The sequence below is a fragment of the Nicotiana tabacum genome, chromosome 6 (assembly GCF_000715075.1).
Source record: "Nicotiana tabacum cultivar K326 chromosome 6, ASM71507v2, whole genome shotgun sequence".
NCBI classification, from domain to species: Eukaryota; Viridiplantae; Streptophyta; class Magnoliopsida; order Solanales; family Solanaceae; genus Nicotiana; species Nicotiana tabacum.
The window spans coordinates 168772884-168844972 of NC_134085.1; the positions used below are offsets into that span (position 1 = coordinate 168772884).

The 72089-nt window shown below is 37.2% G+C and overlaps 2 protein-coding genes and 1 long non-coding RNA gene across 14 annotated transcripts; all 3 read right to left on the reverse strand.

The window, feature by feature from the left end:
- Positions 1–109: 109 nt before the first annotated feature.
- On the reverse strand, positions 110–2320 carry LOC107762082 (cytochrome P450 71A2-like). Its single transcript, XM_075254430.1, has 2 exons — positions 1156–2320; positions 110–896 (listed from the first exon to the last, which is right to left on the reverse strand). The coding sequence occupies exons 1-2, from the start codon at positions 1285–1287 to the stop codon at positions 285–287; spliced, it is 744 nt and encodes a 247-aa protein (XP_075110531.1). The 5' UTR covers positions 1288–2320; the 3' UTR covers positions 110–284.
- Positions 2321–28552: 26232 nt separating this feature from the next.
- On the reverse strand, positions 28553–47311 carry LOC107762083 (cytochrome P450 71A2). Of its 12 annotated transcripts, XR_012710923.1 has the most exons (7): positions 46583–47300; positions 45894–46081; positions 45527–45598; positions 43696–43765; positions 42747–42809; positions 40713–42202; positions 35562–36029 (listed from the first exon to the last, which is right to left on the reverse strand). XR_012710923.1 is itself a non-coding variant. In XM_075255884.1 (4 exons), exons 1-3 carry the CDS (start codon positions 47136–47138, stop codon positions 43713–43715), a joined length of 681 nt encoding a protein of 226 aa, XP_075111985.1. In that variant the 5' UTR covers positions 47139–47310; the 3' UTR covers positions 28560–28687; positions 43696–43712. The 12 variants fall into 12 exon arrangements, 7 of the variants coding, with proteins under 7 accessions (XP_075111988.1, XP_075111985.1, XP_075111986.1 ...); XR_001642719.2 differs by lacking the exons at positions 35562–36029; positions 40713–42202; positions 42747–42809 and adding an exon at positions 28553–28687; XR_012710925.1 differs by lacking the exons at positions 35562–36029; positions 40713–42202; positions 45894–46081 and adding an exon at positions 32630–34940 and having other exon boundaries at positions 46583–47310.
- A 2884-nt stretch (positions 47312–50195) lies between these two features.
- LOC142182032 (uncharacterized) lies at positions 50196–59289 on the reverse strand. The gene is made up of 2 exons (XR_012710922.1): positions 58608–59289; positions 50196–57202 (listed from the first exon to the last, which is right to left on the reverse strand). It is a non-coding gene; the product is annotated as an uncharacterized LOC142182032 (long non-coding RNA).
- Positions 59290–72089: the final 12800 nt, after the last annotated feature.

Sequence of the window (72089 nt, forward strand, 5' to 3'; positions counted from 1 at the left end):
TCTGAAGAACAAGCACAGCTATGGAAATTTAGTGTGCAAGTAGATATAGGCCAAATCCTTGGCACCACAAGGCGATTTTTGGCCCAAAAAAATATAGAACAAGAAATCATGCATACAAGAAAATAAAACATATGTATAAACACTGAAAAGGGAGTCCAACCAGTACGCTTAATACAAATTGTAAAGTTACAATTAGCCATAGCGATGATGGGATCTATGTTCCATCGCTTATACTTGTGGATATGTAGAATTAGTGATAGTAAGCAATGGAGGAAAAAAGATTCCTAACTAGAGCAAGGAGTGGCCACTGCTAGCAAAGGTGACTTCCTACGAATAGTGATGCCAGTGCCTTCAGTCATATCCAAATCCTCCCCTTTTATCCCTTCTGGTAATGCAAAATTGAACTTGTGTACAAGCCTTGCTATTGCTAGCTCATTTACCACATTAGCAAAAGCAATTCCTGGGCAGCCCCTTCTGCCTGCTCCAAAGGGAATCAACTCAAAATTTAGTCCTTTGACATCAATATTACTATTCAAGAACCTCTCTGGTCGGTACTCCTCCGGATTATCCCACGACAAAGGATCTCTTCCGATTGTCCAAGCATTGATAATGACTTGAGTTTTAGCAGGTATGTGGTAGCCTAGCAATTTTGCGTCTTCCATTGATTCTCGAGGGACTAGTAGTGGAATCGGTGGATGGAATCTAAGAGTCTCTTTGATCACTGCTTTTAGATACTGCATATTTCCTAAGTCATCCTCTGTTATCTCTGATTTTCCTTGGACTAATTGTCGCACTTCATTCTGTAATTTCTCCATGATTCTTGGATGCCTCAAAAGCTCTGTCATTATCCACTCCAGAGTTGTATAAGTTGTATCCGTACCAGCAGCAAATGTATCCTATGCATTAAAAAGAAACACAGAGCAATTAAATAGCTGAAGCTCCATTTTACATCCAGAGTTTTCCAATATTTGAATTACAGTCACTATCCATGGGTGGATGAAGCAGTAAAACACTTGGTGCAGTTTCACCATTGCTTTTCTTCTTGAATTAATTAGTATTATTTCACATTCATTGATTTAATTTTTTTGAAGAATTAGCCCAAATAGCCGCTAAACTTGATTTGCCACTATATATGTGGAAGTAGAAGATGCTTACCAGTAGAAGAGCTTTCAATGAATCCCTCTGAAGAGGAAAGCCTGTTTCATTTCCATTCTGAATTTCCAACAAAACGTCCATTAAGTCTTTAGCTTCACCCCCACTGTCTTCTCCTTTCTTGTTCCTAATCATGTGTTCTCCAATCACACTCTCCAAAAATGCGTCCAATTCCTTAGCTACTTTCTCCACTCTGGTGTCCAGGCCATTGATTTTATTGAGCCATTCAAGCCACGGAATATAGTCACCGACGTTGAAAGCACCTAAAAGATCACCAAATTCATCTGGGATGGCCTTAGCCTTGATTCCTCTTTCCCCTTCATTATATTTCTTCCCTAAGGCCACTCTGCTAATTATGTTTTCAGTTAGAGAATATAAAAGATCTCTTAAGTTTATCACTGAACTGGAATCACACTCTCGCCCAAGAAAAAAAGAAAATGTAATTATTTGCTAGAAGTGCCAGTATCTTGGTTGCGTTTCAAATTTCTGGTGACCTCACGTCGTATGACACAAATTTTGAAGTTACGTCCTTTTTGTCAGGCAATGCAAATATTTGCAGTCATCTCCTTTAGTTTGTGTGGTAAAGCTTCTTCGGATATACGCGAACACACAAAATCAGCTTCAGTAATTCCTATCAGATTTGTATGATAAAGAAATATTCGTACGTCTCCAAATATATTACCTATACCCAATTCTCGATTTCAATACTCCTTGCTCAAACAAAAATGGACCTCCCCTTTTACAGTCTTCTAATTCCTTTGTTTGTTTTCATTTTCTTCCTCCATCAATGGTTCTTTACTACTTCAAACGCCCAAAACAAGTTACCACCATCTCCAAGAAAGCTTCCAATCATAGGAAATTTGCACCAACTTGGGTCGCATCCTCATCGTTCTCTCCATAAACTATCAGAAAAACATGGTCCAGTGATGCTACTTCACTTGGGCAGTAAGCCAATGGTTGTTGCTTCCTCTGTAGATGCTGCTCGTGATATCATGAAAATCCACGATCTCGTCTGGTCAAATAGACCTAAATCTAAAATGGCTGATAGACTCTTTTATGGTTCCAAGGATGTGGCCTTTAGTCCCTATGGCGAATATTGGAGGCAAGTTAGAAGTGTTACTGTGCTTCACCTTCTTAGTAACAAAAGAGTCCAATCTTTTCGTGATGTCAGAGAAGAAGAAATATCGAACATGATTGCAATCCTTGGTTAATTACTGCCTTTTGTAATTAAAAAAATAATACGTAGTACTAATTTTTATTTAAACTTTAGTAGTATATACAATTTCATTCCATGTGATAAGAAAAAATGGATAATGTCCCAATACATTAATTTCATAGGATAACTTTTTAGAAATAGTTCTAAATAAAAGTCCACGAAAGTAAATAAAAATTATAGACGATACCGCACAATTTTTTTTATGCCATGACGGAGGGTGGGATGATAAGAGCGGGTCAAGCAGGACTGACATGCTTTTAGGCTAGCAAGCTTTTAAAGAAGGGGTGCACATGTCACCTTAAGTGAATCCCACATTGAAATGGGAGAGAAATGTGAAGAGCTTTATAAAGTCTAACACAAGTTCACATGATACGCGTGCTCTATATGGCGTAGCTCAAAAGAAAAATCCTTACTCAAAAAGGATAATACGTGCAATGGGCTTAGCTCAGACAATTTTGTGATGTTCTTTAACTGAGGCTAGCTGCGTTCTTCGTTTTCAACTACACATAGAGCCACTATAAGGTTATATTTTATTGGCTTTATTTAAATATTAAAAAAAATACAATTCAACGGACATCTGTAAGTACATCCCGTGTCTTTTTCATTCTGTTATTAGGTGCCGTGTCTCTAAGTGGAGCACAAGGGGCGACTCAATGGATCACATGGCCTAAGGCGAAACTATATTGAAAGGCCCTTAAAATTATTTTATAAAATATTTATACTAACGACAAAATTTATTTTCTAACAAACAAATTAATTATTTGAGACAAAAATAAGCGAATTTAAAAATTAAAAAAAAAATAGGAAGAAGAGCATAAAAATAAAGTTGTGGACTTTCGGATATTGATGTCCACAAATTTTGATTTGGCTATCATCAAAATAAGAAAAAGAAATAAACATACATAATATAATAGCTTAAGTTTTGAGCATTAATGTGTCAAAAATATTTACTCCTTCTGATCAATTTAAACGATAATTGTAGTTCATTATATTAAGTATCACTTATTGGTGATATCTAAAATAAATTATAAATAACCTAATATAATATATCGAATTATACTAAAAAAAAATTGGTACATGAATGCTTTTGTGTTCATGCAGTCTGAGAGAACATAGTAAAAGAAATTTATTATTTTGACGATATATGTAACTTAATTCTTATATAAAAAGGATAAAATTAAAATTGAAGACTGAAGCAAATATATTAATTAATCAGTAAAGAAAATTATCATAATTTAGGAATTTATTGATATAAAATAACCTCAATCAAATAACAAAAAAAATAAATTGTAACACTTTTCTTTATATTAATTATTTATATAATATAATATAATAATAATAATAATAATTTAAAATAAATTTGGGGCCTTCAAATTTTGGGGGCCTAAGGCCAAAGCTTTTAGAGCCGCCCTTGCTAATAAGTTGCAATAGTAATTGGAGATGAAGGTAAATATGACTCACTTTAATTTGTAGAGCTGTCAATACGGGCCTGGTCAGGTTACACAGCCCGGCCCGCGTGGGCTTTAGCAAATGACAGGTTGGGTTGGGCTAGCCCACCATTTTGATGGATCTTACAATGGCCAGCCCATCCCAGCCCTATGTGGGCCGCAAGTCCCCATGGGCCGACCCATCATTTTTTTAAAATATAATTTTATATATATTTTTTAAATTCTAACCTAAAAACAGATAAATATTTAAAAGTTAAAAAATATCTTATTGGAAAAATTTCACAAAACTTAATAACTTTTTATATTGTTTCAATATATCACAATAAACACTAAAAAAGTAAAAGACAAGACTATATTGTATTCACTAAAAGTCAAAACATGCTTATGGGATATCCAACACATTATCTTCATCAAACACATTTGAATCCTCTTGTGACAAGGTTGTCTTAACATCTTCACTTTCATCTACATCTACAATTCATATGCAATATTAATTAGTTAAATATTAAGAATAATAAAATTTTAAAACTAATAATATTCAAATTCACATAAAAAATATTATCAGTTTGAGTATGGTAAAAGTCGTGCAGACGTAATTTCTATTAACAAGTGTTTGGACATTTTTATGACGGATGCAACTTCTGTACTTTGTCAGAACACGCCCACCAATGCTAAATGTTGATTCCTATGCTACAGTAGTAATAGGAATACTAAGTTCATCACGCGCCATCACTGAAAAATCGGGATATTTTTTAAAATAGTCCTTGCAATACATGGTAACTGTAGGCATATAAATTTTATTGGAATTAAATCCGTAAAATAATTTGGACTACATTTTAAATTCAAGATGCGTTAGTTCAGATAAATTTATTGGGCTAATTGGATTAGTCCAACATGTATGGATTAAATAAATAAGTCTTGATTCATTGGGCTAGCCCATTTAGTTGGGCTAAAGTGATGAGCCCACTTCATTAAGCCCAAGATAACATCTTCCTAGAGGCCCAGTTTAGTGTCACGTGTCAAATGACGTGGCGCGCCAAGTCAAATGGAAGAGCCAGTAGGATCATGCCACATGTCAAAATGACAAGGCATGCCAAGTCACACTAAAAGGCCAATGAAATCGCGCAACGTGTGCAAGTGACATGTTTTGGCCAATCAAATGCGGTCATGTCACACTTCAATTTGATTGGTCGGAAAGAGTTTGTTCTTATCATAACTCTTCCCTTCCACAACTATAAATAGCGGTCTTCATAACCCAGAAAAGAAACCAGAAGTTATAACAAAAATCAAGAGAGAGCTCGTGGATCAAACGCTGCAGATTTCTCTAAAAGCTACAAGCATTCAGGCGTTCTAAGGATTAAAAGATCAAGACGAAAATTCAAGAAAAAGCTGCAAGCCCTTGGATTAAAAATACTTCAAGATCAAGATCAGGCCTTAAGCACTTGGATTAAAATAAAATAAAATTCAAGATCAAGCTCAAATGTCATTGAATCTATACTAGAAAAGTAGAATCGGAGGAATCATAGAGATTGTACACTCAAATATTCAAAATAAAATACTACGATTGTTGCGATATTTTTCAATCTTGATTTTATTTTCTCGACGCAATTTATTGTCTACAAAATTTCGGCACGCCCAGTGGGACAATCTCTACCTCTCATCTCAATTTTTCAATCACCAAAGTCCAAGAACATTGAAATAGCTTCAAAGAAAATCAACTCTGGTTCAACTTCCGCCAAGGCTGCTAACTCCAAGTTCTATGCTGATGTAGAAAGCATCCTAGTTGTTAACTTTGGAAGCTTCGGACCAGTTACGAGGAGCAAAGCGAGCTCTTTAGGAATACAAGTACCTCAACTGCCTTCCGCATCAACACCTGTTTTCAGATCTTCACCCTCAAAAGGAGCAAGATCTTCCACAAACGCACCTGAAGGAGGAAACGATGTTGCTGAAAAGATTAAGAAAACTCTTGCACTGCTTGACCTTTCCGGATCCAAGCACTCTACTGTGAAGGAAGATGATGATGATTCAAGTGATGGATCCTCCCCACTTACACCACATAGCGTGAGCCAATCAAGGATCAATCTGTGTGAAAATCCATGCTACTCTCTGTAGTCCACGACGATCATGTAAGCCATGGTGACAAACACTTCATCTGTGGAGGAGCAGTTGGCAAACTTGACGGAAGCCATCGCTGGCTTGACCAAATGCATGCAAAATCAAGAGGCTAAAGCTAATAGATAGGGTAAGAATCTTGATGGAACAAGAATCTACTCATGCACCCGGCAAGCTCCCAGAAGTTCTAGAGAGTGACTCTCCCCCAAGACAAGTAGCATCTACTAAGGCTATACCTATCTCATTTGAAGGGATGATTCTAATCGATCAACTGAAGGAGTTCATTGAAGAAACCATTAAGAACAAATATGAAGTTGCCGCCAATCCTCCCTTACATATGCAAAGTCGTACACTGCAAGGGTCGATATGTTGAAGATGCATGCTGGCTATCAACCTTCAAAGTTTCAACTGTTTGATGGTAAAGGTAACCCAAAGCAACATGTGGTGTACTTCGTGGGGACGTGAAATAATGCTGAGACTTATGGAGATTACCTCATCAAGCAGTTTATCCGCTCGCTAAAAGAAAACGCTTCTAACTGGTACACAGACCTCGAGGCTGGATCAACTAGAGCATGAGTTCCTCAATCGCTTTTATAGTACGAGACATACTGTGAGTATGATAGAACTTACATATACTCTTCCATAAAAAGGGGAACCAGTTATCGACTTTATCAATCGTCGAAGGAATGCAAGCCTCAACTGCAAAGACAGGCTTAGTGAAGCTTCAGGCATAGAGATGTACATCCAAGGAATGCATTGGGATTGCGCTACATCTTGCAAGGTATCAAGCCAGTCACATTTGAAGAACTTGCAACTCGTGCCCATGACATGGAATTGAGCATGGCATCCGCTGGAAATGAAAGGCTGCCCATCTATGAACCTCGCAAAGAGAATGACAAGCAAGAAGTCAGGAAGTGGGGAAAGTTCGTACCCAAGTCTGAAAGAAAAGAAGCTATGAATGTCAACACGTCACCTATAAAGTTCATGACGAAGGTGAGCAAGAAGCAGAGTATGAAATCCACTTCTTTTCAAGATACGCCAAGTGGAAAGTTGACTCTAAAAGAAATGCAAGAGAAAGAGTACCCAAATTACTGCAAATATCACCGACTTGTAAGCCACCCTCTAGAGAAATGCTTTGTCTTCAAGGACAAAGTCATGGACTTGTCTCGCGAAAAGAAAACTGTGCTTGAAGATGAGAAAGCAAGCTCAAAGCAAGTCTCTATCACCTTTGGCTTATTCAGTTCGAATGAATTATGTTGTTTTAAAGAAAGTAAAGATGAAGAATTACTGGAGAGCAACAAAGCTGAAGTCAATCAACCTAATGATGATGAAGGTTGGACATTGATGACTCGTCGTAGGTACCACAAAAGGAGCCCACGAAAAGAATCAATAGAACAACCAACAAGAAAATCGATGGTGAAAAGACTAAGGAGATGGAATCCAGTTAAATATTTGAAGAAAGCAAAAGTGGAGGTGCACCATCCTCAAAAGCCACGACATCCAGTGACCTTTCAGGAGTTCTTACCAAGTTGGTTCCGCACGAAGATTTCCCATGAAGGCATTGATGCCTCTTGTTGCCATGCTGACAAAGGGGAAGAAAAGAGTCATGACATACCATTGGCACCATCTTCGGAAAAGCCCATCGAGTCCACTCATCAAGAAGTTAATGCTTGTGAGGAAAAGGTCACGTTCACAAATGACGATCTTTTGCTAGGTGACACTCTTCATAACCACCCATTGTACCTGGTTGGCTATATGCGCGATAAAAGGGTAAATCGAATTTTGGTTGATGGAGGATCCTCGTGAACATTTTGCCAATCCACACTGTGAAAGAACTTAGTATTCCCATGAACGAACTCTCATAAAGTCGTGTGATGAGCTAAGGATTCAACCAAGGGGGGATCAAGTGCATGGTTGCATGTGATCGATGTGAAGACTTTATACAATGTTTTGCTTGGTAGACCTTGGATACATGAGAATAAAGTAGTTCCATCTACCTACCATCAATGTTTAAAATACTACGAGGGTGAAGTCGGGAAGAAGATAGTTGCTGATAATGAGCCATTCACCGAGGCAGAGTCACACTTCGTCGATGTAAAGTTCTACTTGAAGTACCGCATTGTGAAGGAGCTAAAAATTGATGATGGCATGAAAGGCAAGAATGACGAGCCCATAACTAAAAGAGTTGAGGTGACTATCGGTAAAGCCAAAGCTTTTACTGAGGAGGTACAACCCGACGTGAATAAATCTCATAGAGGGGATATTGCATTTTATGGCAAGAAAGTAAGTCCTAAGCTCCAATATGTCCCTAAAATAAAGAAAGATGAGGGCAAATTATCTAATCTCCAAACCAACACGCTAAATGAGTTAACTCTTCTAATAAAACGAATTAAGGCAGTAAAGTTGCCCTCAAAGCCGCTTGTAGGGTTTGTAGCCCAAAATCGTTTGCAGAATATGGCACTCCTTACAAAACGAATAGATGAAAGTTTTGATCCTAACGCTTACAAGCTATTTGCGAAAGCTGGATACAATCCCGATGAGCCGTCAAAGTTAGGGAAGATGCCATTAAAAGCTACAATGAGGCAACCACGTGAAGGCTTGGGTTAGAAGAAACTGTCACGAGTGCGCATTTCCATAAGAAGGGAGAGCAATAATTATATCACTGTAGAAGATGAATCGGCCGCTTCTAACAAGCCTTCTGTCTTTGATCGACTTGGAAAATTGCCTGTGAGGACCTCCGTGTTTGAAATATTGGGTCCATTAAAGAAGGGGAACAAGTTCCGGAGAAATTATCAAAGCATAAGAACACTCGCTTCACCCAAAATCTAGGACATCTCTAAGGATTTCCAAAGTTTGGTTCCTTCTAGAATGAGGCAACAAACAAAATTTGTGGTTTCATGTAAAGAAGTATTGAAGGTAAAGCCATATATTGTGGTCTACACTAAGGAACATGACGAAGATGAAGAAAGTGTGGGTTCTTTGTATCATGTTACTGTACAAGTCGAGAATGCCGCTCCATCTTCAATGGAAGATAATGCGGAATTGGAGGATGTTTCACCGTATTATCACATATTCTTCAATGATGGGGACCCTCAAGAAGATGAAGATATGAAAGATGCTCCACCTGAAATTGAAGAAGGAGTGAAGATGACAGTTGATACCTTAAATATAAGCTAACCTTGGCACCAATGAAGAACCAAGACCAACCTACCTAAGTGCTTTTCTAGAAGCCGATGAAGAGAGAACTTATATTGAGTTACTCAAGGAGTTCAGGGATGTCTTTTCTTGGAGTTACAAAGAAATGCCTGGCTTGGAACCGAAAGTAGCAGTCCATCACCTTGTAGTAAAAAATGGTGCTCGCCATGTTAAACAAGCTCAAAGGCGTTGTAGGCCAGACTTGGTTCCCTTGATTGAAACCAAAGTTAACAAACTCATCAAAGCTGGCTTTATTCGTGAATTTAAATACCCAATATGGGTTTCAAGTATTGTCCCTGTAAGGAAGAAAAATGGTCATATTCGAGTGTGCGTTGACTTTAGGGATCTTAACAATGTGCGGCTGAAAGATGAGTTCCCGCTTCCCATTACAGAACTGATAATCGATACTACTACTACTGGGTACCAGGTAATGTTATTTATGGACGGTTCATCAGGCTATAACCAAATTCACATGGGTGCCAAAAGATGAGGGCTTACTGCATTTTGTACCCTAAAGGGTATTTATTGCTACAAGGTAATGCCTTTTGGCTTGAAAAATGTTGGTGCTACTTACCAAAGGGCTATGCAGAATATTTTTGACGATCTTCTCTACAAGAATGTCAAATGCTATGTTGACGACTTGGTGGTAAAATCAAGAGAGAAGGGCGGCCACTTGAAAGACTTGAGAATGGTGTTTGAGTTGCTCTAGAGGTACCAACTTAGGATGAATCCACTGAAATGCGCCTTTGGAGTTACTTCCAGAAAGTTCCTTGGTTTCATTGTTCGACATCGAGGGATTGAAATTGATCAAGCCAAAGTAGATGCAATCTTGAAAATGCCTGAGCCTTGGGACATTCATGAATTGAAAAGTCTGCAGGGAAAGTTAGCATACCTTAGGAGATTCATCTCGAACCTAGCTGGGAGTGTCAACCATTCAGTTGCCTTATGAAGAAAGGTATCCCTTTTAAATGGGACCAAGCGTGCAGTAATGCCTTTGAGAGCATTAAATCCTACTTGATGAAGCCTCCAATTTTAGCAGCCCCTATACCTGGAAAGCCATTGACACTATACATTGCGACATAAGAAAGGTCTGTTGGATCACTGTTGGCCCAAGAAAATAGTGAAGGGAAAGAAAACTCTCTTTACTACATGAGCAGAATGATGACACCAAATGAGCTGAATTATTCACCAATTGAAAAGTTGTGTTTGGCGCTAGTCTTGTCAATTCAAAAGTTGAAGAATTACTTTCAAGCTCATGTTGTTCGTCTTGTTTCTAAGGCAAATCCCATCAAGTTTGTGATGTCAAAACCTGTTCTTAGTGATCGACTAGCGAGATGGTACCTCCAATTTCAACAATTCGAGATTTTTTACATCCCTCAAAAGGATGTAAAAGGATAAGTATTGGCATACTTCTTGGCAGATCATCTGATACCTGATGACTCAGAGCTAACTGACGAACTACCTGATGAGGATGCAATGGTCGTTGAAGTTCAACCTCCATGGAAGATGTATTTTGATGGTGATGCACATCGTGGAAGAGCTGGTGCTAGCGTAGTATTTGTCACTTCCTAAGGTGAAGTCTTTCCCTACTCCTTCACCTTGACACAACTCTATTCCAACAATGTGGTTGAGTATCAAGCATTAATACTTGGGCTTGAAATGGCCGTTGATATTAAGCAATTGCAATTGCAAATTTTTGGAGACTCCCAGTTAGTGGTCAATCAGTTTTTAGGTAGTTACGAGGTCAAGAAGCCTGAACTACATCCATATCATGATTACGCTAAAAATTAATGGGGTGACTCGGTGATGTTACTATTCAGCATGTGCCAAGAAAAGAAAATAAGAAGGTGGATGTTTTAACTGCCCTAGCTTCATCGTTGACCCTACCTGATCAAGCGCAAGTTACTGTCTGCCAAAAATGGGTAGTATCGCCGCCAAATGAGGCTGAAGGTGAAGAAAATAAACTCAAGCATCTTGTCACTATTTCTGAAGTCGAGAAAGAAGAATGGAGACATCCCATTATCGACTACTTGTGTTATAGGATACTTCTAGAAAATCCGCGGAGAAGAACTGAAATCCGACATCGTGCACCTCGCTTCCCTTACCACAAAGATACCGTATACAGAAGATCATTCGAGGGAGTACTCTTGCTATGCTTAGGGGAAGATGAAGCACTCCAAGTTTTGCAAGAATCGCATTCTAGGGTATGTGGGTCACACCAGTCTGGACCAAAGCTCCACTTTCATATAAAAGGGAGGGGATATTATTGGCCAACAATTGTGAAAGATTGCTTGGACTACGCTCGAAGATGCAAGGCTTGTCAATTCCATGAGAATTTTATTCATCAACCTCCTAAAGTGTTTCACCCGACTGGTGCATCCTGGCCATTTGACGCTTGGGGATTGGATGTTGTTGGACCACTGCCAAAGTCCTTTGGTGGGCACCTATACATCTTTGCTGCAACTGACTACTTCTCAAAATGGGCTGAAGTTGTTGCTCTTAAGGAAGTAAAGAAGGAAAATGTTGCAAGTTTCATCCGAGTAAACATTATTTATCGCTTTGGCATTCCTCGTTACATAATAACGGATAATGGAAAGCCATTCGATAATAGGTTGATGAACAAGATTTGTGATCTCTTTGGCTTCAAGCAACGTAACTCTTCGATGTACAATGCTGCCGCCAATGGTCCAACTGAGGCATTCAACAAAACTCTATGCAACTTGTTAAAGAAAGTCGTCTCCAAATCCAAACGAGATTGGAATGATCATATGGAAGAAGCTCTATAGGCATATAGGACAACTCACCGTTTGCCAACACAAGCAACTCCTTATTCACACGTTTATGGAGTCGAAGTCGTCCTGCCACTTGAGCGTCAAATACCTTCGTTACAACTGGCTATTCAAGAAGGGATTACTGATGAAGAAAATGCTCGACTTTGATTAGCAGAGTTGGAGGCTCTTGATGAGAATAGGTTGGAAGCTCAACAGAGTCTTGAATGTTATCATGCTCGATTATCTCGCGCCTTCAATAAATGAGTTCGCCCGAGATCCTTTCAAGTAGGAGATCAAGTCCTTGTCGTACGAAGACCCATAAACCTATAGGGAAGTTCACTTCAAAATGGGATGGGTCATATGTCATACAAGAAGCTTACTCAAGTGGGGCTTACAAGTTAGTTGATGCAGATGGAATGAAAATCGGCCCTATAAATGGCAAGTTTTTAAAGAAGTATTATCCTTGAAGTTGCCATGATCCTTGTGCACGAGCCTAAACTGCATGTTCCTACACTCCTGGCCCGCATGAGTCTAAACTATGTACGGCCCACAAAAAAATAAGAGTCTGCTAGGTCAAAAACCTCAAAAGAGGCGGCCTAGGCAAAATTTAGGACACAAAAAAAGAAAAAGAAAAAAAGAAAAAAAAGAAAAAAAATCACCCATTCCGAACTACGGTATGACTTGATCCTTTTCACCGAGGTACGTAGGCAGCTTAGAGTTTCGTTCTGAGTTCAGTCTTATGATTTCAACAGATATACAGTGCCCCTATTGTTGTCCCAATGAAGTATGAAAGGAATGTAAAATCAAGCTGAAACGCTATCTTCCTGTTGAACTTTGGATCCCATTTGATTTGATGAGGGCAAGTTGCTATGATAAAATGGTGTCTTCACTGAACTGCTGACAATATTTGCATCAAAGTCTGGGCATTCGCTATGTCCTCATGTTCGCATAACCTTCAAGTTTGTTGGTGTTCATATCCGCTCATTGAACTTTAAAAAGAAAGGGAAGAGTAACAATCACAATCTTGAAAGAGAGCATGGATAAGTAAAAAACAAATCGCCTCAGACGAAAAACAATAAAGGGATGTCTGCGTCAGACTTTTTCTAAAGGTTTTCATTGCGAACTTTTAAGGTGTTCATCTCGAACTTTTAAAGGTAATGGGATTTTTAAGGTTTTCGTTCCGAACTTTTAAAAGGAGTATGTTTCGAACTATTAAAGGTGCTCGTGGCAAGCTTTAAAGGGTCCCCACTGCCGACTTTTAAAGATTTCTACCACGAGCTTTTAAGGATTTGTTAGACGTCTTCATCACGTGCTTTTAAGAGTCTTTACCGCGAGCTTTTAAGGGTATTCATCGCGAGCTTTTAAGGATCTTCGCCATTAATTTTTAAAGGTGTTCATCGCAGACTTTTATGGGCTTTGCCGCAAATTTTTAAGGTCTTCATCGCGAACTTTTAAGGATCTTCGCCATGAATTTTTAAACGTCTTCGTCGCGTGATTTTAAGAGTCTTCACCGTGAGATTTTAAAGGTATCCATCGTGAACTTTTAAAGTTCTTCATCGCGGATTTTTATGGGCTTTGCCGCAAAATTTTAAAGTCTTCATCGTGAACTTTTAAGGTTCTTCGCCATGAATTTTTAAACGTCTTCGTCGCGTGCTTTTAAGAGTCTTCATCGCGAGCTTTTAAAGGTATTCATCGTGAACTTTTAAAGTTCTTCATCGCGGACTTTATGGGCTTCGCCGCAAATTTTAAGGTCTTCATCGCGAACTTTTAAGGATCTTCGCCATGAATTTTTAAAATTCTTCATCGCGAACTTTTAAAGTTCTTCATCGTAGACTTTTATGGGTTTCACTGCAAATTTTTAAGGTCTTCATCACAAATTTAAAGATCTTCGCAACGAATTTTTAAAGGTCTTCATCGCGTGCTTTTAAATTCTTCACCGCAAACTTTTAAATGTCTTCGCTATGAACTTTTAAAAATCTTGACTAGTCTTCGCTATGAACTTTTAAAGATCTTGACTACAAACTTTTAAGGATCATTGTACGAACTTTTATAGGTATTCTCCACAAATTTTAAAGGTCTTCATCATGTATGAATTATCTCATTAAACAAGACCATATCCATGATGAATTATCTCATTAAACAAGACCATATCCTCCTCGTTGACCTAAAGAAAAAACAGAAAAGGACAACAGAAAATACTAAAGAAGAAGTTGCCTCCGCTAATGCTTTGTAATCGTCAAAGCATGGAGCTGAGATGGCTTGCAAATGTTGCGAGGATCAATGAACCTACGAGCATGAGTTTATATAGCTATCAAAGTAGGGTGTTAAATATTGTTTTGGCGATGTGGGATCAATTGTTTAGACGGCTCCAAATTTTTAGTTTCCGACATGAACTAAGATACCATAGTTTGATCCAAGTAAAAAACTAATTAAGCAGGTGAATGAAGCTTGATTTTGAAGGAGACACGTATATTACATTTGCACTATTATCTGAAAAAAATATCAAGATCCAATAACGAGGGCAGTAGCAGTGTCCCAAATAGAGTAGGTTAGTCTAGGATAGTTATTTTTTTGATAAGCCTGGCATATTCAATTTACAAGGATAAGTGTTTTATTCCACCTTGAAATCCTTATATAATAACGGCATTTTCAAGTTAGGTCTGGAAGTACTAGGAGTCCAAATAAAGCCATCCCAAGCGATAACGTTCCAAGAAGTTTATTTGATTATGAGTGTAATTCATTAAAATGGCAATTTGACCATACGTGGCAATCAATGAAAGTTCTAATGCTTCTGGAATAGAAAATTGGCATCATATATGAAGATTCTTTTGCAAGGGCTTTGTACGTAAATTCTTTCAGAATTATTTAACATGGACTTTCAAAACAAGGCTCTCAAAGAATGGCCAATAAGCTCGTTAAAAATTAATTCTATGAAATAAGCCTACAAGTTGGTAAATTATCCAACGTCAAGTCCATTCCATGTAATTGGATAGAGGAGACAAAAAATATAGGGAAAACTACCCTATATACCTACCTAATCAAAAGTAATTACCCGTAATTACCCATTTTAAAAGTAATTACATCAATATCTATTCTATTACAACTAATTACCCGCCCAACCCAATTCTCGCGTGCGATAAACATATCTAATTTAAGCAGCAAAAGTGTGAATCCAAAAAAGAAGCCAAAGAATATTTAGCTTTTCTCAATAACGGGCAATGTTGTTAGTATTGTACTTTTTTCTGCTATCATCACCCCTTTTTTTGTGCTCCATAATTTATTTTATCTTTTAAAAGTTTTAAAATAAAAGATACTATCTAACTAAAATTTGAATTTTCATGTGTGTTGAAGTATTTGATGTTGGAATTTATTGGGTATTGTTCTTTGATTATGATGTTAATGCCATTTTTCAAAGATTTTATTGTGAGAAAATTAAATCCATCATTAAAAGATCTTGAAACTTGAAACTCATAACTTGGTTTGTTTGAGTTTTTAATTGTTTTGATCCGATCCTGGATGAGTTTGTTTGGAAAGTTGATTGAAGGTTGTAGCTAAAGTTTTAGTCAATTTGATGGAGATTTTGTAGTAGATTTTACAAATTTGGGTTGAAATATAGTTGAATTAGAGAAGATGACGAATTTGTATTGTATACCCGAATAGTATACAAATATACCATTTTAGTATACAATTCATTCCAACTATATACCCTATTAGTATAGTTATATACTATATTGGTATCATATGCTAGTTGAATTATTTTTTGGTTGTATTAGCTGCATTTAATTGATACAATATTTGATTTTCTTTTAATAATAGTAATATAGTACAATTTCTTGAAATACTTTATTATATTCTCTTTATGCATGTGTGTTATGTAATAGTAATATAGTCATATAGTTGTTGGGAATTAACCAGTAAAGATGTATACCATGTTGGTATAGTTATATGTCATATTGGTATCATATGGTAGTTTGTTTTGATTGTTTTAGCTGCATTTTAAGTGAATTCTATTATGAAATTATTTATATGAACATGATTTGCAGTGCTGGAATTTTAGTATAACGATGGACATAAATTATGTGTATTATGTAATAGTTTTATAATTATAGGCAATTGTTGGAACGACCTCATACAATTATATACCATGTTAGTATATGGAGTGAGCAAGTTGTTTTGCGAATATTTAGCTTGCAACATGAGTATGTAATTTTTTCATACTTTTATTGCGTCCTTTAATGTTTTGGTACAGTAGTATAGTTGCAGGTAGTTGTAGCAATATTCTAGAGCAATCATATGCTCTGTTGGTATACATATATACTATACTGGTATCATATGTTAGTTAATATTTTTTTTGATTGTATTAGCTACATTAATTGGTACACAATTTGATTTTTCTTTAGTAATAATATATAAAAAAATAGTGAAAACAGTAAATGAAATTAGATTATGAAGAGAAAAAGAATATAAAAAAAGAAATTAAATGAAATTAGAAAAGGAAAAAAAGGAAAAAAGAAAAAAATAAGAAGAAAACGAGAAAAAAGAAAAGGAGAAAAGAAACAAAAAGAAAAAAGAAAAGAAAAGAAGCATAGAAATAAAAAAGAGTTGTAGAATAAAGAAAAAACTCCCCACAAAATCTACTATGGGTAGAAAATATAATTAGTTTATGGGTAGGAAAACAAATGGGTAGACAAGGGTAAATAGTTTTGTTTTTGTGTGTAACTGTGTCAAAACCCTTTTATTGTGAGAAAATTAAAGGGAAAACTATCCTATATACCTACCTAATCAAAAGTAATTACCCGTAATTACCCATTTTAAAAGTAATTACATCAATATCTATTCTATTACAACTAATTACCCGCCCAACCTAATTCTCGCGTGCGATGAACATATTTAATTTAAGCAGCAAAAGTGTGAATCCAAAAAAGAAGCCAAAAAATATTTAGCTTTTCTCAATAGTGGGCAGTGTTGTTAGTACTGTACTTTTTTCTGCTATCATCACCTTTTTTTTTTTGTGCTCTATAGTTTATTTTATCTTTTAAAAGTTTAAAAAAAAGATACTATCTAACTAAAATTTGAATTTTCATGTGTGTTGAAGTATTTGGAGTTGGAATTTATTGGGTATTGTTCTTTGATTATGATGTTAATGCCATTTTTCAAAGATTTTATTGTGAGAAAATTAAATCCATCATTGAAGGATCTTGAAACTTGAAACTCATAACTTGGTTTGTTTGAGTTTTTAATTGTTTTGATCCGATCCTGGATGAATTTGTTTGGAAAATTGATTGAAGGTTGTAGCTAAAGTTTTAGTCAATTTGATGGAGATTTTTTAGTAGATTTTACAAATTTGGGTTGAAATATAGTTGAATTAGAGAAGATGACGAATTTGTATTGTATACCCAAATAGTATACAAATATACCATTTTGGTATACAATTCATTCCAACTATATACCCTATTAGTATAGTTATATACTATATTGGTATCATATGCTAGTTGAATTATTTTTTGGTTGTATTAGCTGCATTTAATTGATACAATATTTGATTTTCTTTTAATAATAGTAATATAGTACAATTTCTTGAAATACTTTATTATATTAATATGTGGTACACTATTTTTTTATTTTTCTCTTTATGCATGTGTGTTATGTAATAGTAGTATAGTCATATAGTTGCCGGAAATTAACCAGTAAAGATGTATACCATGTTGGTATAGTTATATGTCATATTGGTATCATATGGTAGTTTGTTTTGATTGTTTTAGCTGCATTTTAAGTGAATTCTATTATGAAATTATTTATATGAACATGATTTGCAGTGCTGGAATTTTTGTATGACGATGGACATAAATTATGTGTATTATGTAATAGTTTTATAATTATAGGCAATTGTTGGAACAACCCCATACAACTATATACCATGTTAGTATATGGAGTGAGCAAGTTGTTTTGCGAATATTTAGCTTGCAACATGAGTATGTAATTTTCTCATACTTTTATTGCGTCCTTTAATGTTTTGGTGCAGTAGTATAGTTGTAGGTAGTTGTAGCAATATTCAAGAGCAATCATATGCTCTGTTGGTATACATATATACTATACTGGTATCATATGTTAGTTAATATTTTTTTGATTGTATTAGCTACATTTAATTGGTACACAATTTGATTTTTCTTTAGTAATAATATATAAAAAAAATAGTGAAAACAGTAAATGAAATTAGATTATGAAGAGAAAAAGAATATAAAAAAAGAAATTAAATGAAATTAGAAAAAGAAAAAAAGGAAAAAAGAAAAAAAAAAAAAGAAGAAAACGAGAAAAAAGAAAAGGAGAAAAGAAAAAAAAAGAAAAAAGAAAAGAAAAGAAGCATAGAAATAAAAAAGAGTTGGAGAATAAAGAAAAAACTCCCCACAAAACCTACTATGGGTAGAAAATATAATTAGTTTATGGGTAGGAAAACAAATGGGTAGACAAGGGTAAATAGTTTTGTTTTTGTGGGTAACTGTGTCAAAACCCCAAAAATATATATATGGTGTTGTCTCCCATTATACTTCAAGCCCAGTCTTTGAAGTTCAATACTTCTGTACTCCGACAAGTCTTAAAGTAGGAGGCATTTGTAGGTATATAAATTTTATTGGAATTAAATCCATAAAATAATTTGGACTATATTTTAAATTCAAGATATGCTAGTTCTAATATATTTATTGAGCTAATATAATTGAATTAGTCCAACATATATGTATTAAATAAATAAGTCTTGATCCATTGGGCTAGCCCATTTAATTAGACTAAAGAGATTTTTTCCTTCCTATACCATATATGAAATTTTATTATCAAATATGTGCATAGTATCTAAATTACCCGCCTAGTCCACATTTTTCCTATAATTTCTATACCATTCGTTTATTAGGAATTAATAGGGCAGACTCTTCCCTTAATAACGCGCTAAAAATCAGGAAAGAATCTTGGGATTGATTGATTCTTCATTAAATTCAAGTTTTGAAACGGAAAGGTAAAACCCATTAATTTGGCGTAAATCAGATCAAATCATATTCTTCCAGATATTCCTATTTAGGCGCGCTACAATTATGGAAGTAAATATTCTTCCAGATATTTTCCACCATTGATAGCCACTAAAAAGCTTGAAAGCTTTGAATTCAAATTTGGGTTTTCAAAAATCATTATTTTTTTGGATTGGGTGTTGTTGAAAATAATCGGGAATATAGTTTGGAGTTTATATTTCAATTTTGAGGGGTTTTGGTGAAGATTAGACTTGGTTTTGACTAAATTTCAGATTAAAACTAGAAAAAGAAGAAGAAGAAGAAGAAGAAGAAGAAGAAAAAAAAAAGAAGAAGAAGAAGAAGAAGAAGAAGAAGAAGAAGAAGAAGAAGAAGAAGAAGAAGAAGACATATTACAGAAATTGTAGATAAATTGTAGATTATTTGTATTCTGATTGTAGATGCTTTATTTTCTTTTTTCACAAATAAAAAACGGCTAAAACTCCTACAAATCTTCTGAAAAAATGCAATTATGTCAAAAATTACAATTATGCTACAATTGGATGGGAATTGGGATATAAAAATTCAATGTATCCAGTTTGTAGATATTTTGTAGATAAATTGTAGATTATTTGTATTCTGATTGTAGATGCTTTGTTTTCTGTTTTCACAAATCAAAAACGACTAAAGCTTCTACAAATCTTCTGCAAGAAACGCAATTACGTCGAAAATGCCAATTATGCTACAATCGAATGAGAATTGGGATATTAAAATTCAATTTACCCAGTTTGTAGATATTTTGTAGATAAATTGTAGATTATTTGTATTCTGATTGTAGATGCATTGTTTTCTGTTTTCACAAATCCAAAACGACTAAAACTTCTACAAATCTTCTGAAAAAACGCAATTATGTCAAAAATCTCAATTATGCTACAATTGAATGAGAATTGGGATATTAAAATTCAATGTACCCAGTTTGTAGATATTTTGTAGATAAATTGTAGATTATTTGTATTCTGATTGTAGATGCTTTGTTTTCTGTTTTCACAAATCAAAAACGACTAAAACTTCTACAAATCTTCTGCAAAAAACAGTCTACAATTTATCTACAATTTATCAATATGTCTTCTTCTTCTTCTTCTTCTTCTTCTTCTTCTTCTTCTTCTTCTTCTTCTTCTTCTTCTTCTTCTTCTTCTTCTTCTTCTTCTTCTTCTTCTTCTTCTTCGAGTTTCAATCTGAAATTTAGCCAAAACCAAGTCTAAATCTTCACCAAAACCTCTTAAAATTGAGATATAAACTCCAAAATATATTCCCAATTATTTACAACAACACACAATCAAAACAAATAATGATTTTTGAAAACCCAAATTTGAATTCAAAGCTTCAAAGCTTTTTAATTGCTGTCAATGGTGAAATTGCTGCTCTCTTGTCTCTTTAAAGGTTTGTTCTTCTTCATTGAGAAAATTTGAAGCTGAAGGTAAATGTGTGTATGAACTTTGAAGATTTGACTTCAATTTTGATGAACTTTGTTGTTCTTCATTGATGAACTTCAACTAGAGTAAAATGGGGAACCAACTTTGTTGAAGGGTTTCTTCAATTTTCTGTGAATTTAGAGGGAGAATTTGTTTTCAGAAAATGGAAAATGGTAAAAAGAACGTGGGTATGGGTAAAACGTGGGTGGGACTGAGGGATTAGGAGAGAGAAACGTGCAGATTCCTTTAATTAAGGAGTAAAAAATGTATAATTAATTATACCCTTAATTAATTATGGTATAAAATTGGTAATTTGGTATACTAAGTGTAATTAAGTCAAACCTTAAACATTGAGGGTAATAAGATTTCCTATGTGGCATAGGAATGTAAAAATTCCTAGACTAAAGTGATGAGCCCACTTCATTAAGCTCAAGATGACATCTTTCTAGAGGCCCAGTTTGGTGCCACGTGTCAAATGACGTGGCGCGCCAAGTCAAACGAAAGAGCCAATAGGATCGTGCCATGTGTCAAAATGACAAGGCATGCCCAGTCACACTAAAAGGCCAATGAAATCGCGCCACGTGTGCAAGTGACATGTTCTGGCCAATCAAATGCGGTCATGTCACACTTCAATTTGATTGGTCGGAAAGAGTTTGTTCTTATCATAACTCCTCCTTCCACAACTATAAATAAGGGTCTTAATAAGCCCAGAAAAGACACCAAAAGTTATAACAAGAAGCAAGAGAGAGCTCGTGGATCAAACGCTGCAGATTTCTCTAAAAGCTACAAGCATTCAAGTGTTCTAAGGATTAAAAGATCAAGACGAAGATTCAAGAACAAGCTGCAAGCCCTTGGATTAAAAATACGTCAAGATCAAGATCAGGCCTCAAGCACTTGGATTAAAATAAAATAAAATTCAAGATCAATCTCAAAGGCTCTTGAATTTATACTAGAAAAGTAGAATCAGAGGAATCATAGAGATTGTACACTCAAATATTCGAAATAAAATACTACGACTGTTGCGATATTTTTCAGTCTTGATTTCATTTTCTCGACGCAATTTATTGTCTACAATAACATCCATCTCTTAAAACTTCTCAAGATCAAGTAAATATCCAATTTTGACTTTCTATCGCTCGAGGCAGTATACTTTTTATATTTTATATATTTTAAATAAATATTTTTATTAGTCCCACAGGCCAGCCCAGCCCAGCCTCAATCAAGCCTCACAGGCTACGGGCTTACGGGCCGGACTTAAAGGCCTCATTATTAAATGGGCTCCAAAAAATCTAGTCCAACCTTTCTAAATCACGAGTTGGGTCTCTACCTATCTGGATGCAACGATATCATCTAATGGAATTCTTTGAAGTAAAGGAGTGGAGCACTAATAAGCTGCAACAGTTGTTACCAGAAATTCTTTTGGAACACAACTGTGGCATATATTGAAATTGGAGATGAAAGGTAAATATGACTCGCCTATCTGGATGCTTTCAACTAATAGGGACTTCAGCACCACCTCTGCTTGAAAAGCTCATAGACAGTAGACAAATGCATCAGAAACTTTAATTTAGCAGGATTTGTCACAAACATGTTCCAATCAAGATATCTATTACTGTGTGGAGAACTCTGAAGAACAAGCTAACAATTAATGAAGATTAAGTAGCTATGAACATTAAATTGCTTCTAAATGTGCCTGCTGTAAAGAGACAATTCAGCATGTGTTTGGGGGGGGGGAGTAAGTTACTAAGAGGATTTGGTGATCATTTCTGGATATTAGTACTATAATTGTTGAGAATGATTTGGAGGTGTTGGAGTATCAAACCACCCAACATAGTACACCAGGATGAGATTATTAGATACCTTCTGATCATATGCTGGGAGTTATGGATATTTATTTGTGCAAGTAGTCCTATGAATAGTAAGGTGTCGTTGGTCAGAGTACAACGCCAGATTCTGAGCTTCTTAAGGTGAATCATAGTTCAATATGTGTTGGGTTTTGTTATTAATAACACAAGGGTGCGAATGAAAAATGGTGGGAAATGAAATTGAGGGAAGTGAAATTTTGAATTAGTTCACTTTATTAATGCACTTTGTCCCTCATTGGTAGAAGGAAAGAAAATCTTTGTGTATATATAGAGAAGCTTATCTTTTAGCTTTTAAAGAGCTAAGAAGAAGGCAAGTCTCGCGCCGTCGTCGCTTGCTCGGCTTCGACTTCGGCCAAAGACTGATTGATTAATCTTTTAATTAAATAATTAAATTAATTAACGAAAATTCAATCCGGAATAATCTGTGACCCATTTTTTCCCGCAATATTTCCAACAGTTATGGTTATTCTGAAACAGTGTCAAACCTGTTCCAACAGCTATGGCTGTTCTGAAAGGTTGCAAACCTTTTCAGAAACAATACCAAATTGTCTATAAATATTCTTTCAAATCCTAGAATATTTACTTACGAAATTTTCTGATTATCTTCTTCTTCTGCAAAAAAATTCCAGTGTGTTTTACAGCCTTCGAATGGTTCACCGTTCATCTGTATTTTTTGTACCGATATGTTGGTGAGTTAAATCGTTCTATCCTGGGAGGATATATTCCAGAATCTCAGGTATTTGAGGGGAATAATTTCTTTAAGGACACATTTTGTATTCAGTGGGCTCGATTTGTTCCTATACTATTTTTCAGAATTTATTTTGAAGTTACTATATTGTTTTCAGAATTTATTTTGACGTTCTAGTTCTACTAACTTTCTGTTCTGTTTTTTCAGAAAGTTTATTGTTTTATTAATTTTACAGCAATACAGTTTTGATAACAATCTTAAGGAAATTAATTTATTATATTCTGTATTCTATTTTTGGAGATTAAAACCTTTGTGGTTTTCTACTCCATCTGAATTTTACTGTTCTGATTTGAAGATAAAAACTTTATCAGAATATTAAAATTCAGAAAACGATTTGAAGAACATAAAAGCTTCATCATTTTCTGTGTAACAGTCAGTTTTTACATACTGTTTACTGATTATAGTATTATTTACTATTTTGCCTTTTGCCATTAATGGAATTCTTCTGTTGTTGACAGTGAGAAATGACAATTGATAACGGAAATTCTTCTACGATTGTTGCTACAACGATGATAGCCTCGTCAAGCCGCACTATTGTTCCTCCGGCCGAGAAACTAGGGAAGTTTTCTGGAGCCAACTTCAAAGGATGGCAGCAAAGGGTGTTCTTCTGGCTGACCACACTTTGTATGCAGAAATTCACTAGTGAATCCAGTGCCTGCTATGGACATGCCAGACAATGAGAAGTTCATAATTGTTGAGGCGTGGAAGCAGGCAGATTTTCTTTGCAAAGGCTATATCTTAAGCGCTTTAGAGGATGACTTGTACAATGTGTATAGTGCGATGAATACTTCGAAAGAATTATGGGACGCACTTGAGAAGAAGGACATGACGGAAGATGCATGCTTGAAGAAGTTTGTGGTTACCAAGTTTCTAGACTATAAAACGATAGACAACAAAATTATGGGAATCCAAGTTCAGGAGCTTCAACTTATTTTTCACAACCTTATTGCTGAAGGTATGGCCGTGAATGAAGCATTTCAAGTGGCTGCAATGATTGAAAAATTGCCTCTTTCGTGGAGTGATTTCAAGAACTATATTAAGCATAAGCGCAAAGAAATGAAGTTGGAAGATCTTGTGATACGTCTAAAAATTGAGGAAGACAACAAAGCAGCCGAGAAGAAGTCTCGTGGAAATTCAACAATCATGGGAGCTAATATCATTGAGGAGACTGCTCCAAAAAGTAAGAAGAGGAAGAGGTTTTCTGGAAGACTAAGGAGCAGAACAAAAGAAATTCAAGGGCAACTGCTACAATTGTGGAAAAGTTGGTCACAAAAGCCCTGATTATCGTCTCCCGAAAAAGGATAAAAAGAAGGGACACGCCAACATAGTGGAGAAGAATGATGACATTGATGATATTTCTGCAATGTTTTCAGAATGCAACCTAGTTGGAAATCCGAAGGAGTGGTGGATTGACTCTGGAGTCACTCGACATGTTTGTGCTGTCAAAGAAGCATTTTGCGACTTACTCTACTACTGGTCCTGAAGAATAGATTTCCATGGAAAATAATACAACAGCCAAGATTGAAAGTTATGGGAAGATATTCCTGAAGATGACTTTCGGCAAGGTGTTAACGCTCAACAATGTTCTTCATCTTCCTACTATTAGGAAGAATTTAGTTTCTACTTCTTTATTTGTAAAGAATGGATTCAAATGTGTATTTGTTTCTCATAAAGTTGTTGTAAGCAAGAATGAAATGTATGTTGGAAAATGCTACCTCACGGAGGGCCTTTTCAAGCTCAATGTAATGGTTGTTAACAGTATGAATAAAATTTCAACTTCTTCTTACTTATTGGAGTCAAATGATTTATGGCATATTCGTTTAGGACATGTCAATTATAAAACCTTGCGGAAGTTAATTAATTTAGAAGTGTCTAAATTCGAGTGTAATAAATCGAAATGTCAAATAAGTGTTGAATCTAAGTTTGTAAAACATCCTTATAAGTCTGTTGAAAGGAATTTAAATCCTTTAGATTTAACTCATACTAACATTTGCGATATGAAGTCGATACTATCTCGAGGTGGGAAAAAGTATTTTATTACTTTTATTGATGATTGCACTCGATATTGTTATGTTTATTTGCTTAATAGTAAGGATGAAGCAATTAAAGCATTTAAGCAATATAAGAATGAAGTAGTGAATCAATTGAATAAAAAGATTAAAATGATTAGAAGTGATAGAGGTGGAGAATATGAATCTCTGTTTGCAGAAATATATTCGGAATATGGAATTATCCGTCAAACTACTACACCTTACACTCCTTAATCCAACAAAATTGCAGAATGGAAAAATCGAACATTGAAAGAAATGATGAATTCTTTATTAATAAGTTTCAGATTACCGCAGAGTTTGTGGGGGGAAGTTATCCTTATAGCTAACCGAATATTCAACAGAGTATCCCATAGCAAAACGCAATCTATTCCATATGGAAAATTGAAAGGAAGAAAATCTAACTTGAAATATTTCAAAGTGTGGGGGATGTCTAGCAAAGGTATAAGTTCCTTTACCTAAAAGGGTTAAAATTGGACCAAAAATAGTAGATTGTGTTTTCATTGGATATGCTACAAACAGTAAAGCATGTCGGTTTTTGGTTCATAAATCCGATAATCCTGAGCTTCATGTTAATACGGTAATGAAATCGGATAATGCTGAATTTTTTGAAAGCATCTATCCATATAAAACTGAATACGAGTCGTTAAGTGAAAGACCTAAACGACCTCAGGAAGAAACAAAGGAAAATACTCCAAGTGTAGAAGATCCATGGCATATTAAACGTCAATGAACATCTAATTCCTTTGGACCAGATTTTGTGACATTTTCGCTTGAAAATGAGCCTCAAACTTTTAACGCAGCTATGTCGTCTTCTGATTCAGCATTTTAGAAAAAGGCAGTCAATAGTGAGATTCAATCAATTTTTATAACCATACATGAGAATTGGTTGATCTTCCTTTGGGAAATAAGCCTTTAGGTTCGAAATGGATCTTTAAACGAAAAATTAAAGTTGATGAGACTATTGACAAATATAAGGCAAGACTTGTTGTCAAAGGTTATAGGTAAAAGGAAGGTCTTGATTACTTTGCCACTTACTCACCAGTAACAAAGATAACATCTATTAGGGTGTTAGTGGCACTAACGGCCGTGTATGGTCTTGAAATCCATCAAATGGATGTTAAAACAACTTTCTTAAATGGAGAATTGGAGGAAGAGATTTACATGGAACAACCTGAAGCTTTTGTAGCTCCTAGTAAAGAAAAAAAAAGTGTGCAAACTTGTTAAGTTGCTTTATGAACTTAAACAAGTACCCAAAATTGTACGCGACCAGATATAGCATGTGTTATTAGCAAACTGAGTCGTTTTACAAGTAATCCCAATCAAATACATTGGATGGCAACGTAATGAGTTTTGGGATATCTGAAATATACCCAAAATTATGCTTTGCATTATAACAAATATCATTCCGCGATCGAGGGATATAGTGATGCAAATTGGATCACCGGATCATCTGAAGTTAAATACACGAGTGGATATGTTTTCACAATTGGGGGTGGAGAAGTGTCTTGGAAATCATCCAAACAAACATGCATCACCCGTTCTATAATGGAATCTGAATTTATAACTTTAGATAAAGCCGATGAAGAAGCTGAATGGCTCCGGAATTTCTTGGAAAATATTCTGTTTTGGCCCAAACCTTTAGAACCTATTTGTATACATTGTGATAGTCAAGCGGCAATAGGTAGGGCAGGGAGCGTTATGTATAACGGAAAATCTCATTATATTAGACGGAGACATAATATCGTTAGACAACTACTCTCTAGTGGTGTTATCACAATTGACTACGTAAAGTCAAGAGATAATGTGTCGGATCCACTTCAAAAGGCCTATCTAGAGAGGCAGTTGAAAGATCATCTAAGAGAATGGGGTTAAAGGCCTAGGGCAAGTCATCATGGCGGTAACTCTACCTAGCAGACTGGAGATCCCAAGAGCTAGGTTTAAAGAGATCAAACAAAGTTATAAATGACAGCTCAACATTGTCAAATAACTCAACCCATTCTCGTGCAATGTTCAAAAACAAGGTAAAGCATTAAGGGTTTTTAATGAGTCAATAAAGCTTAAAGCTTTTTAATGATTTGCTAAATCTGGCAGGATATGACTAGATAGTGTGTCTTAGGATTACACGTTTAGAAATCACCTATGTGAGTGTGAAGTGTAAGCCGTTTCAAGGGGAATGAAAGTAAAGACTCATTCTTTAAGCACTCATGAAACCAGGCGGTGTTCATGGCTGAAAAGAACACAACCGTGAGAACCATAGATGGTTAAAGATTGATTGTGTGACTTATGTTATCTAGGTATACAACAAAGCTTAACGGTTCAAAGATATCAAATCTACAGATTAACCGAGTATATTCGATATAAGTTCACTACGGAAAGTTCAAAGGGAAACCTACTTATCCATATGCAATTAATTCTTGCATGTAAAACACACACACGTCCGTGCAATCCTTTAAGTTTATAGCCATTCCCCATTCATGTGGGGGGTTGTTGGGTTTTGTTATTAATAACAAAAGAGGTGTGAATGGAAATTGGTGGGAAAATAAATGGAGGGAAGTGAAATTTTGAATTAGTTTACTTTACTAATGCACTTTGTCCCTCATTGGTAGAAGGAAAGAAAATCTTTGATTATATATAGAGAAGCTCATCTTTTAGCTCTTAAAGAGCTAAGAAGAAGGTAATCCTCGCGTCATTATCATCGTCGCTCGCACGACTCGGCTTCGGATTCAAAGAGTGATTGATTAATCTTTTTGGACAAAATTCTTTTCAAATAATTAATTACTTAATTAAATTAATTAACAAAAATTCAATTCGGAATAACCCGCGACCCGGTCCGGTCTGGTCCGTTTTCTTTCCCGAATTATTTTAAATCCATTTTGTTTTTCCCCGAAATATTTCCAACAGCTATGGCTATTATGAAACAGTGTCAAATCTGTTCCAATAGCTATGGCTATTCTAAAAGGTTGCAAACCTTTTCAGAAATAGTACCAAATTGGCTATAAATATTCCTTCAAATTCCAGAATATTTACTTACAATATTTTCTGATTATCTTCTTCTTCTGCACAAAAATTCCAGTATGTTTTACAGCCTTCGAGTGGTTCGTTGTTCATCTATGTTTTTGGTACCGATATGCTGGTGAGTTAAATCGTTCTATCCTGGGAAGATATATTCCAGAACCTCCGGTACTTGAGGGGAATAATTTTCTTAAGGACACACTATGTGTTCAGTGAGCTCGATTTGTTCCTATACTATTTTTCAGAATTTATTTTGAAGTTACTTGTCACAACCCGAATTCGCCCACCGTGAACTGTCATGACGACACCTAGTCTCTACGACTAGGTAAGCGTAACAAATTGCTGAAAAAGAAAACAACAGAAATAAACTAGCCAAAACTATAGAAAAATATCAGTCTTTATTTAAGATGCCGCACGGCATATACAATACAAACCTCAAGCTGAAACTACATTTTCCAAAACCCGGAATCTCATGAAATCACAAGATATTGAATAACTACAAGTGTCTAACTCTAGAATATCTAAACAAAAGTGAATACATAAGGGCTAATACTATGAGAGAATGGAAAGGGACTCCTTGGTCTGCGAACACGGCAGATATACCTCGAAGTCTCTGGAGAATCACCTCGCATAGTAGGGCTGAGTCAAAGTACCTGGATATGCACATGAAAAACATGCACAGAAAGGGCATGAGTACACCACAGCGGTACTCAGTAAGTGTCAAGCCTAACCTCGGTCGAGTAGTGACAAGGAAGGTCAGGGACCTACTGAGTTTAAATGAAAAACAAGGTATAACAGTATATAATAAGACTACTAAGTGCAACAGTAAGAAGTAACACAAGATAGAAAGAACAACAACAACTACAATAGAGACAAATAATCACAGAAGGAATACAGCTCAACACAGAGATAACAACCGAGGATCTCCCAGGATACCGTCCTGTAGTCCCAAATATAAATATTCACTGGATCTCCCGGGATACCGTCCCATAGTTTAACTCATAATGCGCGGGGATCTCTCGGAATACCGATCCGTAGTTCCAAATGTAAATACTCAGTACTAGGGAAATCTACTGGGTGCAGTCCCGTAGTTCCAATATAAAAGTGCAGGGAGATCTCCTGGAATACAAATCCATAGTCCCAAAGTAAACATGCAGGGGAATCTCCCGGGATATCATCCCATAGTTCCAAAGTAAACACACAACAGCAACACGAAGAACACTCAATTCAATTCAAATTTCATACCAAGGTATAACAGGTATTTCTAACCTAACATGTTGCACAGAATCCAAATAAGGTAGTTTGAAAAAATAAAGTAATTAAGTCAATTAGACATACTTCCCTAAGCTAACAGTAAGCTTAAATTGCAAGTAGTATAGACAGGAAAAGAAGCACAATTATAGTTAATTAATAAAAACTGAATTTTCAATAATTAGCACAAGTACGCACTCGTCACCTCATGTATAAGTCATTTCAAATATCAACAATACCAAATCCTAGGGGAGTTCTGATCGAAGCCTACTCTGCACTACTATTGAGTAGCGAGAGAGGGTCGAAGCAGCTTTTACCCGATTTAGGGTCGAGATCGATTTTCACAAAGATCTAGAAGTTGGTGTCGGGTATCTATCTAGTTTGGAGTCGTGTATTGTTCCAAATTACACTTCTAAATATTTTTGGGTTTTGTTTTACTTCTACTTTTATCAAACTACAATGGTAAATTAAACTAGATAAGCTAAGAGTAAAATGTCGCGGGTTGTTCAAATGGTTTAAAAAGCACTAGGGTAGTGATTTTCACCTAGATGGTCAATTGACGGATACTTGAGTCTAAGACATGATTGACATATTTGGGGAGTATGATATAACTGTTGCATGATTTTACCCACTCTACACCTCTCGGTGGTTCAAGTAATTTTTCCCGAATTGACTTTCTCAAGACTAATTAAGTATGCAAATTTGCACAAGCAATCAAGGTTCAAGTCGGGTATTACTCTCTCGAGGTTTAACCCTTTAATTGGGGCTATCAATCTCTTGAGTACGCCCCAATTCCTTGTTGGACCAATTTCAGACACTCAAGCTCTCTTTCCCAAGAAGAAATCAAGTCAACTAAACACAAACTAGTGTTTGCAACTACTAATTCAGCAATTAAACATGAAATTAGCCCAAATATCAAACACTCAAAGTCAATCTAGCCCTAAAACACAAGACCCATCAATTACCCACACTAGAGTTGAGCCAAAACCCTAGCTTATAGGTTTAGCTACTCATAATTAAAGAAGAAAAATAAGAAATAGATGAAGAACAACTCATATTAATTAATTACTAAGATAAACAAGAAGATTCAAAGTTGAAATGTAGATAAAATTGCCCAAAATAGCTAAAATATTCGAACCCACGAGTGCAGCTAGCTAAAACTATCTGATGACCTAAAAATTGGAAAAGAAGCTATTTATACTAAGCTGAAAAATCTGGACAAAAATAGCCCTGCGGGGCTAGTGCGGCCGCACTAAGGCTCTTGACATAAAATCCATCTCTCTGAACTTAGGTAATGCGTACCGCACAGAATGGAGTGCGACCGCGGAGGCTTCTAGCGCGGTCCGCATGAAATGGAGCACGGACCGCATTGGATTGAAACTCAGAACTGGAAAATCTCTGATCCTTTTTACTGCGGACCGCACTAAATCGAGTGCAGCAGCATTGATCCCAGTGCAGACCGCACAAAACCTACTGCGGCCGCATTTTTCTTTTTGCCTGAATATCATACTCTCTGAATCGCACTTGTGCGGACCGCATAGAATGGTGTGCGGCTGCACTGGCCTTGTTTTGTCTGAGCTTTGTCTTGTCTTGATACTTGTGCAAGTTTCACTCCTTTTGAGCTGATCTTTGACATCTTGTCACCTTGTTGATCAAACTTGCAATCAAGCACAATTTTGAGCCTTTGGGACTATTTTCTACAAATTTCTAATCAAAACTCAAGCAAGAGAGTATAAAATGTATCAAAATCCCTAGTTATCAACTCCCCCAAACTTAAGATTTTGCTTGTCCTCAAGCAAACATAATAAGACCCACCCCTCAAGGGAAAATCCAAGAAAATTCAACTGTCCTAAAGTAACGTCATCTAGCATCAATTGGGAATAACAATTGTCCTCAATACAAATAAATCATTAACAACATTTACTCTTTGAAACATCATGGATTAAGTGCGACACAAGAGCATCAAGAGTTGACTCAACACATCAAAGAACTCTTTCTATTACTTTGGTCATTGTGAAATCCAAACTCACACATCCTCAACTCTCCCTAAGCAAACCTCACCTTTAGAATAGTGGCACTTAGAACGAGGTCAATGGAAGTTCACTCATCTCTCTCAAGAAAAAGTCACAAGTTCGGCTCTAAGTACCATATGCTTGCCCCTTATATGAGTCACCACTAATGTAAGCTACATTCAACTAAAGATCATATAGGGCTTTTGTGGAGACATGGTGAAGGCTTTTTGTTCAAGGTCGGAAATGTTTGGTCTAAGTAGGTTCCATCTTCCCTTAAGCACTTCTTTTTGTTTCATTCGGCACACATTCCCTTGACTCTTTCAGTCATTTCACTTCTTTTTAAGGGGTTAGAGAGACACATTGTCACTATTTCTTATACATTTCAAATCTTTTCTCCTTTCTCAACTTTCCACACCTTTCATTTTTTGCTTTTCTTGAATCCCTTTTTATTCAATTCTACCTTGAGCATTCTTTTTGTCTTTTTTTGCTTTTCTTTCTTTTTCATTGTCTTTTCTTTTCTTCATTTTGTACCTTTTTACCACTTTGTTTCCATCCTCATCTCTCTCCCCAAACTTATAGTTTTGCCATGTGCTAAAGGAAAGATCAGGTGCCAAGAGAGAGTATCTTTTAGAACGGGTAAAGGCTTGTATCATTGTTCTTTGAAGGAAAAAGGTCTAAGGCTCAAAAGGGTTGACTAGGGATCTTATCATTGGTAGGTTATGGAAGTGTTCAAGCTATCATTTGGACCAAGGAGAGCCTATAATCATGTCTCAAGTCAAAATTCACTTAGGATTTCTCCTCAACAAACATTTAGGCCAAGTTCTAGACCAATGGCTCGGGACTTGGACTTGCAATGAAATTTCTCACCACACAAGCTATGGGATTGCTAAAGACACAGAGTTGGAGGCCCACAACGACCTTAGATAAGATTTAAGCACACAATGGTCCCGAAAAACCACTTGATGATTATCAGTCAACACAAGAGTCTTAAAGTCACGACTTTCACCATCCTAAACACACCAATTTATTTTTGACCATAAGATCAAAGGCAAATGTGCTAGACCCAAGTGAAGCTTTGCTTGAGGCACCCTTAACCACTAACTACTAAAAACAAAGAGAAAAATGGACTCAAACCCTTAAGAAGGTTGTCACGTCATCCATCATTGGGAAGAGTTACCCGATTCACACAAACTCCACCTTTGGAAAGAACTGTGGCATCAAGAAAACCAAAGGCTTATTGCAAACTTTCAAAACAAGAAGCTATGAACATAAATAAGAAGCTATGAACGAAAAATTGCGGAAAGTAAAATGAATATATACAAGAGGGGATTTGTCGAATATACAATAGATGGGATGAATATGTACAATGTAACATTACTTTATATACAAACCAAAGTAAAATAAAAGTACGCAAAATGTAAACGAAATGTTAAAATTATATACAAACCAAAGATGAAAAATAAAGAAAGCCTAAAAACTGTCAAATATATACAATAATCCAAATCCATAAAAGTAGGTCTTACCCCCTCAAATGAAAACTGGCATTGTCCCCAATGCCAACTAAACTAAATAAGCACCAAAAAAAGGAAAAATGATATAGAGACTCTGTATGGCCTGTTTGTCTGCATGGGCTCCTGAGTGGTCCCTAGGTCCTCACTGTGCTCGAGAACCTCAAACTGGTTCCCTATGGCCTACTGCTCTGCTGCTGGGACCTGGGCCTGGACTTGGACAGGCTCCTGAGGTGCATCTTGTGGCTGACTGGAGGAGGCCTCCGGTGGGTCTGCCAACTGGATGACTGCATCGTCCGCTCTGGGAATCATCCTCTTCCTCTTGGGAGGCCTTTGGGACTGCTTGGGTTGGGGATGAGATAATGGTACTGAGTCCTATAGTAATAAGTCCAAAGGAAGATGATCTGCCTTCATCCTGTCAACATCAACCCTTAGTGCCTTTACAGACTCCTTGGAAGCCCGCGTCTTCCTCAACTTCTTGTGCTCCTTAGCAAGATCCTTGAGATCCTTGCTGTGTGAATCAACTGCATCTATGAGCACATTCTGAGTGTCGAGGATTTTCTTTTGGTTGGACAAAATCTCCTTAAGGGCATCCTCTATGAACTGTGGGACCTGTGGAGGCGGAGGTGCCGACTGAGCCTCAACTGTAGTAGTAAGGATAAACAACTTGGATGACGTTGTCTGCATCCAGTTGTTGATACTGAGAAGAGCCTGGATCAGTCGGTGTGCAGTCACTGGATTAGCTCGGGAAGAGGGTATCTCTGGTCAGCTGAAGTGGATGGGCCAAGAGGAATGTCTGTGGAGGTGGAGGCAGGCTGAGCAGGAGCCACTACCACAACTGCCTCTTCAGATTGGCCAGTTGGAGCAGTAGCTGTTCCCTTAAAGTTCTTGCTCTTTTGGTTGTCATCCCGCTGCATGTTGTACCAAGAGAATGGGGCCCTCGCTTTGACCTTGATATCAAATGGCCTCTTTTCAACTTTGAGGTCCCTGAAGTACATAGTCAAGAAACTGGGGAAAGGGTAGTTTCTGTCATGTTCATTGCCTACAAGTGTGATTACCCTAGACATTACATTTCTCACATTGATCGGGTACCCTGCCATGATTGAAGCCACCAAAACAGCCCGGTGAAGAGGGAGGGAATTGTCATGAGTAGTGGGGTCCAGTTTGCTGTACACAAAACTTTCCCACCCCCTTTGCCTCGAAGTTCAAACTTCTTCTCAGAATCTTGATGCCCGCATTCAACCAATCGGGGGTGGTACTTGGGATTGCCAGATATTGTGCCAACTAGGGACGGACCTCCTCACCCATTTCCATCTTCGCCATAAATAGTGCCTCATCCTCCTCATCAAAGCCAAGGTAGTCATTTATTGTTTTCCCATCAAACAACACCTTCAGATTTCGCACCTTGGTCACTTTTGTGCCCTTTTTGATGTGGGCAACGTTGGTGTAGAATTCCTTGACCAAGTGCTCGTTGGCATCTACATATTCACCCAAAAGTACTCCCAGTTAACTCTCTCCCTAAATTGCCTCCTTACATCGGGGTTGCGAGGCAGTAAGTCCCTATCCACAAAGTTCCTCCCCGAGATTAATTTCCTCACCGGCCACCATTCCCTAAACTTGTGATAAACTAGCTCACTGACAAATCGGTCTTGCCACACCTCTGGTTTCCTAGTTCTCGCAACCCCGCCAAACTGAAGTTCACCCCCTTCTCCTACTTCTCCTTCTCCTCCTACTTCCTCATCGTCTCCTACTGCACCCTCTTCGGATAATGAAGTTGTGGGAGAGGTGGAGTATTCATCCCTACCTTCTTCAGCTGAGCTCTCAAACGACCTAGAAGATACATTTACTGACGCTTGGGCGGCAGCGGGGGAAGTGGGAAGAGTGTCTCTTAGTCTATTTCTTTCCGTCCAGTCAGGGATGTACTCTGGGATTGAGTCTAAAGATATCTCCCGGGAGGGCTCGTACTCACTCCCAGACATGTCAATGGCCCTATCAACAGCTTTAATCATCTTTCTCATGTTTTTAATGTTTTACTGGGCTTCAATAGTCAATCTTATCATTTTCCGTTTCCCTCCCCGGGAGGATTCTCCTCTGCCTGGTTGTTTAGAGCCATTGCCCCTTTGTTTCACTATTATCTGCAAACAAGTTTAGGTATGCTCTGTTAGTATCAGTAGATTCAATTAAGTTCATAGTTGCAGAAGAATAAAGGTTGCAGACAGTTGCAGAAATCACAAAGTGCGGACCGCACAAAATGGTGTGCGGACGCACAGAGGCCAATGCGGTCCACACAAAATGTCAATGCGGTCCGCACAGAGGTGGGGTTCAGACTACCCACTCTCTGAACAATTGCTCTGCGGACTGCACAAAAAGGCAATGCGGTCCGCATTGAGGCATCACGGACCGCACAAAATACAATGCGGCCGCGGTCCTCGAAGATCAAGCTTCAGGACTTTCAGCAATGCGGTCCGCACAAAATGTTATTGCAGACCACACAAGGGCACTGCGGACCGCACAAAAACCACTACGGTCCGCATTGAGTGCCCAGTTACGGCACTAACTTAGGGTTCAAAATCATTTACTTTTAAGTCCAGTATTTCACCTTAGTAAGGTTCGTAAGTGATTTCCCATTGTTTTTAACCACCTAATTCTACTTTAATCAAAGAATTAATTACCCTAACCTAACCAATTGAAGAAAATACGAGAATACTAGAATAAGAGACAAGAAAAACAAAAAGTAGAGGAGAATAACAAAATTAAAGCAATTAAAAAGAAGTTAAGTTACCAGTTGTGAGATAAAATGAAGATTAATGAATCCAAGCAATTAATTACGAGCAACAGGGGTGACGAACAATGCTTTAAGAGTTTTGAGAGTTCAAAGACAGAAAAGTGTAAAAGGAGGGCCTTAGGCCCTATTTATATAAAAGGACCTGGGGCCCAGCTTACCAACCCAGTGCGGACCGCACAAAATGGACTGCGGTCCGCACTACAGAGCTAGCTTCAAGTTTGAGAAGGTAACTCACTGCGGTCCGCACAAAATGTCATGTGGTCGTAGTGGTCCACTGCGGACCGCATAAAATGTAATGTGGCCGCGGTGTCAAACTTCAGAGAGTTGGAAATTTTCCCCTTCACCAGTGCGGTTCACACTAAATATAGTACGTCCGCATTGACAACTTCAGAGACATGAACACTATTTCCACTATATCTTGTACTGCATCAACACAATCCTGTAGCATCTCACAACCAGTTAGTCCAAAAATAAATCCTATACTACCATGAAAATCAAAGAAAAACAAAAAGAAAAACACATGGGTTGCCTCCCAAGAAGCTCCTAATTTAATGTCGCAGCACGGCGCAGGTTACCATCAAATCATTTGAGATGAACAAGTGCCACCACGTGGTTGTCATCAATTTTTCCCAAGTAGTGCTTGACCTTATGCCCATTCACTCTAAAAACTTCCCCATTTTTGTTCTTTAAATCAAGAGCACTAAATGGGGTCACACACACCACATCAAAAGGTCCACTCCATTTTGATTTAAGCTTTCCCGGAAACAGACGTAACCGAGAGTTGAACAAGAGAACCAAATCACCAACTTTGAACTCCTTGATACGAGCATATTTATCATGAAGGTACTTCATCTTGTCCTTGTACAAGGACGAACTGGAGTAGGCATGGAATCAGAATTCATCAAGTTCATTAAGCTGCTCCACACGAAGATTAGCTGTAACATCCCATTCAAGATTTAGCTTCCTCAAAGCCCACATGTCCTTGTGCTCTAACTCGACCGGTAGATGGAAAGCTTTCCCAAACACCAACTGACACGGAGACATACCAATCGGAGTCTTGTAAGCAGTCCTATAAGCAAATAGAGTGTCATCTAACCTCTTTGACCAATCGGTCCTATTGGCATTAACCGTCTTTGACAATATGATTTTGATTTCCCTGTTGGAGACTTCAACTTGACCACTTGCTTGAGGATGATAGGGAGTAGACACTTTGTGATTGACACCATACTTTGAAAGCAAAGTGTCAAAAGCTCTATTGCAAAAATGAGACCCCCATCACTTATGATTGCACGGGGAGTACCAAACCTTGTACAAATTCTCTTCCTGAGAAATTCAACAACACTCCGAGCCTCATTGTTGGGCAAAGCCACGACTTCAACCCACTTTGAAATATAGTCCACCGCCACAAGAATGTATGTGTTCCCACACGAGCTAACAAACGGGCCCATAAAATCAATGCCCCATATATCAAAAATATCAACCTCAAGGATGGTATTGTGAGGCATCTCATCTTTCTTCGAAATTCCACCCACTCTTTGGCATTCGGTGCATCTCTTCACAAAATCACCTGCATCTTTGAACAAAGTTGGCCAATAAAACCCACAACTAAGAACTTTAGAAGTCGTCCTTGCCCCGCCATGATGGCCACCATAGTGAGAAGAATGACAAGCCTCCAAGATACTCAATTGCTCTTTCTTCGGGACACCTTCGGATCACACCATCCTTGCAAATCTTGAACAAGTATGGCTCATCCCAATAGAAATCCAAACTATCCCACTTGAGCTTCTTCCTTTGGTTAGAAAAGAGCTCACACGGGATTATACTAGTCACAAGGAAATTAGCAACATCAGCAAACATGGCATATCACTCATCGACACCGAAAGGAGTTGTTCGTCAGGAAATGAATCATTGATCTCTAGGCCGTCATGAGGCCTCCCCTCCTCCTCCAAGAGAGACAAGTGGTCCGCTACTTGGTTATCACTACCCTTCCGGTCCACATTCTCCAAATCAAATTCTTGAAGTAACAAGACCCATCGCATCAGTCTAGCTTTGGAATCCTTCTTCGTCATCAAGTACCGGAGTACGGCATGGTCGGTATGAATAATAACCTTAGCACCCATAAGATACGATCGGTATTTTTCCATTGCGAACACAATAGCCAAAAGTTCTTTCTCGGTCACCGTGTAGTTCACTTGAGCATCATTCATTGTCTTGCTCGCATAGTACATCGGATGAAATATTTTATTCACTCTTTGATCCAAAACCGCCCCAATCGCAACATTGCTCGCCTCACACATGAGCTCAAAGGGCAAGCTCTAATTAGGTGCGGTAATGATAGTAGTGGTGTTCAACTTATGCTTGAGAAGTTCAAAGGCTTGCATATATTTTTCGTCAAACACGAACTTAGCATTTTTTTCCAACAACTTGCACAAGGGATTCACTACCTTCGAAAAGTCTTTGATAAATCTCCGGTAGAACCTCGCATGCCCAAGAAAACTTCGGACTCCCTTGACAGATGTAGGTGGAGGGAGCATTAAAATCATATCAATTTTTGATTTGTCTACCTCAATACCATGCTTTGAAATTTTATGCCCAAGAACTATGCCCTCTTCCACCATAACGTGGCATTTCTCCCAATTGAGAACAAGATTTATTTCTTCACAACGGGACAAGACCCTATCAAGATCTTTCAAGCACTCATCAAATGAATCCCCCACAACACTAAAGTCGTCCATGAATACCTCCAAAATGTCTTCCACCATATCGGTGAAAATGGCCATCACACACCGCTGAAATGTAGCTGGTGCATTATACAACCCCAAAGGCATCCTAGAAAAAGCAAAGGTACCATATGTACAAGTGAATATGGTCTTCTCCTGATCTTCCGGAGCAATCAAGATTTGGTTGTACCCAGAATACCCATCCAAAAAACAGTAGAAGGCACGCCCAGCAAGTCGATCTAACATCTGATCAAGAAAAGGCAAAGGAAAGTGATCCTTGCGAGTCACTTTATTCAAATTGCGGTAGTCCATGCATACCCTCCAACCAGTGACGGTTCTTGTAGGAATCAACTCATTTTGTGAATTTGTAACCACGGTCATGCCACCCTTCTTTGGTACACATTGCACCGGTGAAGTCCAAGAGCTATCAGAGATGGGGTACACAACCCCGGCATCCAACCACTTTATCACCTCCTTTTTTACAACTTCTTGCATTGACTCGTTCAACCTCCTTTGATGCTCCAAGGAAGGCTTTGCATCATCTTCCAGAATAATCTTGTGCATACAGAATGCAGGGCTTATCCCCCGAATATCAGCTAAAGTCCATCCAATTGCCTTTTTCCACTTTGGAAGTACCGCCAATATGGCATCAACTTGCATGTTAATAAGACAAGAGGAAAGAATAACTGACAAAGTAGAATTTGAGCCCAAGAACTCATACCTGAGGTGTGGAGGCAGTGGTTTCAACTCCAACACCGGAGGCTCCTTAATTGAAGGTTTTGTTGGTGAAGTCTTTCTATTCTCGAGGTCCAAAGATAATTTCCTAGGCTCATAAGAGTAAGAGCCCATTTCATGTAAAGAATTCTCGCACTCCACTCGGCTTGTATCCTCATTGACATCAAGATTCAATAATACAGCCTCCACTGGGTCCTCCACATTAATCATTGCACTGGTGTAATCAATTATCACTACTGTAACGAGGTCCACAAAAGAGCACACCTCGATAGTGTTGGGCTGCTTCATTAATTTGCACACATGAAAGACCATTTTCTCCTCACCCACCCAGAAGGTGAATTCCCCTCAACAAATCGGTGGTAATAACCCGCCAAGCCAAGAAAACTACGGATCTCTGTAGTTGAGATGGCCTGGGCCAACTCTGCACTGCTTCCATTTTCTTCGGATCCACCTGAATACCCTGACTCGATACCACATGTCCTAAGAATGCCAAGGAATCCAACCAAAACTCACATTTCGAGAACTTTGCATATAACTTCTTTTCCCTCAAAGTCTGAAGCACTGTCCTCAAGTGCTGCTCATAATATTCCCGACTCCGGGAGTACACTAGAATATCATCAATAAAGACAATGACGAACGAGTCAAGATATGGCCGGAACACACTGTGCATCAAATGCATAAAGGCTGTTGGGGCATTGGTCAGCCCAAATGACATAACAAGGAACTCGTAATGACCATATGGAGTCCTGAAAGCAGTCCTCGGGATATCTGGCTCCCGAATCTTCAACTGATGGTAACCTAAATGCAAGTGAATCTTAGAAAACACTCGTGCACCTTGTAGCTGGTCAAACAAATCATCAATACGAGGCAAAGGATAGTAGTTCTTCACTGTAACCTTGTTCAACTGGCGATAGTCAATGCACAAACGCATAGAACCATCCTTTTTCTTCACAAACAAGACAAGAGCACCCCAAGATGATATACTGGGCCGAATAAAACCCTTATCAAGCAATTCATATAACTGATCCTTTAATTCTTTCAAATCAGGAGGGGCCATGTGATACGAAAGAATAGAAATGGGATGAGTGCCCGGCAACAGATTAATACCAAAATTAATATCTCTATCGGGCCGCATGCTCGGAAGGTCAGCTGGAAACACATCAGAAAAATCCCGTACTACTGGGACTGAATCAACTGTAGGGGTATCAATACTAACATCTCTCACATAAGCTAGATACGTATCACATCCCTTCCCAGCCATACGCTAAGCCTTAAGGAATGAAATAACTCTACTGGAAGTATGCTCTAAGGTACCCCTCCACTCTACTCATGGTACACCTGGTATAGCCAATGTCACAATTTTGGCATGACAATCGAGAATAGCATAATGGGGTGACAACCAATCCATTCCCAAGATAATCAAAATCTACCATGCTGAGCAATAATAAATTGGCTCTGGTTTCAAAACCACCAAGAGTAACCACACACGACCAATAAACGTGATCCACAATAAGAGAATCTCCCACATGAGTAGAAAAATAAACAGGGGAAACTCAAAGATTCCCGAGATACACCCAAATGCGGGACAAAATAAGAAGACACATAAGAATAGGTGGAACCTGGATCGAATAAAACCGATGCATCTCTATGACAAACCAGGACAATACCTGTGATGACAGAATCAGAGGCAACAACCTCGGTACGGGCAGGAAGGGCATAATATCCGGCCTGGCCTCCCCCTCTAGGGCGACCTCTACCTCCCTGACCTCCACCTCTAGCTGGCTGAGTAGGTAGGGTAGCAACTGGGGTTGTAACCATAGCCTGAGAACTCTGTCGGGCACGCTGTGGCTAAGAAGTCTGTGGAGTTTCACTCCTCCTAAGTATGGGGAAATCCCTCACCATATGACTTGTGTCACCACACTCAAAACAAGCTCTAGGAGGATGCGGCAACTGGGACTAGCTCAGGCCAGGTCTGCTGGACTGACCACTGAAAGCACCCCGCGCAGGAGGCGCACTAGATATTGAAGGTGTATAATAAGGCTCCTGGGGCCTAGGAGGAGCTTTAATACCACTGGCTGCTGGAAGAGCTGAATGAACGAGGTGACTCATATAACCCCTACCATGACGAACTGCAGCTGGAGCACGGGCACCAGAATAATGGCCTGACTCTCTAGACCTCTTGGCCTCCCTCTCCTCTTTGTCCCTAGCATGCATACCATCTATCTTCCTAGCAATGCTCACCACCTGCTCATAAGAAATATCCATCTCCAACTCTCGAGCCATGCTAGACCTGATGCTGGGAATAATCCCCTTAATAAACCGGCGAACCCTCTCGCGAACAGTAGAGACCAAAGCTAGTGCATGTCTAGCCAAACTCGTGTAGCGGACAGAATACTCCGAGATAGTCTGAGTACCCTAGCGCAAATGCTCAAACTCTATGCCCCATGCGTCACTAAGGCTCTGAGGAACATACTCTCTCAAGAACAAATCTAAAAACTGAGTCCAAGTCAGGGAAGTTCTCTCATCCGGGCTGTCTAACTCATAGGTACACCATCACTCATAGGCGGCTCCTCGAAGCTGGAAAGTAGTGAAGGAAACCCCGCTCGATCTTGATATACCCATGGTACGAAGAATATGGTGGCACTCATCTAGAAATCCCAAAGCATCATCTGATGCTAGACCACTGAATATAGGAGGCTTGTACTTCTTGAACCTCTCAAGCCTCAACTACTCATCCTTGGAAGCCGCTGCCCTATCCCTCAAGCTGATCTCGGACAGCAAATTGTACAGGAATAATCTCTGGGACTTGATAAACATGCACTCGCTGCTCAAGAGTGCGGGCAGAGGGAGTCTGTGCTCCTCCCTCGGCCTGAGATGTAGCTGCAGCAAGGGGAAGCAATCCTGCCTGAGCCAAAGTGGTGTACATGCTCATGAACTGTGTAAAAGTCTCTTGGAGAGCTGGAGTAGTAGTAGCAGTAGGCGTATCAGGTGCCTGGACTACAGCTGGAACTGCTACTGACACCTTGGTGGCAGCTCGCGCGGGTGCTCTGGCTGCACCACATGCGCGTCCTCAGCCTCTACCCTGGCCCCGGCCTCTGACGGCTCCAGTTGGGGGCGCGGGTGCCTGGTCATCTCTGGTAGCACGTGTCTTCACCATCTGAGAGAGAATAGAAGACAAAAGTTTGGAATTGTGATATCAAAATCTCGCATGACAAGAAAATCAAATGAAGTGTAATTTTCCTAACAGTTACATAGCCTCTCGTAGATAAGTACAGACGTCTCCGTACCGATCCGCGAGACTCTAATAAACTGGTTTGTGATTTATGACTCCTATGAACCTAGAGCTCTGATACCAACTTTTCACGACCCGAATTCGCCCTTTATGAACTGTCGTGACGGCACCTAGTCTTTACGACTAGGTAAGCCTAACAAATTGGGGGGAAAATCCAATAGAAATAAACTAGCCAAAACTGTAGAAAAAATATCAGAATGAAGCATTTAAGATGCCGCTCGCCATATACAATACAACTCTCAAGCTGAAACTATATTTCCCAAAACCCGAAATCTCATGAAATCATAAGCTATTGAATAACTACAAGTGTCTAACTCCAGAATGTCTAAACAAAAGTAAATACAGAAGGGTTAATACTATGAGAGAGAATGGAAAGTGACTCCTCGGTCTGCGGACGCGGCAGATATACCTCGAAGTCTCTGGAGAATCGCCTTGCCTCAAGGATAGTAGGGCTGAGTCGAAGTACCTGGATCTGCACATGAAAAACATGCGCAGAAAGGGCATGAGTACACCACAACGGTACTCAGTAAGTGCCAAGCCTAACCTCGGTCGAGTAGTGACGAGAAAGGTCAGGGCCCTACGAAGTTTAAATGAAAAACAAGGTATAACAGTATAGAATAAAACAGTATAATTAAGTGCAACAGTAAGAAGTAACACATGATAGAAAGAACAACAACAACTACAACAGAGACAAAATAATCACAGAAAGGAATACAGCTCAACACAGAGGTAACAACCGGGGATCTCCCATGATACTGTCCTGTAGTCCCAAATATAAATATCCAGTGAATCTCCCGGGATATCGTCCCGTAGTCCAACTCATAATGCGCGGGGATCTCCCGGAATACCGATCCGTAGTCCCAAATGTATATATCCAATGCTGGGGGAATCTACCGGGTGCAGTCCTATAGTTCCAATATAAAAGTGCAGGGGGATCTCCCAGAATACAAAATCCGTAGTTCCAAAGTAAACATGCAGGGGGATCTCCTGGGATACCGTCACGTAGTCCCAAAGTAAACACACAGCAGCAACACGAAGAACACTCAATTCAATTCAAATTTCATACCAAGGTATAACAAGTATTTCTAACCTAGCATGCTGCACAGAATCCAAATAAGGCAGTTTGAGCAAATAAAGCAATTAAGTCAATTAGACATGCTTCCCTAAGCTAACAGTAGGCTTAAATTGCAAGTAGTATAAACATGAAAAGAAATACAATTATAGTTAATTAATAAAAATAGGATTTTCAACAATTAGCACAAGTACGCACTCGTCACCTCACGTACAAGGCATTCCAAATATCAACAACACCAAATCCTAGGGGAGTTCCCCCATACAAGGTTAGGCAAGCCACTTACCTCGAACAAGCTCAAAATCAACCCGAAACCACGTTCTTGCCACGAGTACTCGACTCCAAATGGATCAAATCTATTAAATTCAATTGCATAATGTAAATATAACTTCAAGTAACTGATTCCACAAATAAATTCTAAGTTAATACGCGAAATCAGGTAAAATGACCAAAATGCCCCCGGGCTGACGTCTCATAATCGGGTAAAATTTATGGATTATGAACCCTCATTTACTCACGAGTCTAACAATACCAAAATTATCCAAATGCAATGTCAAATTCCCAATCAAAACTCGAAAATTAGGCCTAAGAACTTTTCCAAATTTTTTCCCAATTTCCCACCCCAAATTCGAAATTAGATGATGAATTCATGTTTAGATTAATGGGTTGTAAGAAAAAAGGAGTTAAGAATCATTACCCGCAAAATCCCTCCGAATATCTTTCCAAAATTCGTCTCCTACCGAGCTCCCAATTCAATTTTGTGATATGAACTCAAAACCTTCGATTTTAAATTTATGTTCTGCTCAGATGCGTTCTTCTTCGCGAACGCGATGCACAAAAATCCATTGTCCAGTCTTCCTCTTTCGCGAACGCGAGGGTCTACTCGCGAACACATAGCTTACACTGGCAGCCCTTAAGCAAACGCGAGAACCATGTCGCGAACGCGAAAACCAAAGGGTCCATACCTTCGCGAACGCGTGACGTCATCGCAAACACGAAGCACGATTCAGCTGCTTCACCTAGATGCTCTACACGAACACGAGAACCCTCTCGCGAACGCGATCAAGGTTTTCTCTGCAACACAACAGCAGAAAATCTGCAGTCTTTCTAAGTCCAAAAATGACCCGTTAAGCATCCGAAACATACTCCGAGGCCCCCGGGACCTCAACCAAACGTATGAACCAGTCCTAAAACATCATTCAAACTTTTTTCGACCTTCGGAACGATCAAAACAACATTAAAACACCAATTTAACATCGAATTCAAGCCTAAGAACTCCAAAAACTCTCAAATTACGTTTTCGATCAAAAAGTCTATAAAACCTCATCCGAATGACCTGAAATTTTGCAAGCACGTCACATTCAACACTACAGAGATACTCCAACTTCCGGAATCCAATTCCGACCCCGATATCAAAATCTCACTATCGAACCGAAAACTTCAAAAAATTCAACTTTCGGCATTTCAAGCCTAAATAAGCTACGGACCTCCAAAACACAATCCGAATACGCCCCTAAGCTCGAAATCACCCAACGGAGCTAACAGAACCAATGGAATTCCATTCCGAGGCCGTCTTCACACTGCTCCGACTACGGTCCAAATTCTAAGACTTAAACTCTCATTTAGGGACTAAGTGTCCCAAAACTCACCGAAGCTCCAAATAAATCCTCCTGTCAACTCTCAATAGCAGAAACAAATGTGGGAAAAGCAGTTAATAGGGGATCGGAGCATTAATTCTTAAAGCGACCCGCCGGGTCGTTACATTACTATACTGTTTCCAGAATTTATTTTGACATTCTAGTTCTACTAACTTTCTGTTTTTATTTTTCCAGAAAGTTTATTGTTTTATTAATTTTATAGAAATACAGTTTTGATAACAATATGGTAATGTAATTGAAACAAAGTATGGACTGGAAACTGGATAAAGGTGAAATGGGAGCAAAGGAGGTCATGGAGCTACAGGATCAGAGAGGCATAGTCCGATATGATAATTAAGGAGAAATGTTGGTTGCATGCAGTACCTTCAGGAAATGGAATACACACATATATATAGCTGAAGCTAATGCAGCCTTGTTAGGACTGGAATGGCGTTACAACAATGATCTCTCTAATATTACCTTGTTGGAAAGCGACTCGCAGTTGATTATTGATGTTGTGAAGGGTAATGTTAGTATAGGCCTCCCTGGCACCTGACAATATTGTGGTTAAGGAAAGTTAGATTCTTTGTCAAACCAACGGCAATTGTATGACATTGCTACAGAGAAGGAAATCAAGAGGCGGAAGCAATGGCTAAATGGAGTCTAACCAAGACTACTGGGGCATACAGCTATCAGTTCAATGACCTAACAGAAGAAGCTAAGGGAGCATACAAATTGGAGAAAATTCAGATGCCAAGTTTAAGGCGCAGACAATACAACAAATTTTTGAAAACATCGTGAAGATAAGAACTAATTTGAATTTATGTCGTAGAAATAAAAAAAATACCTGTATAAAGGAGGAGTTCTAGCTCCTAATTTAGTTTTAAATCATTGTAGACACACTCTAATTCATACTCCGCACAAGAAGGATCTTTTGTAAAAAGTAGGCATGTCTACTCTCAAGTTTAAGTGTCCCTCCTTTTTTGTAATGATACATAGTCGGAGTCTGCCAAATCCCTGCCACCAAAAGATTGACTTTTGCCAAAAAAAAAAAAAAAATAGAAGAAGTAAAAAAGAAAGAATTAAGTGATCACAAGTCGCGGGATAATAAACAACAGAGTGGTTCTTGACACAGTGGACAGAAGATCCTTACTGAACTCAGACAACCCAAAACTACGCTTTCTATTTCCTCTTCATTTGCAATCGGTTATATACTAGTAACTAAATGTGGAATATCTTCAGTTGGAAAGTTAAATATCGAATAACATCTTTGGTCCCTATCGTTTAGTAGGATAGCTAGTATTTTCCGATATATCAATGTAATCTGTGAAGCATGTTAGAGCAAGAAATCGTGTAAACAAGAAAATAAAGCGTATGCATAAACAGTGCAAAAGGGAGTCCAACCAGTACGCTTAATACAGATTGTAAAATTACTATTGGCCATAGCAATGATGGGAACTGTATTCCGTGGCTTATCTAGTACTGGTGGATATATAGAATTAGTGATAGTAGGAAATGGAGGAAAAAGACCCTTACTAGAGCAAGGAGTGGCCACTGCTACCAAAGGTGACTTCCTACGAATAGTGATGCCAGTGCCTTCAGTCATATCCAAATCCTCCCCTTTTATCCCTTCTGGTAATGCAAAATTGAACTTGTGTACAAGCCTTGCTATTGCTAGCTCATTTACCACATTAGCAAAAGCAATTCCTGGGCAGCCCCTTCTGCCTGCTCCAAAGGGAATCAACTCAAAATTTAGTCCTTTGACATCAATATTACTATTCAAGAACCTCTTTGGTCGGTACTCCTCCGGATTTTCCCACGACAAAGGATCTCTTCCGATTGTCCAAGCATTGACAATGACTTGAGTTTTAGCAGGTATGTGGTAGCGTAGCAATTCTACGTCTTCTATTGATTCTCGAGGGAGTAGCGGTGGAACCGGTGGATGAAGTCTGAGAGTTTCTTTAATCACTGCTTTCAGATACTGCATATTTCCTAAGTCATCCTCTGTTATCTCTGATTTTCCTTGGGCTAATTGTCGCACTTCATTCTGTAATTCTTCCATGGCTCTTGGATGCCTTAAAAGCTCTGTCATTATCCACTCTAAAGCTGTATATGTTGTATCCGTACCAGCAGCAAATATATCCAATGGATTAAAAAAGAAACACAAAAAACAAATTAAGCAACAGTTATGTTATGTTACATTGTAATTAGACATATTACATTGTAAGAATTGGGTATAATATATTTGGAGACAAATGTATATAGAAAACAAACGTCATAGCTGAAGCTGATTTTGTGTGTTGGCACGTATTCGGAAAAGCTTTACCACACAAACTAAAAGAGACGTTCGATCGCAATTATTTGCATTGCATGACAAAAAGGAAACCGTAATCTAACTTTAACCACAAATTTGGTTTCGTACGATACGTTCACTAGAAAGCAACCAAGATACTTGCCCTGCTTGTAGCTAGCAAATAATTACTTTTTCTTTTTTGTTCTTTTCATCTTGGTTTCCAACCGCTAATGTCCATTCTATGTGATAAGAAAAATGAAAAAAAAAATCCTAATGCATTCATTTCATATTAAATTTCAATAAATAGCTAAATTGAAGTCCACAAAAGTAATTAAAAATTGTAGACGATAATGTTCTGTCATTTTCTTTCATTAAGGCACGTTGTTCTTCGTTTTCAACGATACATAAGGCCATAAGTTTTTGTTTTCTTTTTTCTATTTTAATATATATTGATCTTTTTTCATCTTCTACTAAATTGACAAAATAATAATATAATCTTGCAACAAATTTTGGAGCAATCTCTCTTTATAGTCAAGAGTGTAATGAGTGTATATTACTCCATATTACACTAACTAAGATAATAAATAGTCCTCCCAGGTAACGGCACCAAAAATTTATTGCGGCAAAACGTACACGAAAGTATACGTGGTCATCAAGTAATAAAGTGACTAGAAGTCAGATGTAGAACTCAGTAAACTAAAAAAGTTATTTTGTAATGTTAAATTTGCCGTAAGATTGTCAAAGAATTTATTAAGGTACATGTGTCTGAATTCTCTTCACTTTATAAAGTTAAGGTCTTTAACTTCCCATGCGTATAATAATTTTTTGGAGCTAACATTTACAGTTCTTATATTTTATCTTCTCCTTATTTTTCATGGCTTAAATATTCAGATTGTTATGATTTCTAAGTACAATTTTTTTCTTATAAATACAATCATGATTTAAAGCGCTTTATCATCTATGTATAAAACGATATAATTTTTTTAATTTGTACTAATTATATGAAACACACGCGCAATGTACGTGCCTAACAACTAGTTAAACTCAAAAGTGGTGATGTTAAACTAATTAAACTAAAAAAACACTAATAAACTCTAAACAAAAGAAGAGCAGATTTTTATGTTATCAATATGATGAAAACCATCTAGGGTTGTGAGCTATCTAACAATCCTATCATATTCTTCACTTAAATTGACTAATTAGTTTATTATATTTATTGGTTGATATGGTTAATATGGCTCATAAGAATCTATCGGGTTCTTATTCACTTATTTAAGCTAATCTAGCGCTGATATATTTATGGAATTAGAATCAACAAGAATGCATTCATAATTCTCGTAATAATCAAGCAAGGCAATTAGCATATGTCTATCCTAACTACGAAACCGTTCCCCGATGCTTAGGTTCAAGAACTTGCTCTACTCAATCCTATGTGCAATCTAGAATCCTCATTTTCGAGTTCAATTCTAAATTCATAGATAGTATTCAATTGGTGATCAAACAACCAAATAATTGAGCGAGGAATTGAATAAATAAACCAATACAATAAATTAAAAAACTAAAATCAAGTTCCAAATAACGGTAGTCATGAAAGAACCACAACTCTAGAAGTGAATTTTAGTTTTTAGAGAGGCTCATATAACTATGGCGTTTTTTTCCAATAAAGTCATATAACTTTGTTTTCTCACACAATAGTCATATAACTATGAATTTTTTTCACTAAAGTCATATAATTTTGTCTTTTCACATAAAAATCATATAACTGTAAAAAAGAATTTAAACCAAAATCATATAATTATGTTTTCTCATACAAAAATCATAGAACTTTTACTAACTCACATAAAAATCATAGTGATCGGTAAATATAATTTTTCATTAGTGTTTTCTTATTTTGTAAATTTTTATTTTCTTATCTTCAGCCTAATAAATAATAATCCAATTAAAATAGGAATGACTCAACCCGACATGGAACACCAGATCCAATATTTATATATATAAATTAAAAGTTTGGTCATTCCTATTTATTAAAAGTGAATTCTTTCCCCATAAAAAATTCAATTCAGAATACATGAGATTCTGACCAAAAAAAATAAGAAATCAAAGGTATAATTAGAGAGCACTTGAAATAAAATGCTATAAATAAGAACAAAAATCTCAAAAAGAAAAATAAACAATAGAAGTATCATGTTTTAAAGAATTTACTATTTGCTTTTAGTATTATTTTAATTTATATATATGAATATTGGGTCGGATGGGCCAGGTCGGATTGAGTCATTCCTATTTTAATTGGATTATTATTTAGAGAAATTTTTATAAAGCACTATCTTTTAGTAGTAATTAGTCATCTATAGATATCATTTGCTATATTACGGATTATAGATACCTTTTATGTGGTTATAAGATGTATTTGATGTATTTAAGCTATTGTATTCATGAATACAGTAGCAAAAATAGACGTGAATCAGGAAAGTCCAGCTAATCAGTTGTTGTATTCGAGTGTATTCGACTGTATTCATGGAGTGAAACATGAGATTACAGCTGGACATATTATTGTATTCACGGTGTGAAAAAGGGGATTACACTATTTTTAAAACGGAAAGTGAATCAATTAACATAAAAGACTCCTAATATAACTCAACAAACTCAATTGTAACACACAAATTTTGTATTTTCAGTTATAAAAAAGATTCTCAACCGAAAAATACCCCCAAAATATAGCAATCTTCAGAGAAATTATATAATACATCTGAATACATAAATTATATTAATTAAAAAAATATATGAATACATTCATGGCATATAGCGAGAGAATGAATACAATGAAATACATAGAATACAACGGGATACATTGAAATACAATGAAAAAAAAAGATAGTGAATACAATAAAATACATGGAATACAACGAGATACATTGAATTACAATGGAAAAAAAAGACAATGAATACAATAAAATACATGAAAATACGTTGAAATATATTAACAGAAAATCAAGTTGCTCGGCCCCAAATTCCACCGTCTTTGTTCAACAACAAACCCTAATTTTGGTGAATCCGCCGTTCGCCGGAAGCCGGTAGTCCATTGAGAATGTATCTAATGAGCAAGAAAAAGAAGTTGTTGATACGGGCCTGAAACTAGTGAATCAACATTAAAGTCAGCTACACCAGCAGTTCTAATCTGAAGTGTTGCCGAGTGTGATGAGGAGGAAAAAAGTGTTGGTCTAAATTCAGAAGGTGATAATGGATCTAAAAGTCCTTCTAAATCTGATCAGAAAATAAGGATGTTGTCGTCTTTTTTAGAATCTCGTTTTTCTTCAAGAAATGCCAAGTCCAAAAGAGGCAAGGATGCCATTCTTGACCTACTAAGTGATGATGATTTGCTTAATTCCACGCCGGTGAAGCAGAGTTTGTGTGAGTCCGGTTCATTATTGAATAGCGTATCAAAATAGAGAGAGACAAAGAAAATAACTGAATAGCGTATTTAGTGACTTAGGGTTAGGAGGTAACCAAACTTAAATATTTTGCTATAAATATTAAAAGGTATCTATAGAATATAATTTTTTTAAATGGTTTTTACTTAAAATAAATAAGGTGTTAACCTTTGCTATAGGAGGTAAAAATTTCTATTATTTATTAGGCTAAAAATAAGAAATAAAAATCTACAAAATAAGAAAATACTAGTGAAAAATTATATTTTTCGATTACTGTGATTTTTGTGTGAGTTAGTAAAAGTTTTATGATTTTTGTGTGAGAAAACATAATTATATAATTTTGGTATTAAAAAAAAATCACAGTTATATGATTTTTGTGTGACAAGACAAAGTTATATGACTTTAGTGAAAAAAAGTCATAGTTATATGACTTTTGTGTGAGAAACAAAGTTATATGACTTTAGTGAAAAAACGACATAGTTATATGACCATTTATGAAATTAACCCCAAGATAGCCAACAATAAATCATTCAAAGAAACATAAAAATTATTAAGGTTGGAGGAAGAAAAGATAAAATTTGATGAACTCGGACCTCCACGGCGGCTTCATTCTCTCTTTTGGGCAAAAGTTATGCAAAAATTATGTCTAATGAATATTTATCTATCTATATCTATATCTATCTATACTATACTAAAAGTGGGAAGCCCTTAAGTCACAAGTTAAATTACTTTTTTACCCTTTTTAAAAATGTAATTATCCTGCTTATTTTTAAAAAAATTATAATATTTAAATAAAAAGAAGAACAAAATTATTCTAAAAGGTTGTGTATGTTACAACGTTTCACATTACTAAGAAAAGTCTTTTTAGCCGTGACTTTTCATGCACTCATTTACAATGAACAAAAATCAGGTACAACCCTCCTATATGTAAATCCCACCTACAATCTTTCACTTCCCACAAAACCTGTATAATCCCTTTTTGTTATTAAACTTCAACAAAAATATGTATTCCTTCACATTTGATCAACCACACGTCATGGTAACAACCTAAAAATTTAAAATGAAAAACGAATAATTGAATCAATTACGGTGGTGCTTATCCTCTTTCTTTCATTTGCCGATAGGTATTGTCTGCAACTTACAACTCTCTTCTATAGAGAAATGAGTATATATATGTAGTATTGGCACAACTGATATCATGCGGACATCAATATGTAATTGAAGGGTACCGCCGATTTTTGGCATCCAGAACTAGTAATCAACACATGTTATAATTGTAATTACTTTAAGAATTTAGTTTACATTTGTTCAACCATTGCTAAATAGTTAATTTCTATTTAGAGGCTTTTATTTGAAGTAAATAAAAGATATGAGAAAAATACTTCTTCTTAAAAACATTCTATGATTCTTCATTAATGTTGAAGAATATATTTATTCTTCTTTCTTAAATCTTATGTTTCAATTCAAACTTTTTTTCATGAATTCTTATGGTAGAAGAAATTATATATTAAACAATAGAAATTTAATATCTTTAGTAGGCATTATATCTTGAGTATCGAGTTTTTGTTACACTATTTGCACAATCTAGGAAAATTACTATCCTTGGCAAAAGTGCTGCCTACATTCCTTTACATTCTAATTAAAATTCTTTACAAATTTTACTTTTTGATATTTTTCAATATTGGCAAGTGGTGGTTGAAACATGGATGTTGTTTAGCAGTAACATACTGGTAATATTATCCACTAATAGTAATCACTACTATTTTAATTCGGAAGAGGCATTACGGCTTCAGAAAGAAATATTTGACCTATATTTATTTTTTGAGGTGAGATACTTTTACTGTCTTGATGAATAACTTTAAAGGTCTCTTGAAAAGTCATAAAATTATTTATTCCACTTTGAAGAGAGAGTGTGGCAATTTTGATTTTGAATTGATAATATTTTAGTCCTTGAACAAAAGTTTTTAGTCTTTCTTTGGTACATAAATTTTGAATAATCTATTTTGTAGATAATATTTGGTTTAAATTTAAAAAATCAATATTTGAAGTTAAAGTTGAAGTTGGAAAGAAGTTTGAAATTTTGTTTGACTTAAATTTTACTTGAATAAGAAGTTAAACTTTTGTGAGTGAAACACTACTTCATATGAGATAATCAAACAAAACTTCTTCTATTTAAAAGCCTCTAAATAGAAATTAACTATTTAGCACGTTGCTATCATAGATTACTTCAGAAACTTCTTGTATAGTTTGCTCTATTGGAGGCCTACATTTTATTGTACCCTTTGTGGAAGGTGAATATGGAATTTTTGGTGCTCCGTAAGTGTATTGGAGTTTGGTGTTAATGGTAATATTTACATTGTTACCATAAAGAAAAAAAGAAGAAGTGAATTTACAATGTTTGGTTTAATTGCAAACACGATGCATGTTTACACCAAATACTTGATGGAAATAAAAGCCGCAAGGGTGCTTATTGAATAGAGTATTATTTATCCCTAAAGTTCCAAAAGTATGCTACGTACTTTGATTAACTTAACATTGAGATCAATAGCAGGTTTAGTTCCTACTCGTGAATAAATATTTGAGGCCATTATTTATATCTTGTCCTTGTTATACAATGCTTTTCAAACCGAAAGAATGGAAAATTTTATTGTCTCTGGACGACTTCAGACCAAGTGTCTAATGTTTGGTCATAATATTTTTTATAAATTAGCTTTTCTTCAATTTTATACCATTTGTTTTTTGTGTGAACTTGTGGTGTAACCTTCTGGACACCTTTAGAGCAAGTGTCTACATTTTTGTAATAAGAGCTTTTTTTTTTTACAAGTAGTTCAATTTCTTCCGGTCTCAAACAATTGGTCTAAAGTTCCTAGAAAACTTGTGTGAAACCTTATTATATGTTGAACCACATTACTTGAATTTCCAAGTTTAGTTTCTTTAGTAGTTTTATGTGATAGATTGTATGATAACCCAAAAGGTCATCTAGTGTTTTAGAACCTAATCCGGGGCTCCGATGCCTTCAAGACCTCATTTTTTTTCTTCTTGATCTGCGGGCGCAGTCCGGACATATATTCGGAAAGCCTTTGTGTCAAAATTTGAGAAAAATGCTAATTTTGCCTTTAAAATTGAATTTAAGTTGACTTCGGTCAATATTTTGGGTAAACGGACCCGGACCCGTGATATGACGGTCCTGGAGGGTCCCTAGAAAAATATGAGACTCGAGCATATGCCCGAAATTGAATTCTGAGGTCTCTAGCCCGAGAAATGAATTTTTGAAAGAAATTGTTTAACTGAAAATATAAGAGTTTTTGGAAATTTAACGTTGTTTGAGTTTGATGGTATCGGGCCCGTATTTTGGTTCCGAAGTCCGGTACATATTTGTTATGGTATTTAAGTTAAGCATGTAAAATTTGGTAAGAAATGGAATTCATATGACGCGATTTGGACCCTCGGTTGTGAAACTGGAAACTTTAAGAGTTCTTGAGATTTTTCTTTGATTTTGATGATAAACTCGTAGTTCTAGGTGTTAATTTGGCGATTTGATTGCACGAGTAAGTCTGTATGATGTTATTAGGTTGGTGTGCATGTTTGGTTTGGAGCCCCGAGGGCTCGGGTGAGTTTCGGATAGGTTTCGGGATGTTTTGGACTTAAGAACTTCTGTTGTTTTGCTTCTTTTGGTATTCTGAGATTTTGTTCTTCGCGTTCACGATGCAGCTTACACGAATGCGAAGTACAAGCTTGCTGGGGAGGGATTTCTTCTACGCGAATGCGAGGCCTTGGTCGCGAACGCAGAGCACTGGGAGGTTTGCTCTTCGCGAATGTGACTGGCCACACGCGAATGCGTAGTGTAATGGAGGTGGGCTGGGGAATCGATCCTTTCTTCTACGCGAACATGTACATTGGTCCGCAAATGCGAAGGCTAGCGAGGCATACCCTTTGCGAACAAGTGGAATATCTCGCGATCGCGTAAGCCTGAGCAAGGCAGCTCTTCGCGAACGCGGCAGGCCCTTCGCGAACGCGAAGAAGGCCTGCCCAATCTTTTTAAAACATAATTAAAACGGGAATATGCCATAATCTCATATATCCTTCCATAGAATCCGAACTAGGGCGATTTTTGAAGAGAAATTTCAACACCAAATCATAGGTATGTGTTCTTGAACTCATTTCTTTCATTTTCCATCAACATCCATTAGATTTCTAGGCCTAAATCTTGTTCTTTAAGGGTAGAAATTAGGGATTTAAAGAGAATTGGGGATTTTAGAAATTTGGGGATTTTGACCTCGATTTGGGATCGGATTCTGAAACTAATTGCATATTTGGGCTTGTGGGTGAATGGGTATCCGAGTTTTGGTCTGAACCTCGAGTTTTGACCAAGCGGGCTCGCGGTCGATTTTTGGGCTTTTTGGGGAAAATGATAGAAAATCTATAATTAAGCATTGGAGTTGAATTCTTTAGCATTTACTAATGTTGTTAAGTTAATTATGACTATATACAAGTGAATTGGAGGCGAAATCTAGAGAGAGAGTGGTATTTGAGGCTTGAGTTTTGCTGTGGAATCCGAGGTAAGTATTTGGTCTAACCTTAGCTTGAGGAAATAGGTGTTGTGTCTTATTTCCTATGTGTTAGTGTCGAATATGACGTATAGGTGAGGTGACCAGTATCTATACATTGGTATCAAGCATGCCCGTGAGTCTTATATTATAATTATTGTGATTTTATTATGTGATGTTCATGCATCAATTGATGATTAGCACTATGGAACAAGACTTATGATAAATGTTTGGTAATTGACCAGTGTCGAGTATTGGCTCAAGTTGGAGTTTATTTTGTGAAGTAACTGTTGCAACTAGATTGGTTATAGTTGATTCCCTTGCTAGGATAATATTGTTTCTATTGTTGACTCCCTTGCTGGGACGGTATTGTCTCTATTGATGTTTCTATTGTTGATTCTCTTGCCGTGATGCTATCATTTCATTTGTTTGGGTGAGGAAAAGTGTAAAGCACGAAGGGAGATGCCGTGTATGATATTGTAAGTGAGTGTTAATGCACAAAGGGTGATGTTGTGCCGATATTATGAGTGTTAATGCACAAAGGGTGATGTCGTGCCATATTATTTAAAGTAAAAGCACGAAGGTTGATGTCGTGCCATGATTATGGGAGAGTAAAAGAACTAAGGGTGATGTCGTGTCGTTTCTGTTGATTTCTATGGTGAGAATGATAGTAAAGAACGAAGGGTGATTCCATGCACTTGTTACTGTGTTATCATTTCCATTGCTCCTAGCTTGATATTTACTTTGTCACTTTACTTTATTATTGTCATAACCTGATATCCCTGTCACACCTCCTTCTTCCGCCCCCGCGAGGGCGGAAAGAGTTTTTCCAATTAAAGGACAATCAAAACGGAATTTATTTATTTATTTCAGAGTCGCCACTTGGGAGATTTAGGGTGTCCCAAGTCACCTATTTTAATCCCGAACCGAGGAAAAGAATGACTCTGTACTACAGTCCGCGAACCAGAAATCCGGATAAGGAATTCTGTTAACCCGGGAGAAGGTGTTAGACATTCCCGAGTTCCGTGGTTCTAGCACGGTCGCTCAACTGTCATATTCGGCTTGTTTATCTGATTTTATACAATTATGCGCTCATGTGCAAGTTTTAACTCTTTACCGCTTTTATCATTATATTTTTTTAAAAATGTGAACATCGTTTAAAAACATGTCTTTGGATTGCGTCACATAAAATACACCCGCGATCCGGAATGTATTTTTATTCAATGTTTTGGGATCTGGATTTGGGTCGCATAAATGCACACCCGTGTTTAAGAATGTATTATTATTAAAATCGTGCCTAAAGCGATTAGCGTACTATTATTTATGGGTAAGACTGTGGAATTCACTAAAACAGTCCATCCCGAATTCTAAATACTCAATTAAACATTTATTGAGGGCCCCACAATTGGTGCATTTTATTGGGCGAGGCTCATCTCATTTATTTTTAAAAGACAATCCTAAAATGCCTACATTATTCTCTATTAAGTTTATCTCTACAAAATAAAATAAAAAAAATGTATTAATTTATTTACATGCTGAAATTAACCAATAATATTTAATTAAACAACATTCCTCCAAGTTCCAAAATGGTCTATTTTGATGAACTAACGTGCTTTTTGAGACATGGTAATCATCCAACAATAGCGAATTAACTAGACGAATTTACTACACTATTTATTTATTTTTAGGCAATATATAGATAGTTCGTCCGTTAAGCTATCATCTGATGTTAAACAGCTACATGATTCTGATTATAGTAAGCTAAATAAATCTATATATACAAATAAAATTTAGAATGTAATTAAAATAAATCTGGAACTTCAACTCTTCATTTTCATATTCATGCTACATGTTTCAGTTTACAATAACCAGCGTGTCAGTTGTGTACCTGATATTGGAAGCAAAAGAAAATGAAGATGAGAATCAGCAGCAGTAATAACAATACAGCACAGCAACAACAGTCCAGCAACAGTAACAACCCAGGAACAGAGTTTGCAAACCAGTGGAGCAGTAATCCCAAAAACAAAAGCTTCAAGCTTTGATGAAACAACAACAATTAATGTTGATTTCAAACAATGAAAGAAAGCAGAAGATTTTTTTAGTTCTTTTTTATTTGAAAGTTTTAATATTTTTCGGAATTTTTCTCTCTCTTAAATATTCAGCCCTTTTTTTCTCTCTCTCTATCTGTCCGTTTTTTTATTCTCTCTTATTCTCTTCTCTTGTTCTCTCCTTCTTTCTGTTCTTCTCCTCAAATCTGATTCAAGACCTCTTCTTTATATCACATCCCAGAACCCTTTAATCAATTAAAATCAACCACTTTCTCCTACCAAACCCATTATCTTCCCACTCATCCCCCACTATATTAAACAAATATATCAACCCCACCCCATTACATCTTGTCCCCCATGCCTAACATAAATAATTACCATATTCCCTCCACTACATTTTGTCTTGTCCTCTATTTATATTAAACAACTATATCACCCACACCCCAATACATTTTGTCCCCCATGCTTAACATAAAGAATTACAAAATGTTCAATTACCAAACTACCCCTCCGACCTTATTGCAATTACCATTTTACCCCGAATGTACTGCAATTTACCAAACTACCTCCATCAGCTATAACCAATCAATTAATCAAACTTAACCAAAATATAGCCAATATGACCAATTTCTTAACCAAACCCAACAACAAATCATATGAACAACATGAACAACGATTAATGGAAATGATGCAAACTGAAAAACATACCATGAACAACAAAAGCAGGAATTATTTTGACTAAACAAATTTTAACAATAATCCTACTTTCAGATTCAATAACTATGCAAACAAGTAGATTCAAATCACTAAACTAAAAAATTAATTGAACTCAAACTGAATCAAACAACATTATAATGAAGATGAATGATTCAAACTTAGATTTCAGACTACGATCGACACACAGATGCAAGGGACTAAACCAACTGCATTGGGAATAAAATCGTGATTTAATTTAGACAAAACTTGAACGAACAGGGAACCAAACAACAAATGGCAAACTACAACAATACAAATATACAAACCAACTAACGAAAACGAGATAATATGACAATTAATGGAAACAAATGACTATGTAAACTTCTTATGTGATTCAACAATTAAACAAACAAACATCACAAATGAAAGGGCCAAGTTGTCTGTATCACGTGAGACATAAAACTGGAACGAAGGAAATCGAACCAAACAACTCATATACCCACGACGCAAGATCTGAAAATCGAAAGATGAGCGAAGTTAGAATCTGACCTTCTTAATAGAAACTTCTTCATTTTCAACATCAAAGAAACTCCATCGAAAAGCTCGTTTTTTGAATCACGACTGGAACTAACGAACGAGCGATCTCGTTGCTTGTAATGAGGACGATGGGTGAGGGTGATGAAGAAAACCGAAGCAGTAGCAGCAGCTGGAACAAGCATGGAAAAAAAAAGAAACGGAGAAGCACGCGAGATCGATGGAGTAGCAGTGACAGCAGCCATGGCGCCGTCTGTGGGGAAGAAGAAGCAGCGTGAAGCAAAAGCAGTAGCAGTACGGAGGAACTGGAGGATGCAGCAGCAGCGCGTCGATGAAGCTGGAATCTTGAAGCAGCGACACTGCTTGGCGCAGCCATGTTAGCTCATGTTCGAGCTTTTCGAAATAGTAGCAGCTATGGCAGAAAGAAGAGAAGTAACAGCGTTGATGTTGAGAAGAAGACGCAGCAGCAACGCAGCTCGACGAAACAGTAGCAGCTAATGGTTTCGTTATCGGGGTTGTGACTGATGGATGAGCTCGTGTGTTTGGTCTGCTATGGATGTGAGGGTGGAGATGGATTGGAGGGTGGTTGACGACGAGGAGGCAGCCATGGCTGCTAGGGAAGGGAGCTTGGTGAAGCTTTTGGAGAGGAAGAAGATAGGGAGGGGGGGCGGATGGCTTAGCCTTTTTTTAGGGTTTTCTTTTCTTTGTTTTTGTAAAAATGTAAGATAATAGGGGTGTTGGGTCTTTGGGTATGGATTGGGTCGACCCAGTTCGAAATGGACTGGGTCATTTTGGAAGATTGAGTATTTTTTGGGCTTGTGGCTTGAATTTGAAGAAGAGGCTCAATTCCGACTTTCTTTATATTTTTGCTCTCTTTTCTTCTTTTATTTTTTCTAAAACTAAATTATAAAAATACCTAAATTATTATTAAGAACTAAATTAAGTTATAAAAGCGCAAATTAACTCCCAATAACAATTAACGCACAATTAAGTAAAAATTAAGCATAAAATTGTATATTTGGATATTAAATGCTAAAAATGCAAGCGATGCCTATTTTTGTAATTTTTATTTTTTTGTAAAACAGACTTAATTACTAACAATTGTAGAATTAAATCCTACATGCAAAATGCGACATATTTTTATATTTTTATTAATTTAACAAATAAACATGCACAGACAAATACAAATAATTATACAAAAATACCACAAAATTGCACACCAAGGAAAATCATTTTATTTTTGAATTTTTTGGGAGTAATTCTCATATAGGGCAAAAATCACGCGCTTACAGCTGCCCCTCTTTGCCCGAAGACACGAAGGGTTTTCGTGCAAAGATAAAGCGAGCTATTTTTGCACATCCGAGTACTCTGTATGAAGCATTTTATTTGAAAAAGATTTGACCAAACCTTTGCTTCAGAGGTTTCCTACATATCCTGGGCTAAACAGGAATCAGGTCAATGTAGTTCGGGAAGTTTTGGTAGCTGGGACTACCGTCGGACTGCAATGTTACTGTTGTTGCATGCTATTACCACTGCTTACCTATCTCCTTGTTACACCGTGCTTAAAAGAAAACAAGGAGCTAGGCTAGACTGAAATTTGTTCTTGTTGCCCTGCTTTCTTGTCTGCTTGCGTTTCTTCTGGTGCTTTTCTTCCGATGCTTTTCTTCCGAGGCTTCTGGACCTTTGCTTTTCTGAATACCAGTTTTATCATTTTGTTCGGTCCGATGGGGACATGACTTTCTTCATTAAGCTTTTCGGCGGTTCCTCTGGGGATACGGCTTTCTTCATCAGATTTGTTATGCTGGGCATAATTTAATGTTTACATTCCTTTTCTTTCAAAATGCGTCTTTTCTTCCTTTTGACACATGCACTTGAGTTTGTGCTGGGACCTCTTGTTGCAATCTTCTGCTTCCCGGTGCTGGGGATTTTTATTGTTTCTTGCTGTGAATTCCTGTTGTAACCTTCTGCTTTCCGGTGGGGTTACTGATTTCAAAATCTGCAGTATAAGACTGAAAAATATTCCTCTCGTTATACAGGTGGGTGCCTGACTTCAACAAACAACTTTGAAAAATAAAATGTCATTCCTCTCTTCAGGCGGGCTCCTGATTTCAAAAACAACTTTTAAAAATAAACGTCATTCCTCTCTTCAGGCGGGCTCCTGACTTCAAACAAACAACTTTTAAAATAAACGACATTCCTCTCTTCAGGCGGGCTCCTGACTTCAACAATAACTTTAAAAATAAAATGTCATTCCTTTCTTTAGGTTGGCGAGATTTCAACAACTTTTAAAAATAAAACGTCTTTCCTCTCTTCAGGCGGGCTCCTGATTTCAAAAATAACTTTTAAAAATAAAATGTCATTCCTTTCTTTAGGTTGGCGAGATTTCAACAACTTTTAAAAATAAAATGCCTTTCCTCTCTTCAGGCGGGCTCCTGACTTCAACTAATAAATCGTCATTCTGTTCTTCAGGGGGGCTTCTGACTTCAACTAATAAATCGCCATTCTGTTCTTCAGGGGGGCTCCTGACTTCAAAAACTTTTCAAAAATGCCATTCCTTTCTTTGGCTGGCGAGATTTTAACAACTTTTAAAAATAAAACGCCTTTCCTTTCTTCAGGCGGGCTCCTGACTTCAACCAATAAATCGTCATTCTGTTCTTCAGGGGGGCTCCTGACTTCAACCAATAAATCGCCATTCTGTTCTTCAGGGGGGCTACTGACTTCAACCAATAAATCGCCATTCTGTTCTTCAGGGGGCTCCTGACTTCAACAACTTTTCAAAAATGCCATTCCTTTCTTTGGCTGGCGAGATTTTAACAACTTTTTTAAAAAATAAAACGCCTTTCCTTTCTTCAGGCGGGCTCCTGACTTCAACCAATAAATCGTCATTCTGTTCTTCAGGGGGCTCCTGACTTCAACCAATAAATCGCCATTCTGTTCTCCAGGGGGGATCCTGACTTCAACCAATAAATTGTCATTCTGTTCTTCAGGGGGGCTCCTGACTTCAACAACTTTTCAAAAATGTCATTCCTTTCTTTGGCTGGCGAGATTTTAACAACTTCTAAAAATAAAACGCCTTTCCTTTCTTCAGGCGGACTCCTGATTTCAACAACAACTTTAAAATAAACGTCATTCCTCTCTTCAGGCGGGCTCCTGACTTCAACAACAACTTCAAAAATAAAATGTCATTCCTTTCTTTAGATTGGTGAGATTACAACAACTTTTAAAACGCCTTTCCTCTCTTCAGGCGGGCTCCTGATTTCAACAACAACTGAACATTGATAATCTTAAGAAAACTAAAAAAATGACTCCTCTTTTTTCAATTTCAAACTTCTTCTTCTTTTTTTCAAATTATCCGACTAAGATTTTATTATATTATCTTGGGAGAAAAATTCCATCGGACCAAGATTTTGACTCTAGGAGATAAATCGTCAATCTAGGTCCATTTTGTTGTGATCTTAGGAGAAAGATTCATCGGACTAAGATTTCTATCTTAGGAGAAAAATTCATCGGACTAAGATTTTGTATCTTAGGAGAAAATTTCATCGGACTAAGATTTGATATCTTATCTTGGGAGAAAAAATTCCATCGGACCGAGATTTGATATATTATCTTGGGAGAAGAAAAAAAAATTCCATCGGACCAAGATTGTGACTCTAAGAGATAAATCGTCAAACTAGGTCCATTTTGTTGTGATCTTAGGAGAAAGATTCATCGGACTAAGATTTGATATCTTAGGAGAAAATTTCATCGGACTAAGATTTCTATCTTAGGAGAAAGATTCATCGGACTAAGATTTGATATCTTAGGAGAAAAATTCATCGGACTAATATTTGATATCTTATCTTGGGAGAAAAAATTCCATCGGACCAAGATTGTATCGGGAGGGAAATTCATCAGATTAGGACTTTTTATCCCAGGAGGAAAATGTAAAGATCAATGATTTGAGAAACTTACCTTTGTAATTTCTTCTTTTCTTTTCTTTTTCCTTTGCGCTGCTTTGTTCTTACTTGCTGGGGATAATACCATTGGGGAAGTCTCCTTTCTTCCCCTCCTTCAAAATTATTATTTTTTTATTCTCTCAACACTGCTGGGGATAAAAATGTTATCTTCTTGGGATAACGTTGTTGAGGATAACGCTGCTGGGGAATTTTATCCCTTCAAATCGATGCTTCATTCTTCTGGAAGTTGCTGGGGATGATAATGGCTTTTGCTTTTTCTAAACACCAGTTTCATCTCTTTGGTTCTGTCCGCTGGGGATACAACTCCTTTTATTAAAACTCATTATTTTCTTTCTTTTAACACTGCTGAGGATAACACCGGTTCAAAGACCACTTCCATTGAGGCTGGTGTTATCTTTATTCTTCCTCGAATGGGTACCTGACTTCCAGAAAATTTTCTAAATGAAAGGAAAATTTTCTGCCCCAGTTTGACAATCTCCCTTGTGGCATGCCTTTCCACCATCAATGCCATTTCCTTTTAAGATTTGACTGTGGTGGTTGGTTGTGATACTCCTACTGGGGATGGCTTTTCCCTTTCTCCTTCCCTGCTCTGCGTTCCAAAAAAACTTGCTGGGGACGATATTATTTGCTGGGAATGATCCCTTTCTGCTGGGGATATCCCTCTTCTTTTGTGGCATAATTGGGAAACTGTCATTTTTCCGACCTTTTAGTCTCGTATGAATTTCCCAAATCATGCCCATTTCTCTTCTTGATTTGTCCACAGGTCTTGGCCTTGAGGTTTATAACCTTTGATTTCGGCAAGGGTATCCCTCTTGACACTCGTCAATCCTTTTGTCAATTCCCTTTTGCTGGGCATATCTTTCTTGACACTGGCCTTGCGCTTGTTCCTTGCTGACTATACCACTTGGATGTACTAGCCAGATCTCGTCTTGCATAATTGGAAAGCTGATGGCCTATTTTGAAGTCATTTCCCACTGGTTCTGACCAAACAGACTCTACTGGGGAATTTTCTATGAAAGGAGAAAGATAAAAAGGGACAGAATAAAAGACAAAGGAAAAAGATGACTCTTTAACAAAAGAAACTATAAATAAAAACCTATCAAACGCAGATATCGACTCTAATGGTCATGACATGCACATGTGGCCTATCCTCCACCGTAAATCATCTTTTAAGATCTTCAATTGGCAATTCCCCATCTGATTCTCAATCTTATTCGACTTGTAGTGCCCGAAGGGTTTTCACTATCAAGCCTCTCTCATTTTGTTTTTTTTTCTCAGCTTTCATCGCCTTATGGTGTCCGTGAAGATTTTCACCGATAAGACTCTCTCATTTGTATCACTTTCCAGTTGGGGATTTGGAGTGTTGCCGGTATGACTCTTTCTGCTGGGGATTAGAGTCCTCTCTGCTGTGGAACAGAGTGTTATGTTCACCGGTAAGACTCTCATTTGTCTGACTTGGCATCTCTTGAAGACTGATCAGGAGGTCTTTCTTTGGACCGTAATGTGGGTTTCTGGATAGGCTAGAAAGAAAGGGTATTAAAGGCTCATAACAAAATAAATTTGGGGTTTAAAATTACAACCTTCGGAACCAATTTTGCTTACCACAAGCGCAATCCTTGCATCAGTTTCTTGCTTGGGGATTATTTATTTATAATTAATTTTTTTTTTAAAAAAAATTATTACACTATGCGCACTGTGACCATTGTGGCCATTATGCACCCTATGACTGAACCGTGAAGCGCCTACGTATCCTCTTTGAGGAATCAGGTCAAACGTAATTCCCAATTCCTCTTCTTTCATTTGACTTTCTTTTTTTTTCTTTGTTATCATTTTTCTCTTCTTTTTTTTCGTTTTTTGTTGATTTTTTTTCTTTAACTTACAGGCTCGTATTTCCTAGTCGTTGCTATTGATTCCGAACGAGGGGTACGAAAGAAAAATAAATAAGGCTCAAAAGGGGTAACAAAGGATAAAGTGTTTAGGTAGCAGAACAAAATGCCTTCGTCATTCCAGCCTTCAAAACATGCCAAGTGAAAACAACACAATTGAACATAGATTTATAGTCTCTTCTGATGGTGCTGGACTTGACAATTATATTCAACATTTTCTTTTCATTTGTCATTTCTAAAGCACCGTTGGGCGACACTCTCACTCTTATTATCATGAACGACCCTCATGCCAATTTGGCGAATCTTGCTTTTAAACGGTTTTCTTTATGCTTTACTTGCCCCAGTTCCATATGACTCGAGCTCCAAATATTCTCAAACCGTCTTTATTTAAATGTTTGATCAACTTTCCAGGGTTTTATGATTAACTTTTAAGATTAGGCCCAAACTGTGTGCGCATGTCATGTTACTAGAATCGGCGCTGAACAAAAATGATAAAAAGACCCAACAAAAGATGACGGGAAATAATAAAAGATCGGCTTTTGTATTAGACTACCGACGAAATGGTTTGAATAACAAAACAAACAAAACAACCAGAATAAAATCCTAACACAGCCTGGACAAACTTAAACAAACCGTTATGACAAAACGGAAAGATAAGACAGTTTGACACAAGACAATATCTGAATTACAACCCTAATAATCCGAACACCAGAAATGACAACAAAATAAGCCACCACAAGCTTCTCTCTTGCTGACCAAGGAACGGAGCGTCCTCCCACTTTATCAAAATTGACATCTTAGCCACTGAGCTTCGCATCAGTATTGCCTAGACTATTACCAACTTCAATATCATCATCCTTAGTCAACAATTCCCCAATAGGATTCGAGTGCTTTTGTCATCAGGCCTGATCCCCGCAAAGTGTGCTTCTGGGTCTTGTATTTCCGACTTACCACAAACCAACCACCTAACTTTCTTTGTGATTCAAAGCAAAACAGGTTGGAATGGACTCAGTCGGTCCTCATTATTAACAACATCTTTTCCTTTTTTTTTCTTTTTCTTTTTTCATTTTTTCTTCTTTTTTCGATTTTTTTCATTTTTTTTTTCATTCTTTCTCATTTTTTTTCATTTTTTTGTTGTGATCGAATCTTATGGAGATTGCCTACGTATCATGACCCCGCATGAATCAGACATTGCGTAGTTCGGACCAATAAACAATAAACATTTTTTATCAATTTTCATATTAAAGCAAACTGGGTTTCAATGGTTTGAAGATGACCTACAAACTTGAAAATCAAACAACCCACATATTTTAATCAAAAGATTTATACTCTCAAAACAAAAAGGCCAGCTTCCTTTCCCCGTTTGACAAATGCAACCAAACGACTATTTTTGCAAATGTGGCCCCTTCCAAATCTCACATGAATTTTGAGGCCGGGGAGGATTATTTTGACACTTTACAAACTTGTCTGTTCTTTTACGAAAATAGCCTTTCGACAACTGAAAGATACTCTAAGGCTATTTCGGCAAGAACGGTTTAAGACGCGGCCGAAGCTGGCTCGACTTATTTTGACCAAAAATCCAAACAGTATTCACCTGACCGTTGAATCTTTTTTTTTTCAAATTATATAAAAATGGGGTGTTGCAAACACGGTCCTTCAGCGCCTTGGGGTCGAAGATTTTTCAAGGCTGTGTGGGTCAACTGGACCAAAAATCCTAAACATGACCCAAAAAGTGGTTGTTTATGCAAAGTCAACCTTCCGGCGTCCCTTTCGGGAACATTCGGCTATGTCTTGATAAAACAGCATCCCCCGACTTCTTTATGACAAAATTAAAATTTGACATATTTTTTTTTGGCTATTTTTTTAAGCAAAAGGGGAGGTTGGACACCGCCCGACTTATTTATGACAAAATTAAAATTTTGACACATTTTTTATTTATTTATTGGTTTTTGACTATTTTAGCAAAAAAGGAAAGGGGGGGGGTTGGACCCGATAAGGGTTGCCTACGTATCTCACATCCGGTGAGAATCAAACCTGCGTAGTTCGGGCGATTAACTGAACTATTTTAAAACAAGATTTTTTTTCTTTTCGGCAGCAAATAACAAAACCACTTTCAAAGCACGACTCTTTTCATTTTCATTTTGGCATTTTCAGAAACAAATAAAAAAACTATTTTAAAAGTAAGACTCTTTTTCACTGTCATTTTCAGGGGAAGACAAACTATTTTCCTTTTTATTTTATTTTTTATTTTATTTTTGAAAAATAAGACAGAACCACGACTTTTTTTTCCTCTATTTAACCTTTGCTTTTAGTAAAACAAACAAATAAAACATTTTTTCCATTTTCTCAAAATTTCGGCAGAGTTTTGACAGTATTTGGGCATTGTTTTTTTTTTCAAAAATAAACAATCAATTCCCTAACCGCTATTTCTTTTTTCTTTTTTTTTTTTAATTTCAAAATATTATTCCTGATATTCAAAATTCAGTCAACACACAAGTCCGAATCAAATAAATGCGCAAGTAGCAGCAAGTAAGATGCATCAGGATGGTCATTTTCATTTTTTGGTACACCTGTCCTAGACAGACCCAACCCCTGTGTTGAGCCTTCAAAGTCAGATGCACGTGATGCAAACAAACGTTCCTACTAGGGATCCGGCATGAAGCTGAGTTATTCTAAGTGAAAAACCTGAGGCATATTGTTCTAGCCCTGGCTTACCCAAGTGGACAGCTTGAGCCGAAGTGGGGGCAACGTACCGGGAGCACGAAAGTCTACCCGGCCTAGTTACTTGTCCCAACTTCATCTTATTTGGTATGACTTCTAACAGAAAGGTGGGTCACGCGCACGTGTGCACCATAAATTCAGAAGACTCAGAAGGAAGGAGGGTTTCATAGCAGTTTTATATGCACAATTCAGATAATATTAAAGCGGTAAAAGCATCATTTAGCACATTAGGCATATATCATGTAACAGAATCAGATAAAACCAAATATAACAATTTATCTAAGCTCGAATTTCTAACCCTGAACCAGTGGTTCTAACAATTGTCCCCAGCGGAGTCAGCAGAGCTGTCAACCTCCTTCTTCCGCCCCCGCGAGGGCGAAAAGAGTTTTTCTAATTAAAGGACAATCGAAACGGGATTTATTTATTTATTTCAGAGTCGCCACTTGGGAGATTTAGGGTGTCCCAAGTCACCTATTTTAATCCCGAACCGAGGAAAAGAATGACTCTGTACTATAGTCCGCGAACCAGAAATCCGGATAAGGAATTCTGTTAACCCGGGAGAAGGTGTTAGGCATTCCCGAGTTCCGTGGTTCTAGCACGGTCGCTCAACTGTCATATTCGGCTTGTTTATCTGATTTTATACAATTATGCGCTCATGTGCAAGTTTTAACTCTTTACCGCTTTTATCATTATATTTTTTAAAAAATGTGAACATCGTTTAAAAACATGTCTTTGGATTGCGTCACATAAAATGCACCCGCGATCCGGAACGTATTTTTATTCAATGTTTTGGGATCTGGATTTGGGTCGCATAAATGCGCACCCGTGTTTAAGAATGTATTATTATTAAAATCGTGCCTAAAGCGATTAGCGTATTATTATTTATAGGTAAGACCGTGGAATTCACTAAAACAGTCCATCCCGAATTCTAAATACTCAATTAAACATTTATTGAGGGCCCCGCAATTGGTGCATTTTATTGGGCGAGGCTCATCTCATTTATTTTTAAAAGACAATCCTAAAATGCCTATATTATTCTCTATTAAGTTTGTCTCTACAAAATAAAATAAAAAAAATGTCTTAATTTATTTAAATGCTGAAATTAACCAATAATATTTAACTAAACAACATTCCTCCAAGTTCCAAAATGGTCTATTTTGATGAACTAACGAGCTTTTTGAGACATGATAATCATCCAACAATAGCGAATTAACTAGACGAATTTACTACACCATTTATTTATTTTTAGGCAATATATAGATAGTTCGTCCGTTAAGCTATCATCTGATGTTAAACAGCTACATGATTCTGATTATAGTAAGCTAAACAATTTATATATACAAATAAAATTTAGAATGTAATTAAAATAAATCTGAAACTTCAACTCTTCATTTTCATATTCATGCTACATGTTTCAGTTTACAATAACCAGCGTATCAGTTGTGTACCTGATATTGGAAGCAAAAGAAAATGAAGATGAGAATCAGCAGCAGTAATAACAATACAGCACAACAACAACAGTCCAGCAACAGTAACAACCCAGGAACAGAGTTTGCAAACCAGTGGAGCAGTAATCCCAAAAACAAAAGCTTCAAGCTTTGATGAAACAACAACAATTAATGATGATTTCAAACAATGAAAGAAAGCAGAAGATTTTTTTAGTTCTTTTTTATTTGAAAGTTTTAATATTTTTCGGAATTTTTCTCTCTCTTAAATATTCAGCCCTTTTTTCTCTCTCTCTCTATCTGTCCATTTTTTTATTCTCTCTTATTCTATTCTCTTGTTCTCTCCTTCTTTCTGTTCTTCTCCTCAAATCTGATTCAAGACCTCTTTTTTATATCCCATCCCAGAACTCTTTAATCAATTAAAATCAACCACTTTCTCCTACCAAACCCATTATCTTCCCACTCATCCCCCACTATATTAAACAAATATATCAACCCCACCCCATTACATCTTGTCCCCCATGCCTAACATAAATAATTACCATATTCCCTCCACTACATTTTGTCTTGTCCCCTATTTATATTAAACAACTATATCACCCGCACCCCAATACATTTTGTCCCCCATGCTTAACATAAAGAATTACAAAATGTTCAATTACCAAACTACCCCTCCGACCTTATTGCAATTACCATTTTACCCCGAATGTACTGCAATTTACCAAACTACCCTTATCAGCTATAACCAATCAATTAATCAAACTTAACCAAAATATAACCAATATGACCAATTTCTACATAAATTCAAACAACAAATCATATGAACAACATGAACAACGATTAACGGAAATGATGCAAACTGAAAAACATACCATGAACAACAAAAGCAGGAATTATTTTGACTAAACAAATTTTAACAATAATCCTACTTTCAGATTCAACAACTATGCAAACAAGTAGATTCAAATCACTAAACTCAAAAATTAATTGAACTCAAACTGAATCAAACAACATTATAATGAAGATGAATGATTCAAACTAAAATATGTTGAACTACTACGAGTAAATTTCAGACTACGATCGACACATAGATGCAAGGGACTAAACCAACTGCATTGGGAATAAAATCGTGATTTAATTTAGACAAAACCTGAACGAACAGGGAACCAAACAACAAATGGCAAACTACAACAATACAAATATACAAACCAACTAACGGAAACGAGATAATATGACAATTAATGGAAACAAATGACAATGTAAACTTCTTATGCGATTCAACAATTAAACAAACAAACATCACAAATGAAAGGGCCAAGTTGTCTGTATCACGTGAGACATAAAACTGGAACGAAGGAAATCGAACCAAACAACTCATATACCCACGACGCAGGATCTGAAAATCGAAAGATGAGCGAAGTTAGAATCTGACCTTCTTAATAGAAACTTCTTCATTTTTAACATCAAAGAAACTCCATCAAAAAGCTCGTTTTTTAAATCACGACTGGAACTAACGAATGAGCGATCTCGTTGCTTGTAATGAGGACGATGGGTGAGGGTGATGAAGAAAGCCGAAGCAGTAGCAACAGCTGGAACAAGCATGGAAAAAAAAAGAAACGGAGCAGCACGCGAGATCGATGGAGCAGCAGTGACAGCAGCCATGGCGCCGTCTGTGGGGAAGAAGAAGCAGCGTGAAACAGAAGCAATAGCAGTACGGAGGAACTGGAGGATGCAGCAGCGGCGCGTCGATGAAGCTGGAATCTTGAAGCAGCGACACTGCTTGGCGCAGCCATGTTAGCTCATGTTCGAGCTTGTCGAAACAGTAGCAGCTATGGCAGAAAGAAGAAAAGTAACAGCGTTGATGTTGAGAAGAAGACGCAGCAGCAACGCAGCTCGACGCAACAGTAGCAGCTAATGGTTTCGTTATCGGGGTTGTGACTGATGGAGGAGCTGGTGTGTTTGGTCTGCTATGGATGTGAGGGTGGCGATGGACTGGAGGGTGGTTGACGACGAGGAGGCAGCCATGGCTGCTAGGGAAGGGAGCTTGGTGAAGCTTTTGGAGAGGAAGAAGATAGGGAGGGGGGGCGGATGGCTTAGCCTTTTTTTAGGATTTTCTTTTCTTTGTTTTGTAAAAATGTAAGATAATAGGGGTATTGGGTCTTTGGGTATGGATTAGGTCGACCCAGTTCGAAATGGACTGGGTCGTTTTGGAAGATTGGGTATTTTTGGGGCTTGTGGCTTGAATTTGAAGAAGAGGCCCAATTCCGACTTTCTTTATATTTTTGCTCTCTTTTCTTCTTTTATTTTTTCTAAAACTAAATTATAAAAATACTTAAATTATTATTAAGAACTAAATTAAGTTATAAAAGCGCAAATTAACTCCCAATAACAATTAACGCACAATTAAGTAATAATTAAGCATAAAATTGTATATTTGGACATTAAATTCTAAAAATGCAAACGATGCCTATTTTTGTAATTTTTATTTTTTGTAAAACAAACTTAATTACTAACAATTGTAGAATTAAATCCTACATGCAAAATGTGACATATTTTTGTATTTTTATTAATTTAACAAATAAACATGCACAGACAAATACAAATAATTATTCAAAAATACCACAAAATTGCATACCAAGGAAAATCATTTTATTTTTGAATTTTTTGGGAGTAATTCTCATATAGGGAAAAAATCACGTGCTTACAATCCCCCTCAGCATGTTTCCCCTTTTCCCATCTTATTCTGTTTAATTCTTGTTTTATTGCTTCTCGTATATGATTTAGTTGCACAGGTTTATAGGGTTGTCACGTCCTAGCCTCGTCACTACTTTGCCGAGGATAGGCTCGACACTTACCATTACATGGGGTCGGTTGTACTGATACTACACTCTGCGCTCTTTTATGCAGATCCCGCTACTGGACCCTACGGATCATAGTTCGAGGTTGCTGCCTTCAGTCTAGTGGAGATCTGAGGTAGTCCTGCAGGCGTCCGCAGGCCTTTCCGTCCCCTTCTACTATATTTTCTTCCGTTTTATATATTTATGAGACAGATTTGTATTTTCTTGTTCAGACCACTGTTTGTAGTATTCATAGACAGTCCGTGACATTGTGATACCTGTTCTGGGTGTAGTTGTGTTATGGATTTCTATCACGACCCAATTTAGGATTATGACCGGCGCTTAGGAGCAAATGCTCCTAAGTAAGCCTCATCGGTAATTTTATAGAAAATCGGATAGAGTTTCCCCTGTTTTTGGACTATCCCAAAAAATGTTCCTGTCTCAAATCAGTAACCAAACATCCTAATAGCAATTCAAACAATAGACAACTTATCAATTAACCAAAATAGTCTTCACCATTACTAATCAACCCACTAACAACCAAAAATACTAATTTATCTCCGACTTTGAAAATAAAGAACGATACTCGACATAAGACTAATAGCAAAATAATACTCATGAAACCAAAAGAATGACTATGGAGCGATTC

Excerpts from the sequence above, each read along its gene's own strand:
- LOC107762082 (XM_075254430.1), bottom strand. The coding sequence starts at position 1,287 with ATGATTAGGAACAAGAAAGGAGAAGACAGTGGGGGTGAAGCTAAAGAC. Across the intron at positions 897-1,155 it reads CATTGAAAGCTCTTCTACTG|GATACATTTGCTGCTGGTAC; the intron begins GTAAGCATCTTC and ends TTTAATGCATAG.
- LOC107762083 (XM_075255884.1), bottom strand. The coding sequence starts at position 47,138 with ATGACAGAGCTTTTAAGGCATCCAAGAGCCATGGAAGAATTACAGAAT. Across the intron at positions 45,599-46,582 it reads AGTGGCCACTCCTTGCTCTA|GTGCCAGGGAGGCCTATACT; the intron begins GTAAGGGTCTTT and ends CAATATTGTCAG. Across the intron at positions 43,766-45,526 it reads GCGAGTCGCTTTCCAACAAG|ATTTGATCCATTTGGAGTCG; the intron begins GTAATATTAGAG and ends TGAATTTAATAG.